At 36.6% G+C, this 72,089-nt stretch overlaps 3 protein-coding genes and 3 long non-coding RNA genes across 20 annotated transcripts; 2 read left to right on the top strand and 4 right to left on the bottom strand.

Moving 5' to 3' along the window:
* Positions 1-27,618: 27,618 nt before the first annotated feature.
* LOC110878672 lies at positions 27,619-32,633 on the bottom strand. Of its 14 annotated transcripts, XR_004867254.1 has the most exons (11): positions 32,023-32,428; positions 31,506-31,522; positions 31,295-31,406; positions 30,676-30,867; positions 30,475-30,574; positions 30,325-30,384; positions 30,151-30,234; positions 29,522-29,632; positions 29,333-29,446; positions 28,222-28,443; positions 27,619-28,096 (listed from the first exon to the last, which is right to left on the bottom strand). XR_004867254.1 is itself a non-coding variant. In XM_035977591.1 (9 exons), coding segments are annotated over exons 3-9 (480 nt in total). In that variant the 5' UTR covers positions 30,708-30,867; positions 31,295-31,522; positions 32,023-32,364; the 3' UTR covers positions 27,619-28,095. The 14 variants fall into 14 exon arrangements, 2 of the variants coding, with proteins under 2 accessions (XP_035833484.1, XP_021982721.1); XR_004867255.1 differs by having other exon boundaries at positions 30,325-30,396; positions 31,295-31,522; positions 32,023-32,633; XR_004867251.1 differs by having other exon boundaries at positions 29,355-29,446; positions 31,295-31,522; positions 32,023-32,363.
* LOC110878673 lies at positions 32,497-34,562 on the top strand. Its single transcript, XR_002558143.2, has 3 exons — positions 32,497-32,653; positions 33,365-33,424; positions 34,353-34,562. It is a non-coding gene; the product is annotated as an uncharacterized LOC110878673 (long non-coding RNA).
* A 472-nt stretch (positions 34,563-35,034) lies between these two features.
* Positions 35,035-40,270, bottom strand: LOC110878669 (MLO-like protein 10). Its single transcript, XM_022127014.2, has 15 exons — positions 40,033-40,270; positions 39,312-39,369; positions 38,993-39,204; positions 38,295-38,411; positions 38,030-38,090; positions 37,837-37,925; positions 37,686-37,760; positions 37,519-37,607; positions 37,403-37,452; positions 37,149-37,189; positions 36,600-36,773; positions 36,477-36,512; positions 36,324-36,391; positions 36,171-36,231; positions 35,035-35,653 (listed from the first exon to the last, which is right to left on the bottom strand). The coding sequence occupies exons 1-15, from the start codon at positions 40,162-40,164 to the stop codon at positions 35,225-35,227; spliced, it is 1,692 nt and encodes a 563-aa protein (XP_021982706.1). The 5' UTR covers positions 40,165-40,270; the 3' UTR covers positions 35,035-35,224.
* Positions 40,271-42,225: 1,955 nt separating this feature from the next.
* Positions 42,226-44,692, bottom strand: LOC110878674. Of its 2 annotated transcripts, XR_002558145.1 has the most exons (3): positions 44,557-44,692; positions 43,297-43,384; positions 42,226-42,399 (listed from the first exon to the last, which is right to left on the bottom strand). It is a non-coding gene; the product is annotated as an uncharacterized LOC110878674 (long non-coding RNA). The 2 variants fall into 2 exon arrangements; XR_002558144.1 differs by having other exon boundaries at positions 42,226-43,384.
* Positions 44,693-56,602: 11,910 nt separating this feature from the next.
* LOC110878671 (MLO-like protein 8) lies at positions 56,603-62,464 on the bottom strand. The gene is made up of 15 exons (XM_022127017.2): positions 62,257-62,464; positions 61,593-61,650; positions 61,284-61,495; positions 60,805-60,921; positions 60,614-60,674; positions 60,434-60,522; positions 60,288-60,362; positions 59,629-59,717; positions 59,485-59,534; positions 59,293-59,333; positions 57,805-57,978; positions 57,680-57,715; positions 57,521-57,588; positions 57,386-57,446; positions 56,603-57,271 (listed from the first exon to the last, which is right to left on the bottom strand). The coding sequence occupies exons 1-15, from the start codon at positions 62,383-62,385 to the stop codon at positions 56,933-56,935; spliced, it is 1,599 nt and encodes a 532-aa protein (XP_021982709.1). The 5' UTR covers positions 62,386-62,464; the 3' UTR covers positions 56,603-56,932.
* Positions 62,465-69,121: 6,657 nt separating this feature from the next.
* Positions 69,122-70,198, top strand: LOC110874667. The gene is made up of 3 exons (XR_002556122.2): positions 69,122-69,242; positions 69,661-69,726; positions 69,914-70,198. It is a non-coding gene; the product is annotated as an uncharacterized LOC110874667 (long non-coding RNA).
* Positions 70,199-72,089: the final 1,891 nt, after the last annotated feature.

Here is a 72,089-nt window from a genome sequence, read left to right as displayed (position 1 = left end):
ACGGAAAATCATACAGTATAACTTCCCTTAAAGCTTCATCCATTCCCACAACTTGGAAAACAATTCTACCAATCTCCATTGTCAACTTGTTTCAAGCATGACATTTCAGTATCCACCTGCATATTCAAGTAAAACGGGTCAAAAGTAATGGGACTCGATGCAGCAAATTTTAGAAATAATTCCTAGAAAAAGAATACCGGATCAATATAAGACACATGGTTAGATACAGGAATACCAGAACTCTCCCTAAGAGGTGGTTTCCCCAGTCGCTTTATCTAACCTTTGTTTTTGTAAATCCCTACATAGTAATAAAAGAGAAAAGATTAGCCCTAAAAGGAGAAGGTCCTAACAATTTGTAACACCTCGTAAAATCATACCCAATAAAATAAAGACACGTGTCATGTAAGACAGACGTGTCAGGAACCCGGATCAAATTAAGATGTGTGGTAGGATTTAAAAAAAGGGCGACATGTTATTAAATTACCTCTGAGTGACCCAAGGGCGACATGTTATTAAAAATACCTCTGATCGACCCAAATTATAAAATCCCAAAATTCTTAAATCGTTTCATAAACATCTGATATATTAATCGGTTGTTTCTAAAGAAATAAAATTCCATCTTTTATATGGAAATTGGGTCATTAAGAATGTTACTACTAAAATCCTGATTTAAATCCTTGTAAAAAGGGAGTTGGAAATAATGTAATTAAGCATGTTCAACCTTTGTGAGAATCCAAGATGAATTCTTGTGATTTCTGTCACTTTAATCTTGCCATAAGAATACAAAGTGAGGGTGTCCATGCAAAGCATGCAAAGCCTGAGATAATGGTCCCTACAGAGCAGTAAAAGCCTGAGGATTTGGCACTACACTTTTGCATGGTCAAGACTTGGAAGTTTGCAAGATTTTTGGCTTCTAGCCATCGGTTACGGACCGTATGGATTTAAGCTTACGGTCTGTAAGGTGCATACCTGGGCGATTTCAGCAAGGTTCGGTTACGGACCGCAACAGTTCAAGCATACAGTCCGTAAGAGGAGCATACGGACCGCAAGGACTTAGGCTTACGGTCCGTAAGCCTGTCGCTGGCAGCAGAAAATGGACAGCTGCCTGTTCAGCCTGTTGCACCGCCTTAGATATATGGTTTTCGAAATCAGGGACACCTGGGATGATCTTGTAACCATCTTAGACTTCCATGTCTTGATCTTGAGCTCCCTTGTTCACTGTATAAGGACCTGAGTTGTGACAAAAGGACTTGCTCATTCTCATTTGCACTCAAGGCATTCTCTGGAGCTCCTGGACAACAACCAATTCTTCTTAGGCTCCATAAGCATTCTTAGGACCCTTGTAAGTGTCCTTAACCTCCCTTAATCCAGTTTAGCTTAGTTAATTAGCTAAAAGTCAAACCATCGTAATTAAGGTTTGACTTCGAGATTAGTCAATAATTACTCAGTCAAATCTCGAATTAAAGTTACCTATAAGTAGGTAATTATGTGGGTAACAAACCCTTAAAAGGGTATTTCCAGATTCCCACTCTAACCATGATAATTGTCGAGTCAAAGCCTACTTTAAAAAGTCAACAGAATGCTTAAATCCAAATTAACTCATAATTAGCAATGTAGGATACATACAACCTGTTTGATCATTAATATAACTTGGTAATTAATGTAAGAACATGTCTAAACATGTTCAACTCGACAATTTTCAGTTTAGACCCGGTTTGGAACCGAAAGTCGCATAGTTTGACTTTCGCTTTGACTTTCAGTTCTGACCCGTTTAGGCCAAGTTTTGGATTTCCTTAAAGCTTCTTTTGGACCTAGTTTCATGTTAGTATAACCCTCTGTGTTTATACGACTTGGTTCACTAGTTGTCTAATTATTATGCAAGTTTCCGTTAAATGCCCATATGTTGACCATTATGACCAAATGTCCATAAAATATGATTTTTGAAATTATAAAAGGGTAGACATCTTAGTTACTGAATTATAAACTTGTACCTAAAATTTAACATCAGTTTGAGGTCTAGATTAAGAGTTATGCTCATTAGCGCAAATAGAAGCTTTCTTAGTAATTAATTAGCATAATTAGCATATAGCCTATCTAAACCCAAATTTTTATATCAAACTTTATACCCACTGATATATAATAATATTTTGTGATTTTTAGAGATTTTTGTTTATTTTTAGGCTGAGCATAACTTAGTGTTTTTAGCTTAATTCGGTTATTGCCGGTTATGCCCTTTTAAGGCTATAAAATGAGTTTTATAAATCCTTTTAACCTCAAACCTTTTTCTACTGATTTATTATGTTAAATATATTATTTTGAGCCTTCTGGAATTATAAAAATATCAGCTTTTCTTTCAAAACCCGGAAATGGCTCCAAATCGCCTTTTAGGCATTTTTACGACATAGTATGTATCAAAACTAGTATATATATAAGAGTTGATACCTACTGATATATTTATTAAAATTTTATATTATAACAGTAAACTAAGGTTTCAAACTCAGGTTTCCAGTTTTGAATTTAATAAAACTAAGGCTTATGTGAAATTACCAAAATGCCCTTTCGGTGCATAAGATGGTTATACTTAATAAAACTCACATATGTTTGATACTACACTGTTATAACATTGTAAACTAAGTATATTTACTGATTTATTCAGATATGTAACTCAGGTTACTAGTTTAACTCTTTTATACCCTTTAAAATGACGAAAATGCCCTTATGAGGCATAGTTTGAGTTTAAAATTATTTTGGGCATAATAGGACATATCTTACTGATATCACAACATATTTAGTGCATATAATCTCAGGGAACTTGTATATGATTTATATGGTTACCCGTTACGCACTTTCGCGTTCGGATCGGCTTATGTAACTAGTTTGCAATATTAGCCGAAACGGGTCAAACCATATCATTTTTGTCTCAAAATCCAGAATGTGATTATGTTACCCATATTAAGAAAGCATGCAAGCTTGTCGGGTCAATGCCACATTCTAAACCGGTTTTCGCCTTCCGCGCGATTAAACCGTATTCATTCCTTGAAACTAACCGGTCTAAGCTTAGGCTAAATTAAAGACCCGTTAGGATTCTAATAGGTTATTATAAACCTTCGTTCCAGAATAGGAGATCCAGTAAAAGAAACTTGCACTTGCTTGTTGTGGTTTATACTTGCTCAGGTAAATACTTTTAACTTATTTTCCCTTATATGGGCTTGGGCTACGGTATATAAAATACCGCTTGGTCGGGCATTTGACCTTAACCGATTAGTGGTTAAGTATTATCAAGATGACCCGTTTGAAAATTGGTTTTGTTTGTTTTACGCCTTTGGGAGTTTAATGACCATGTCCCGGATATCCTTGGCATCATTCATGAAATGGCCACGACCTTGACACGCGGGTGTAGGCGTACACCCGACAATGTGTCCATATTTATTAAGGTATAATCCGTTGGTTTCCCGCCGCGGATTTATACTATGTGGTGTGTCTATTAATCTTAAACCCAGCACGAACCGGGTGACTAAATGCATAACAAACATATAATTCTTTTGCAAGATTAAATTTGATTAATTATCCCAAGTTATAAAAATTTTTGTGCCATGTGCATTCAAATCGATTTTTAAAACCTTTTTAAAATGAGTCAGTTAAATTGTATTTACCAGTGTAAACTGACGTATTTTCCCAAAAAGATTAAGTGCAGGTTCTACTCGTAATAGGCTGGCTACTCCTTAGCATCGTTAGAGTCTCGCAAACTTGGATGCCATTTATCTGTTGAACAGTTCTCTTTTTTATTTTGATCCGCCTGTGGATCTATTTCAGCTACATTGTGATACTTGGATATTACAATTTGCTTGGTTGAAATAAATCTATCTTTTTGTTTCCGCTGTGCATTATAATTTGTGTTGTTTGACTATGATGATATCAACTACGTCACGATACCCCCCCACCGGGCCCACCGGTGACACATGGAAATTAGGGGTGTGACAGGTTGGTATCAGAGCCAACATTGAGTGAATTAAACACTAGCCTTTTGTGTTTAATCTCAATGCACAAATTGCACATTCCTCGAAGTTCTGAGTCTAGACATCAAACATAGGACAAACTCTGTTTTGTTTTTGTTTTATTCGGTCTTTTATTTTTATATTCTTGTTGTTATTATAATCATGTATGCAGGTCGACAATGCCACCCAGATTTTTGAGAGGAAGAGGCAAGGGCCCAGTTACGGGCCTGACCATGAAGCCGGGCCTTCACACTGGCGTACCCCATCTATCACCATGAGTACTAGCCCTGAGGAGCCATGGAGTGTATACGTGGAACCCGGGAGGCGATCGGTCTCCTTAAGCTCCTTACCGTCTTATTTGCATTCTTTCGGGCGCAATCCGAAAACGAGCCCGACCACCCTCCGTCTTCCTTCATACCATTGCAGCGGTCGAACTCGCACCATTCTTTTGGTGACCCTACACCTGCTTTCCAGATCCGGTTCAACCCGGCTAATTTTATTCAAAAACCTGTGGGTTTTTGTAACACCTCGAAAAAATTCGTCCAATAATGTATTGACACGTGTCATAAGGTCCCGGTATGTGAAAACAAACTTTTGAGGGACTAAAAGTGACAAACGGTGAAAACTATGGAACGTAAGGGTACAAAGTGTCAACAATGGATAAATAGACTCTATGATAACCCAACATAATGTTTATAACCTTAAACGGATGGATCATGGATCATACAAAGCGGAAAATGCACAAAAGTGAGGAATTACAAACTATAGGGGCCAAAAGTGTCAACATGTTGAATTTATACCTCTGAGTGAACTTTTGGCAGACCCGAAGCATTGTAATGCTAAAATATACTCACTAGAATATGTGGTAAAAATTTCATGAAGTTTCGTTATCGTATGAGAAAGTTATGGCCAAAACCGTACTTGAGGGGTTAAAAGCGTCAACGTCGAATTTCATGGCTTTTCGGTTGAGCGCAAAGTTATCCGAGGACATTACCATGTTGGTAAATGTCCCAAGGTTCTTAGAAACCAAGTTTGGGGGTTTACGGGTCAAGATAAGCAGCAAAACATCGCGTACGAAGGTCAGGGGCCAAATCTGCCAACTTTGGAAAGTTGCTGGTCTGACCAGGTCCTTGCGGACCGTATGGGAGGGACCTTACGGTCCGTATGACTTGCCCAGTAACAGATTTCGTGAATTTTGCATTCTGGTCCAAATTTTGAAGTGGGGGACAGCTAATATCACCTCTAAAATGCTCCAATGGATGGTCTTGCATGCCTAGGCTACTGAGAATCTCTCTACAACCTCTGAATTCCTCCATAAATCAGATTATTTCATCAATTCTTGAGCACTTGTGATAGTAACAAGAACTCTCAACTTGCAAGAACACTCTCAAGACTTTCTGGAGCAATTCTGAACGACAAGGCCGCATCCTAGTGTTAACTAAGCTTCATTAGGACCTTTGTAAGCCTTCATAACATTCTGTAATTCGTTCTTGCTTAGATTAATTGTTAAAAGTCAAACCGTTGTTCATATAGTTTGACTTTTCGATTAAACAAGTTTGGCTCTGTCATTTCTCAAATTGAAACCACTGTTATGTTGGTATTTATGTGGGAAACAAACCCTCAAAAGGGTATTCTCTGATTCCCACTCTAAGCATGCTATTTGTCGAGTCAAAGTTGTTTCTAAAAAGTCAACAGGAATCGTTTTTGCGAAATTTAGCTTAAATGGTAATGTAGATGACATGCAATCAGTTTGATCATCAAAAATAGCTTTATAATGAATATAAGAATGTGTTTTACCATGATCAACTCGACAATCTTTAGTATAAAATCGGATCGGAACCGAAAGTCTTATAAAACGACTTTTTCGTAGACTATCGATTCGGATCCGTGCATGCATGTTTGAGATCTGTATTAGAGCATATTTTGAACCACTTTTATTTTGGTTAAACTTTCTGGAATTTTTATATCTCGAGTCTATACTTAGCCGATTCATTTGCATGTTTCCGATTTATGCTTAAAGTTGACTATTTTGCCCTTTTTGATATAAAACGTGATTTTTGGAAAAGTGAAAGAGTAGAAATCTTTATTACTAATTTATAAACTTGAACCGAAAATTTGAGGTCAGTTGGTGGTCCAGATTTTGAGTTATGGCCGATATCGTAAAACTATATCTTAAAGTTACATAAACGGCGCATTTAGCGTATAACCTATTTCAGGCCACGTTTTGATATAAAACTTTTTACCCACTGATGTTATATAATATTTTGGGATTTTTGATAATTTTTATTTAATTTTTGGCTGATCGTATCATAGATCGCTTAGTCGATTCGGTTAATGCCGGTTTTGACCGTTTAAGCCATAAAATGAGTTTTACACATTCTTTTGACCCCAAATCTTTTTCTACTGATTTTATATGTTAAATAAATTATTTTGAGCATTCTAGAAATATAAAAATCTCAGCTTTCTTTTAAAAACCCGGAAACGGCTCTAAATTGCATTTTTAGCGTTTTTAGCGCATAGTAGGCATTATACTCATTTTAAACATATAAGACTCATACCTACTGATGTAATTAGTATATTTTCATATAATAATAGTAAGTATAAATGTTTTAACTCAGATTTCCAGTTTTGGCATTTTTAGCCCTTGTGAAATTACTAAAATACCCCTACGGTGCATAGTTTGATTTTAAATGATAAGTTTTGTATACGGGTCATACTCTACTGTTATAATATATCAAATGAAGTATATTTACTGTATAAATCAGAACCGTAACTCAGATTTCCAATTTGACCCTTTATAATCTTTTAAATGACCAAAATGCCCTTCTAAGGCATAAATTGAGTTTAAAATCATTCGGGGCATAATAGAACATAACTTACTGATATTATATCATATTTAAAGCATATTATCTCAGGGAACTTGCATTTGACTCTTTTGGCTACCCGTAACGCCCTTTTTGCGTTCGGTTCGGTTTACGTAACTAGTTTGCGTAAATTGACCGAAATGGGTCAAACGTTATCATTTTTATCTCAAAATCCAGAATGTATTTAGTATACCCATATTATACAAGTATTCAAACTTGTCGGGTCTAAATCACATTCTATCCGGTCTTTCGCTTAATCGTGCGCTTGTACCGTATTGTCCTTAAAACTAACCGGTCTAAGCTAAAGCTTAAATAAAAGACTCGTTAGGAATCTAATAGGTTATTATAAACCTTTGTTCCAGATTAGGAGGCCCAGTAAAAGCTACCTACACTTACCAATTGTGATTCATACTTGCAAAGGTAAATACATTTTGACTTATTTTCCCTATACGGGCTTGGGGTACGGTATATAGACTACCGCTTGATCGAGCGCACAAATCCTGCGCCCTTGGGTGTCCAGTCTTGAATAGTTTGTGCGATTCGTTTAAACAGTTTTGTTTTACTTTAAGGGTTTGGGGGGTTATTGACCGTGTCCTGGATATCCTTGGCATTATCTTACGATATGGCCACGACCAGAGCACGGGGTGTAGGCGTACACCCGGCGTGTATAACTCTTTAATGTGGTGTGTCATTTAATCTTTAGCACGGACAGCAGATCCCGGGCCACCAAATGTACGAGTAACATGTAATTCGTTCACAAGTTTATATTGCATAATTATCCCAAGTTAATAAAAATATTTATGCCTTGTGCATTTAAATCAATTTTCAATCATTTTCAAAATGAGTCAGTTGATTTGTATTTACCAGTGTAAACTGACGTATTTTTCCCAAAAGGTTAAGTGCAGGTACTATACGAACTAGGCTGGCTGTTTCCTAAGAGCGTCCACTATAGTCTCGCAAGCTTGGACGACAAATAAACTGTTGAACAATTTATCTTATTATATTGATCCGCCTGTGGATCCGTTTCAACTACTTATGATGTTTATTATTACATTTTAAATAAAGTTGAAATGAATCTATTTCTGCTTCCGCTGTGCATTATTATATTGTGTTGTTTGTCTATGACGATGCCAACCACGTCACTGTACCCCACGCCGGGCCCACCGGTGACACGTGGAGATCGGGGTGTGACAGGTTGGTATCAGAGCCAACGCTGAGTGAATTAAACACTAGTCTTTTGTGTTTAATCTCAGTTACACAATTGCACATTCCTCGATTTTCGAGTCTAGACAAGGAACTTAGGAAATGTTCAAAATTTCGTTTATTTTATTTTTATTATTAGCCTTGTCTTATATATTTTGTTGTGCAACTTGTTTAATTTCTGACAGGTTCATCATGCCGCCACGTGTACGAGGAAGAGGACGAGGAGCATTCGCCACATCATATGACCACGAGGCAGGGCCTTCGCACAGGCGAGCCCCATCAGCATCACACAACACTGCTGCCCACGATCTTTGGAGATCATTTGCTGAACCAGCCAGGCACTCGGTATCACTGAGTACCTCACCATCCCTACCTCACTCCTTTGGGCCACATTCTGAAAATGGGCCCCACGACTCCCATGGATCTTTCATACCCCTACACCAGTCACCTCACCACTACCCAGCACCAGTTTATCAGGGCCTGTACAACCCTGATGCCTACTTGGATGAACCAGTGGGTCATAACCCACTAGGACCTGAAGACCACTTCTCTGGTGGCAACGAGATGGAGGTCGACGAGGACACCGATCCCTCCATGCCACCGTCCGGCACTCCCAACCATCCCATTGAGATATCGGATGGGTCACCATACAGGGGATCACCTTTCAATGGTGTTGACAGCTACGAGGAGAGGTTTAAGCAGCACGACTGGGTCTATACCCCTAGCTACCATAACTCCCCCATGCACCAGTCTTACCACGGTTCTCCCGTGCACTCTCAGCACCACTCCCAGCAGCAGTAGCATCAGCAGCAGCCCCAACAGCAGGACCCATCTGAGGCCTTCTGGCGCGACGTGGTCACTCCGTCGCCACCACCACCACCACCGGTTTTGCCTCCTCCGCCTCAGAGGCCAAGGAGGAACGCGCGTATGTCTACGCGAGGAGGGATTCGCATTGGCACCCCTCGACATTCAGGTAGCGGCCGCTACTCGCCGCTCCACGAGGAGTCAGAGATGGGAGAATCTCAGCATCCCGTCTCAGAGGTTTCTTCTGCGACTATTGCGCCACTACCGCCGCAGAACTTTGGAGAGCCCATCCCTGCGTATGCTAGCGCAGCACAGTTCAACCCTTTCGAGTCGACTTTTCCTCCCGGTTATGATTATACGGGAGATCCCTACTGGTTAGCCTCAGGCTACAACCCTCTCAACCAGGAGAGTGCTTTTGGAGGTCCCTGGGTTACGGGACAATCAGCTTTTGGATTCCCACCGCAGGGATACCAGCAGCCGCAGCCTCCACAGCCACATCAGTACCAGCCACCGCCGCCGGCACCGATGATGTCGCCACCGCAAGTCCAAGAAATCCTGCAAGGGATACACGACGTGCGACGGGAATTGCAACATGATCGCCGACACAACCGCGGTATGTTCAAGAAGATGGTTGACTTGATTAAGGGTAAGAGTAAGAAGGATTATTAAATCCTTTGGTTGTTAGCTCATTTACTCATGTCCCTGCGAGGACATTTATTCCTGTATTCTACCCCTGCGTGGGTATATTTCTCTTGTTCTACCCCTGCGTGGGTATGTTGTTTCTGTTAACCCCTGCGTGGGTTTTGTCTGTTTGTTTGTTTTGTTTGTTGTTATTTGGTTTAGCCCCTGCGTGGGCATGCTATTTGAGAAAAGTCCCGTTTAGGGCAAAGTTGTACTAGTTTACTTTAATTAAAATGGTTAATTTAAAATTTTTCTTCATTTTATTTATGTGCATGAATATAATATTCAAATAAATGGAAAATATCAATTTTTATTTGATTTGCCATTTTAATAAGAATCTTAGTAAGGTAGAACCTAGCTTGAATGTCTTATTAACAGGCCTGGCCAGTATGGTAAAACTTGGTTGAAAAGATTCAAATCTCCGTTAACATCTGAAAACATGTTAACATTCTTGACTAAGCGTGATTCGTAAAATCACACATGTCACCCTTTTTAATAAATTATCTACAGATTATATCTGTATACAAGTCTGATTGTGACTTGATACCTACGGGTTATGACTATGTCGTGTAAAGCAAAAAGGCAGTTGTGGTCTATGACTCCCTGCCAAGTAAAGGATTATTTGTTTAATTATACAATGCTAATCCTATAAAAATCTAAATTTATAATTTAGAAGTTGTCCGAAGTGACTAGGCCTATTGTGCCAATATATATATTTCATTCCATAATATAGTTGCTAATAAAAGCCCTGAATGAAATTAAATAAATTAACTATTATGGTTCTTAATACCATGGTTAATAAATCGTCTAGAACGATAATACTATTAGGTTTCTAAATAAGACCTTGTCCTTTTATGTAGCTTAAAGCTACATGGCCAAATCGGAGGAGACCAACAGTCATTCTGGAGAACACCCAGATGATACAAAGATTCATGTCACTGGTGCGGAACTGCAAGCACTGGTTGAAAACGCTGTTGCCAAAGCTATGGATAGGCAATTCAGAGAATCTAGCGGGACTCGGAGTAGAACCCGAACTGTAACGCACGTCAAGCCCAAGACTCATTCAGAGGCTCATAGTAAGCCACCTTCTAAGAAGAATGAGCCGAAGAAGGATGAGGGGGATAATCACTCCTCCAACCACAGCAGTATTCCTAAGCAAGAAATCAAGCTGAAGCATGATACGCACAGCAAGTCCTGTACGTACAAGTATTTCGTTTCATGCAAACCCAGGGATTTTACTGGGGAAAAAGGAGCAGTTGACTGCATGACATGGATTGATGAGATGGATACAGTTGTTGACATCAGCGGGTGTGCTGATAGGGACGTTGTGAAGTACGTGTCCCAGTCATTCAAGGGAGATGCTCTAGCATGGTGGAAGTCTCTTCTACAAGCTGCCGGTAAGGCCGCTCTGTACAGCTTGACATGGGATCAGTTTGTAGCCCTAATCAAAGAGAATTTCTGCCCGCAGCACGAGGTCGAAAGGATTGAGTCGGATTTCGTATCCCTGGTAATGAAGAACCTCGATTGTCAGGCATATCTCACCACGTTCAACACCTTATCTCGATTAGTGCCGTATTTGGTGACCCCGGAGCCGTGAAGGATTGCTCGATTTATTGGGGGTCTGGCACCAGAGATCAAAGCGAGCGTTAAGGCATCAAGGCCTACGACATTCAGATCCGTAGCTGATCTATCCCTCTCCCTCACTCAAGATGTAGTCAGATTGAGAGCTATGAAGAGCTCAGAGGAAAACAAAAGGAAACGTGAGGACGACACCTCGCGAAGATCGGAGAAACGACACAGAGGGAACAACGACCATAAGAAAGGGTCGGGATTTAAGAAAGGAGATCATCAATCGGGTGAGAAACCCAGATGCAAGACCTGCAAGAGACACCATTTTGGGAAATGTCGTTTGGAAGCGAAATCCCAGTTTCACGAGAAACGATGTGGAATCTGCAAGTCCACAGACCATAAAGCCTTGGATTGCAAGAAGATTAAGGATGCAACTTGTTTTGGTTGCAACGAGAAAGGGCACATCCGGCCAAATTGCCCAAAGAATGCGAAGAAAGCCGATGAAGGAAAGAAGACTAATGCGAGAGTCTTCAGAATGGACGCCAAGGAGGCAGTTCTTGACGACAACGTCATTACAGGTACGTTTCTTGTAAATGATGTTTTTGCTAGAGTCTTGTTTGATTCAGGAGCTGATAAGTCATTTGTAGATGATAAGTTTTGTAAATTGTTAAACCTTCCTGTTAAAACCTTAAGTGTGAAATATGAGGTGGAATTAGCCGACGGAACCATAGAAACCGCCTCGACTGTTCTAGATGGATGTGTTATATCCATTAGGAATCATTCTTTCCCGTTATCCTTGCTTCCCTTTAAGCTAGCTGGATTCGATATAGTGATAGGCATGGATTGGTTAGCGCAAAACCAAGCCCAGATTGTGTGCAACAGAAAGCAAGTAGTAGTGAAGACTCCGTCTGGTGAGTCACTCACTATTCAAGGAGATACCCAGCATGGATTGCCTGAGCAAGTGTCCATGCTCAAGGCATCCAGATGCATGCAGAAGGGATGTGTCATTTATATGGCACAAGTTACCATTGATGAGCCGAAGCCGAAGATTGAAGATATCCCTGTTATCTCAGAATACCCTGAAGTATTCCCTGAAGAACTACCCGGTTTGCCACCAGATAGGCAAGTGGAGTTTCGGATAGACATCATTCCAGGCACTGCGCCTGTAGCAAGAGCACCATACAGATTGGCACCAACGGAGATGAAGGAGTTGAGGACGCAGTTGGATGATTTGTTAGCTAAAGGTTTTATTAGGCCTAGCTCGTCTCCTTGGGGAGCACCAATCTTGTTCGTTAAAAAGAAGGATGGATCGATGCGTCTGTGCATCGATTACCGTGAGCTTAACAAGGTCACTATTAAGAATAGGTATCCGTTACCCAGGATCGACGATCTGTTCGATCAGTTGCAAGGAGCAAGCTATTTCTCCAAGATCGACCTGAGGTCAGGTTATCATCAGACTGATGGTCAGAGTGAGCGTACTATTCAAACTTTGGAAGACATGCTTCGTGCATGTGCGATCGACTTGGGTGGTAGTTGGGATAAGAACCTACCACTGATCGAATTCTCCTACAACAATAGCTACCATTCCAGCATAAAGGCTGCGCCTTTTGAGGCCCTATACGGTAGAAAGTGTATATCGCCCATTTGTTGGGCAGAAGTTGGAGATGTCCAGTTGTCAGGACCAGATATCGTTTTTGAGACGACGGACAAGATCGTGCAGATACGCGATCGTTTGAAAGCTGCCAGGGATAGGCAGAAAAGTTATGCGGATCCTAAGCGCAAGGATTTTCACTTCGATGTGGGTGATAAGGTATTGCTTAAAGTATCGCCCTGGAAGGGGGTGATGCGATTTGGTAAGAAAGGCAAGCTAAGCCCGAGATACATAGGACCTTTCGAGATTATCGAACGTGTCGGGACAGTCGCTTACAAGTTAAACTTGCTTGAAGAACTTAGCGCTATTCATAATGTGTTCCACATCTGTAATTTGAAGAAGTGTTTCGCTGACGAATCACTGGTTATACCGCATGCGGATATACACATAGATGAGAGTTTGAAGTTCGTGGAAAAACCTTTGTCGATTGAGGATCGACAGGTGAAAAAGCTTCGAAGGAAGTACATACCTATTGTAAAGGTCAAATGGGATGCCCGTAGAGGTCCCGAATACACGTGGGAAGTGGAATCCACGATGCAAGAGAAATATCCTCATTTGTTTCAGTAAATCTCGAGGTCGAGATTTCTTTTAAGGGGGTGAGGATGTAACACCTCGAAAAAATTCGTCCAATAATGTATTGACACGTGTCATAAGGTCCCGGTATGTGAAAACAAACTTTTGAGGGACTAAAAGTGACAAACGGTGAAAACTATGGAACGTAAGGGTACAAAGTGTCAACAATGGATAAATAGACTCTATGATAACCCAACATAATGTTTATAACCTTAAACGGATGGATCATGGATCATACAAAGCGGAAAATGCACAAAAGTGAGGAATTACAAACTATAGGGGCCAAAAGTGTCAACATGTTGAATTTATACCTCTGAGTGAACTTTTGGCAGACCCGAAGCATTGTAATGCTAAAATATACTCACTAGAATATGTGGTAAAAATTTCATGAAGTTTCGTTATCGTATGAGAAAGTTATGGCCAAAACCGTACTTGAGGGGTTAAAAGCGTCAACATCGAATTTCATGGCTTTTCGGTTGAGCGCAAAGTTATCCGAGGACATTACCATGTTGGTAAATGTCCCAAGGTTCTTAGAAACCAAGTTTGGGGGTTTACGGGTCAAGATAAGCAGCAAAACATCGCGTACGAAGGTCAGGGGCCAAATCTGCCAACTTTGGAAAGTTGCTGGTCTGACCAGGTCCTTGCGGACCGTATGGGAGGGACCTTACGGTCCGTATGACTTGCCTAGTAACAGATTTCGCGAATTTTGCATTCTGGTCCAAATTTTGAAGTGGGGGACAGCTAATATCACCTCTAAAATGCTCCAATGGATGGTCTTGCATGCCTAGGCTACTGAGAAGCTCTCTACAACCTCTGAATTCCTCCATAAATCAGATTATTTCATCAATTCTTGAGCACTTGTGATAGTAACAAGAACTCTCAACTTGCAAGAACACTCTCAAGACTTTCTGGAGCAATTCTGAACGACAAGGCCGCATCCTAGTGTTAACTAAGCTTCATTAGGACCTTTGTAAGCCTTCATAACATTCTGTAATTCGTTCTTGCTTAGATTAATTGTTAAAAGTCAAACCGTTGTTCATATAGTTTGACTTTTCGATTAAACGAGTTTGGCTCTGTCATTTCTCAAATTGAAACCACTGTTATGTTGGTATTTATGTGGGAAACAAACCCTCAAAAGGGTATTCTCTGATTCCCACTCTAAGCATGCTATTTGTCGAGTCAAAGTTGTTTCTAAAAAGTCAACAGGAATCGTTTTTGCGAAATTTAGCTTAAATGGTAATGTAGATGACATGCAATCAGTTTGATCATCAAAAATAGCTTTATAATGAATATAAGAATGTGTTTTACCATGATCAACTCGACAATCTTTAGTATAAAATCGGATCGGAACCGAAAGTCTTATAAAACGACTTTTTCGTAGACTATCGATTCGGATCCGTGCATGCATGTTTGAGATCTGTATTAGAGCATATTTTGAACCACTTTTATTTTGGTTAAACTTTCTGGAATTTTTATATCTCGAGTCTATACTTAGCCGATTCATTTGCATGTTTCCGATTTATGCTTAAAGTTGACTATTTTGCCCTTTTTGATATAAAACGTGATTTTTGGAAAAGTGAAAGAGTAGAAATCTTTATTACTAATTTATAAACTTGCACCAAAAATTTGAGGTCAGTTGGTGGTCCAGATTTTGAGTTATGGCCGATATCGTAAAACTATATCTTAAAGTTACATAAACGGCGCATTTAGCGTATAACCTATTTCAGGCCACGTTTTGATATAAAACTTTTTACCCACTGATGTTATATAATATTTTGGGATTTTTGATAATTTTTATTTAATTTTTGGCTGATCGTATCATAGATCGCTTAGTCGATTCGGTTAATGCCGGTTTTGACCGTTTAAGCCATAAAATGAGTTTTACACATTCTTTTGACCCCAAATCTTTTTCTACTGATTTTATATGTTAAATAAATTATTTTGAGCATTCTGGAAATATAAAAATCTCAGCTTTCTTTTAAAAACCCGGAAACGGCTCTAAATCGCATTTTTAGCGTTTTTAGCGCATAGTAGGCATTATACTCATTTTAAACATATAAGACTCATACCTACTGATGTAATTAGTATATTTTCATATAATAAAAGTAAGTATAAATGTTTTAACTCAGATTTCCAGTTTTGGCATTTTTAGCCCTTGTGAAATTACTAAAATACCCCTACGGTGCATAGTTTGATTTTAAATGATAAGTTTTGTATACGGGTCATACTCTACTGTTATAATATATCAAATGAAGTATATTTACTGTATAAATCAGAACCGTAACTCAGATTTCCAATTTGACCCTTTATAATCTTTTAAATGACCAAAATGCCCTTCTAAGGCATAAATTGAGTTTAAAATCATTCGGGGCATAATAGAACATAACTTACTGATATTATATCATATTTAAAGCATATTATCTTAGGGAACTTGCATTTGACTCTTTTGGCTACCCGTAACGCCCTTTTTGCGTTCGGTTCGGTTTACGTAACTAGTTTGCGTAAATTGACCGAAACGGGTCAAACGTTATCATTTTTATCTCAAAATCCAGAATGTATTTAGTATACCCATATTATACAAGTATTCAAACTTGTCGGGTCTAAATCACATTCTATCCGGTCTTTCGCTTAATCGTGCGCTTGTACCGTATCGTCCTTAAAACTAACTGGTCTAAGCTAAAGCTTAAATAAAAGACTCGTTAGGAATCTAATAGGTTATTATAAACCTTTGTTCCAGATTAGGAGGCCTAGTAAAAGCTACCTACACTTACCAATTGTGATTCATACTTGCAAAGGTAAATACATTTTGACTTATTTTCCCTATACGGGCTTGGGGTACGGTATATAGACTACCGCTTGATCGAGCGCACAAATCATGCGCCCTTGGGTGTCCAGTCTTGAATAGTTTGTGCAATTCGTTTAAACAGTTTTGTTTTACTTTAAGGGTTTGGGGGGTTATTGACCGTGTCCCGGATATCCTTGGCATTATCTTACGAGATGGCCACGACCAGAGCACGGGGTGTAGGCGTACACCCGGCGTGTATAACTCTTTAATGTGGTGTGTCATTTAATCTTTAGCCCGGACAGCAGATCCCGGGCCACCAAATGTACGAGTAACATGTAATTCGTTCACAAGTTTATATTGCATAATTATCCCAAGTTAATAAAAATATTTATGCCTTGTGCATTTAAATCAATTTTCAATCATTTTCAAAATGAGTCAGTTGATTTGTATTTACCAGTGTAAACCGACGTATTTTTCCCAAAAGGTTAAGTGCAGGTACTATACGAACTAGGCTGGCTGTTTCCTAAGAGCGTCCACTATAGTCTCGCAAGCTCGGACGACAAATAAACTGTTGAACAATTTATCTTATTTTATTGATCCGTCTGTGGATCCGTTTCAACTACTTATGATGTTTATTATTACATTTTAAATAAAGTTGAAATGAATCTATTTCTGCTTCCGCTGTGCATTATTATATTGTGTTGTTTGTCTATGACGATGCCAACCACGTCACTATACCCCACGCCGGGCCCACCGGTGACACGTGGAGATCGGGGTGTGACAGTTTTAACCCACTAGGACCAGAGGATCACTTCTCGGGTGAAAAATGACATGGATGAAGATACGGATCCCATGGAGCCTGCCATTGGGACTCCGAACCACCCCATCGAAATATCCGATGGGTCATCTTTTCATGGATCACCTTACCGTGGTCCTGATAGCTACTAGGCAAGGTTCAACCAATGGGACTGGTATTTTACCCCATCCGAACACTCGTCCCCATACCAGCAGCAGCAGCAGCAACAACAGCAGCAGGATCCTTCCGAGGATCCTCGATTTGTGGCAGTCACTCCGCCACCACCACCTCCAGTGGAACAGCAACCGCGTCCGGAGCCACCAAGGCGGAGAAGGTCAAACGCACAGATGTCCGTGCGAGGGGGAGTCCGCATCAGCACCCCCCAGCCATCGAGTGGCAGTCACTATCCGCCACTCCTAGAAGAAGAAGATCCGCAGATAGGGGGTCCATCAAACCCCGTTCCAGAGATCAACTTTGCGCCTATGGCACCACCAGTGGGTTTTGATAACCCAATCCCTGCCTACGCCGGTTCCGCGGCGTATAACCCCTTTGAGCAGCCGGCTCATGCCCATTATGACTCTGCCAATGTGGACCCATAATAAGAGGCATGGGACTACAATGCTCGTCATCCAGAAGGACCCTATGGTGGTCTTTGGACCACAGGTTACCCAACTTATGGGTACCAGCGTCCGCCACCTCCTCAACCTCTGTATCAGCCGCCGCAGCCACAGCTGATCCCGCCGGAGCGCCAGCAAGATGTTCTCGATAGATTGGACCACTGTGAAGAGGAAATTCGAACGGTACGGGAGAACAACCGAGGCTTCTTCAAGGGTCTGTCGGACCTACTCAAAGGGAAGTCCAAGAGAATGGGTCATTAAAGACCTTTGTTGTTTATTTGTTTAGTTGTAATCAGTCCCTGCGCAGACTTTTTGTTTCTGTACTCAGCCCCTGCGTAGGCTTGTCTTTTTGTACTCTGCCCCTGCGTGGGCATGTCTTTTGTTGACCCCTGCGAGGGTTTGTTGTTTGTTTTCGTCCCTGCGTGGGCATGTTATTTTTGTAGAAGTCCCGTTTAGGGCAAAATGTACTGTTTGAATCTTAATGAGATGTTTGATTTAAAATTTTCATTTTTGCTTATTAATTATTATGTGCATAATCATGAAATATAACATAAATGAAATTAACTTTTTATTAAGAGATCTACCATTATATTAAAATGGCAAAAATCTAAAAAGGACAAGACCTAGCCATATGTCATCTTAAGACAAGGCCAAGATGGCAGTTCCATAATTAGATTTAGATCCAATTTAACATCTCAATTTAGGATTGCTCTGCGTTAACCATTAAATGAATCTTTGGGGTAAAACCTAGCCACGTGTCATTGTAGACATGGCCAAGACGGTAGAACCTGTCCAAAGGATTCCAAATTTTGTTAACATCTCTGAGTATGTTAACATTCTTGGCAAACTGTGAATCAGTAAAGTCACACAGGCCATCTTTTAAAAAGGGTTAATTTAAATTCCCTTAATTATATAACCGCCCCTTGTGGACGAAGTGCCTGTGGGCAATAATTAAATGTCCTCCGGGACTAAGGACAGTGGTAGCTCACGACTCCCTATCAAGAAAAGGTGATGAACTGTGGTTCGAACCTAGACACCTGGATACAATAAGATCCTGGTTTATTATTAGATCAAATTGTCCTGAAGAAGTGTTTCGCTGATGAATCACTAGTTATACCGCATACAGATGTACACATCGATGAGAGCTTAAAGTTTGTTGAAAAACCGGTGTCGATCGAGGATCGACAGGTTAAGAAGCTCCGAAGGAAGTATATACCGATTGTGAAGGTTAAATGGGATGCCTGTAGAGGTCCCGAGTACATGTGGGAAGTAGAGTCCACGATGAAAGAAAAGTACCCTCATTTGTTTCAATAAATCTCGAGGTCGAGATTTCTTTTAAGGGGGTGAGGATGTAACACCTCGAAAATTTGCGTCCTATAATGTATTGACACGTGTCATGAGCTTGGATGTGTTAAAGAATACTATAGAGGGACTAAAGTTGACAAACATAGAAAGTATGTGAATTCTAGGGTTCAAAACGTCAACAAGGAATAAATGTACTTTACAGTAACCCTACTTGATGCTCGTACCTTCGAACGAATGAATCATGGATCATACGGGACGAAATGTGTAAGAAAGTGAGAGATTACAAACTACAAGGGTTAAATGTGTCAACATGTTTAATTTGTACCTCTGAGTGACCCTTTAACAAACCCGAGGCTTTGTAACGATAAAATATGCTCACTAGAATGCACGATACAAATTTCATCAAGTTCCGTCATAAAATGGGAAAGTTGTGATCGAATTCGTATGAGAGGGGTGAAAAGCGTCAAACATTGAAAGTTATGACTTTTCGGGTAATAATAAAATAACCGAGGATTAATAAGTTGGGTAAAAGTCCCGAGGCCCTTATACGTAAATAAGAAAGGCCCAAAATGCAAAGTTACCCCTTCGAAACGCCAAGAGCCGACTGTAATACTTGAAAAAGATTTGAAAAATCTTACAGCAGGCCTCAGGCGGGCCGCGTAAAGGTTGCAAAGGGCTTTACGCGGGCCGTGCTAGCAGTAAAAGATATGGGCTCTGACAAGGAGATTCATACGGGGCCGCGTAAGAGTTGCAGGACCTCTTACGCGGGCCGCGTCAATGGCCCAGATGCAGAAAACGTGGACAGAAGCACTGTTTGGTGTTTTAACCGACTCTAGACATTATTGCAAGAGCATGGGCGCCCCCTAAACGACCCCTAGCACTCAGGGACACTTGTTGATGATCAGGGAACCCTTGTAGCCTTAGTTGTAATGATCCTAAGCTAACAAATTCACTATAAAAGGCCATGAGATGCACACACTGTAACCACACCTTCTTTCAACACTTCTGATCATTTCTGGAGCTCAAGTGTTCTCTCTATTCATCTCTGGTCGTGCATAGGACTTCAGTAAGTGTGCTTAACCCTTCTTAGTTGAGTCTTTGCTTAGTTATAGCTTAGAAGTCAAACCGTCGTAATTAACGGTTGACTTAACGATTAGTCACTAATGGTCCAGTGATTAGTCGAATCAAAGGTAGTTATATGTTGGTAATTATGTGGGCATTAAACCCTTAAAAGGGCACCCTCTGATTCCCACTCTAACTAGTCCAAATGTCGGGTCAAAGTTGCTTTGAAAAAGTCAACAGAATGCTAATTTTCGATTTAACGCATAATTAGCAATGTAGATGGCATGTAACCTATTTTATCCCTCATATAACTTGATAATAAGTATTATAACTGGTCTAAGCTTGTTTGATCCGACCATTTACTGTTTTGACCCGGTTCGGAACCGAAAGTCGCAAAACTTTGACTTTTGCTTTGACTTCAGTTCTGACCCGCTTTAGTATGATTTAGATATGCCTTAGGACTCTCCTAGGACCAGGTTACATGATGGTATAACCTCTGTGGCTGGTTCGTTGTTTGTCTGAGTCTTTTGCACATTTCCGTTATATGCTTAAAGTTGACCATAATGCCCTTTTGACTTTAAAACGAGAATTTTGGAAATGTGAGAGAGCAAAAATCTTTGTTACTGATTTCTAAACATGTCCCTAAAATTTCATGTCAATCCGAGGTCCAGAATAGGAGTTATGCTAAATAGCGCAATTAAGAAAACTTTAATGATTAAATGGCGCAATTAGCATAAAGCCTATCTAAACCCAAATTTCGACATCAAACCTTTTACACACTGTTGTAATATAATATTTTAAGATTTTTAAAGATTTTTAATTATTTTTAACCTGCTCATAACCTGCGGTTATGGCCTTGATTCGGTAGATACCGAATATACTCTTTTCGGACATAAAATGAGTTCTACATGGTATTTCGACCCGAATCCAATTGCTACTGATTTCATATAATAAATAAAGTATTTTGAACTTTATAACCTGGTCAGAAAACTCAGATTTCCTGTATAACCCAGAAATCTCTTTTATAACCTTTAAAATAACCAAAATACCCCTACGGGGCGTATATTGGGGTTAAACTCGTTATGGGCATAATGGAAGATATCCCACTGATATGACAACCTCTTTAGAGCATATTGACTTAGGAAACCTGTGTAAGACTCTTACGGTTACCCGTTACGCCTTTTACGCGTTCGGTTCGGTTCATGTAACTAGTTTACATGAATTAGTCGAAACGGGTCAAACCTTGTCGTTTTTACCTCAAAATCCAGAATGTGTTTAGTTTACCCATAATATACAAGTCTCCAAACTTTTTGGGTCCAAACCACATTCCATTCCCGGTTTTCGCCTTTCATGCGATTAAACCGTATTTATCCTTTGAAACTAACCGGTATAAGTTTAGGCTAAATTAAAGACCCGTTAGGATTCTAATAGGTTATTATAAACCTTAGTTGCAGAATAGGAGACCAGTAAAAGATACTTGCATTTGCTTGTTGTGGTTATTACTTGCTCAGGTAAATACTTTTAACTTATTTCCCCTTATACGGGCTTGGGGTATGGTATATAAAATACCGCTTGGTCGGGCAATTGACCTCAACTCATTAGTAGTTGAGTATTATCAATATGACCCGTTTAAAAAATTGATTTTGTTTGTTTTACGCCTTTGGGAGTTTAATGACCATGTCCCGGATATCCTTGGCATCATTTTACGGAATGGCCACGACCTTGACACGCGGGTGTAGGCGTACACCCGACAAAGTGTCCATACTTATAAAGGTATAACCGTTGGTTTTCCCGCCGCGGTTCTATACTATGTGGTGTGTCAATTAACCTTAAACCCGGCACGAACCGGGCGACTGAACGCATAACGAACATGTAATTCTTTTACAAGATTAGATTTGATTAATTATCCCAAGTTATAAAAGTTTGTGCCACGTGCATTCAAATCAATTTTATTAAACACCTTTTACAAAAGTGTCGGTTGAATGTATTTACCAGTGTAAACTGACGTATTTTCCCCAAAAAGATTAAATGCAGGTTCTACACGAAATAGGCTGGCCACTCCTTAGCATCGTTAGAGTCTTGCAAGCCTGGATGCCACTATCTGTTGAACATTATTTCCTATTTTATTTTTGATCCCCTGTGGATTATTTCGACTACTTGTGATACTTGGATATTTCATTTGTTGGTTGAAATATATCTATCTTTATGCTTCCGCTGTGCATTTAAATATTGTGTTGTTTGACTATATTGTTGCCAACTACGTCACGGTAATCCCCCACCGGGCCCACCGGTGAAACGTGTGGAAATTGGGGTGTGACACAATGCCAAGAGCATTGAAATAAAAAATAGCTTGAATGAAAGATTGTTAGCTGCACAGAAGGAAGCTGTGCTAGACGCTAATTATCCTGAGGAAAAGTTAGGAGTAACCGAAGAACAGTTATCCTATGGTAAAGACGGAATTTTAAGGTTAAATAGACGTATATGGGTTCCTGTCTATGGAGGACTTCGGGATGTCATCCTTCAGGAAGCCCACAGTTCCAAATATTCCGTCCATCCTGGAGCTGATAAGATGTACCAGGATTTAAAGGCAAACTATTGGTGGATAGGCTTGAAGAAGTCTATAGCTACCCATGTAGCTAAATGTCTGACGTGTGCTCAAGTCAAGGCCGAGCATCAGAAGCCGTCAGGTTTGCTACAACAGCCAGAAATTCCCACTTGGAAATGGGAAATGGTGACGATGGATTTCATCACCAAACTGCCAAAGACAAAGAAAGGAAATGATACTATATGGGTCATAGTTGATAGACTGACTAAGTCAGCACATTTCCTACCCATTAAGGAAACTTATAGCTCCGACATGTTAGCCCAACTGTACGTTGATAAGATTGTGTCTCTACATGGAGTACCAGTGGCTATTATCTCTGACAGATATACCAGATACACGTCGCACTTTTGGAAAAGTTTCCAACAGTCTTTGGGCACGCGCTTAAACTTCAGTACGGCTTACCATCCTCAGACGGATGGACAGAGCGAGCATACCATTCAAACCCTGGAAGACATGCTTCGTGCATGTGTGATTGATCTAGGTGGTAGTTGGGATAGGCACCTACCATTGGTCGAGTTCTCCTATAACAATAGCTACCATACCAGCATTCAGGCTGCACCTTTTGAGGCATTATATGGTGGAAAATACAGAACGCCCATTTGTTGGGCAGAAGTAGGAGACACTCAATTATCAGGTCCTGATATAGTCTTTAAGACAACGGAAAAGATTGTCCAAATACGTGACCGCCTAAAAGCTGCCCGGGTTAGGCAGAAGAGCTATGCTGATAAGAGGCGAAAACCTCTCAAGCTTGAGGTTGGTGATAAAGTTTTGCTCAAAGTATCACCTTGGAAAGGAGTAATGCGATTTGGCAAGAAAGGTAAGTTAAGCCCGAGGTATATAGGACCATTTGAGATCATCGAATGTGTTGGGTCAGTGGTTTATAAGTTAAACTTACCTGAAGAGCTCAGTAGTATTCATAATGTATTCCACTTCTGCAATCTAAAGAGATGTCTAGCCGATGAATCGCTAGTCATACCACACGCAGATGTGCGCATAGATGAGAGCCTGAAATTTGTAGAAAAACCTGTGTCGATTGAGGATAGACAGGTAAAGAAGCTTCGAAGGAAGTATGTACCTATTGTCAAGGTAAAGTGGGATGCTCGTAGAGGTCCCGAATATACGTGGGAGTTAGAGTCCACAATGAAAGAAAAATACCCTCAATTGTTCCCGTAAATCTCGAGGTCGAGATTTCTTTTAAGGGGGTGAGGATGTAACACCTCGTAAAATCATACCCAATAAAATAAAGACACGTGTCATGTAAGACAGACGTGTCAGGAACCCGGATCAAATTAAGATGTGTGGTAGGATTTAAAAAAGGGGCGACATGTTATTAAATTACCACTGAGTGACCCAAGGGCGACATGTTATTAAAAATACCTCTGATCGACCCAAATTATAAAATCCCAAAATCCTTAAATCGTTTGATAAACATCTGATATATTAACCGGTTGTTTCTAAAGAAATAAAATTCCATCTTTTATATCGAAATTGGGTCATTAAGAATGTTACTACTAAAATCCTGATTTAAATCCTTGTAAAAAGGGAGTTGGAAATAATGTAATTAAGCATGTTCAACCTTTGTGAGAATCCAAGATGAATTCTTGTGATTTCCGTCACTTTAATCTTGCCATAAGAATACAAAGTGAGGGTGTCCATGCAAAGCATGCAAAGCCTGAGATAATGGTCCCTACACAACCGTAAAAGCCTGAGGATTCGGCACTACACTTTTGCATGGTCAAGACTTGGAAGTTTGCAAGATTTTTGGCTTCTGGCCATCGGTTACGGGCCGTATGGCTTTAAGCTTACGGTCCGTAAGGTGCATACCTGGGCGATTTCAGCAAGGGTCGGTTACGGACCGCAACAGTTCAAGCATACGGTCCGTAAGAGGAGCATACGGACCGCAAGAACTTAGGCTTACGGTCCGTAAGCCTGTCGCTGGCAGCAGAAAATGGACAGCTGCCTGTTTAGCCTGTTGCACCGCCTTAGATATATGGTTTTTGAAATCAGGGACGTGCTAGGCAGTATTTAGCTTATAGGGACACCTGGGATGATCTTGTAACCATCCTAGACTTCCATGTCTTGATCTTGAGCTCCCTTGTTCACTATATAAGGACTTGAGTTGTGACAAAAGGACTTGCTCATTCTCATTTGCACTCAAGGCATTCTCTGGAGCTCCTGGACAACAACCAATTCTTCTTAGGCTCCATAAGCATTCTTAGGACCCTTGTAAGTGTCCTTAACCTCCCTTAATCCAGTTTAGCTTAGTTAATTAGCTAAAAGTCAAACCATCGTAATTAAGGTTTGACTTCGAGATTAGTCAATAATTACTCAGTCAAATCTCGAATTAAAAATACCTATAAGTAGGTAATTATGTGGGTAACAAACCCTTAAAAGGGTATTTCCAGATTCCCACTCTAACCATGATAATTGTCGAGTCAAAGCCTACTTTAAAAAGTCAACAGAACGCTTAAATCCAAATTAACTCATAATTAACAATGTAGGATACATGCAACCTGTTTGATCATTAATATAACTTGGTAATTAATGTAAGAACACGTCTAAACATGTTCAACTCGACAATTTTCAGTTTAGATCCGGTTTGGAACCGAAAGTCGCATAGTTTGACTTTCTCTTTGACTTTCAGTTCTGACCCATTTAGGCCAAGTTTAGGATTGCATTAAAGCTTCTTTTGGACCTAGTTTCATGTTAGTATAACCCTCTGTGTTTATACGACTTGGTTCACTAGTTGTCTAATTATTATGCAAGTTTCCGTTAAATGCCCATATGTTGACCATTATGCCCAAATATCCATAAAATATGATTTTTGAAATTATAAAAGGGTAGACATCTTAGTTACTGAATTATAAACTTGTACCTAAAATTTAACATCAGTTTGAGGTCTAGATTAAGAGTTATGCTCATTAGCGTAAATAGAAGCTTTCTTAGTAATTAATTAGCATAATTAGCATATAGCCTATCTAAACCCAAATTTTTATATCAAACTTTATACCCACTGATATATAATAATATTTTGGGATTTTTAGAGATTTTTGTTTATTTTTATTCTGAGCATAACTTAGAGTTTTTAGCTTAGTTCGGTTATTGCCGGTTATGCCCTTTTAAGGCTATAAAATGAGTTTTATAAATCCTTTTGACCTCAAACCTTTTTCTACTGATTTACTATGTTAAATATATTATTTTGAGCCTTCTGGAATTATAAAAATATCAGCTTTTCTTTCAAGACCCGGAAATGGCTCCAAATCGCCTTTTAGTCATTTTTACGACATAGTATGTATCAAAACTAGTATATATATATATAAGAGTTGATACCTACTGATATATTTATTAAAATTTTATATTATAACAGTAAACTAAGGTTTCAAACTCAGGTTTCCAGTTTTGACCTTTTAGGCTTATGTGAAATCACCAAAATGCCCTTTCGGTGCATAAGATGGTTATAATTAATAAAATTCACATATGTTTGATACTACACTGTTATAACATAGTAAACTAAGTATATTTACTGATTTATTCAGATATGTAACTCAGGTTACTAGTTTAACTCTTTTATACCCTTTAAAATGACCAAAATGCCCTTATGAGGCATAGTTTGAGTTTAAAATTATTTTGGGCATAATAGGACATATCTTACTGATATCACAACATATTTAGTGCATATAATCTCAGGGAACTTGTATATGATTTATATGGTTACCCGTTACACACTTTCGCGTTCGGATTGGCTTATGTAACTAGTTTGCATATATTAGCCGAAACGGGTCAAACCATATCATTTTTGTCTCAAAATCCAGAATGTGATTATGTTACCCATATTAGGCAAGCATGCAAGCTTGTCGGGTCAATGCCACATTCTAAACCGGTTTTCGCCTTCCGTGCGATTAAACCGTATTCATTCCTTGAAACTAACCGGTCTAAGCTTAGGCTAAATTAAAGACCCGTTAGGATTCTAATAGGTTATTATAAACCTTCATTCCAGAATAGGAGATCCAGTAAAAGAAACTTGCACTTGCTTGTTGTGGTTTATACTTGCTCAGGTAAATACTTTTAACTTATTTTCCCTTATATGGGCTTGGGGTACGGTATATAAAATACCGCTTGGTCGGGCATTTGACCTTAACCGATTAATGGTTAAGTATTATCAAGATGACCCGTTTGAAAATTGGTTTTGTTTGTTTTACGCCTTTGGGAGTTTAATGACCATGTCCCGGATATCCTTGGCATCATTCATGAAATGGCCACGACCTTGACACGCGGGTGTAGGCGTACACCCGACAATGTGTCCATATTTATTAAGGTATAATCCGTTGGTTTCCCGCCACGGATTTATACTATGTGGTGTGTCTATTAATCTTAAACCCGGCACGAACCGGGCGACTAAACGCATACAAACATATAATTCTTTTACAGGATTAAATTTGATTAATTATCCCAAGTTATAAAAAGTTTTGTGCCATGTGCATTCAAATCAATTTTTAAAACCTTTTTAAAATGAGTCAGTTAAATTGTATTTACCAGTGTAAACTGACGTATTTTTCCAAAAAGATTAAGTGCAGGTTCTACACGTAATAGGCTGGCTACTCCTTAGCATCGTTAGAGTCTCGCAAGCTTGGATGCCATTTATCTGTTGAACAGTTCTCTTTTTTATTTTGATCCGTCTGTGGATCTATTTCAGCTACATTGTGATACTTGGATATTACAGTTTGCTTGGATGAAATAAATCTATCTTTTTGCTTCCGCTGTGCATTATAATTTGTGTTGTTAGACTATGATGATATCAACTACGTCACGATACTCCCCCACCGGGCCCACCGATGACACGTGGAAATTAGGGGTGTGACACAATTCAACTCGGAATTATTAAAGATCCCCTAAAAATATACTAATTCGGTTTTGACAATTACCACAAGTGAGAAAATAAAAACCTAAGCAAAGAAGTCTGAAAAAACTAAGCAAAAAACCCATCGGCCAGAAAATAAAAATCCAATATGAAAGAATCAAAGCAATCAAATCATACCAAATACCAACAATATGAACGCATATGAATAAATTAAGTATCTAGATTAATACCCTAATCAATCGAACTTAGAAATCAAAGGAAATAACAAAATAAGGAAATGCCAAATACAGATCAGAGATGAAAATCATACGAATAAATAAACGTCTTTATACAAAAACCCTTCATGACTGAGAGAGGCGCTAAACATACCTGATCGAGTTCATCTGGTTATGATTTAGGGTTGAATAATCGCTTACATTAAGTGTTTGTGAAAAATCACGATATTCATAGGATCTAAATCAGACTATAGGATGAATCGTAGATAGATAGATTGAGAGAAAAGGGAGAAGAAAAAGGTTGAACCGGGATATCGCCACAACTTGTATGATTTGCTTGTGCTATTCAAAGGCTAAAAATTAGTACGCAATGTAAACATAATGATGAGATAAATCGTAAATGCTAATCTCACGATGCAAGTTGTAGTTATCTGAATAATATATCCACATCTTTGCATACGGTGGCTCTGCTCTCTCTTCGAATAACTTCGCCTCTAACTCACCATGTTCACTCTGCAAATAATTACAATGTTATGAGAATTAATATACCTAGAACCAGATCTAATTAAGCACAACTTAATATAATTAAAAAAATTCAATAGGCGCAATAAAATTAATTAATAATTTGTCTTCTTCACCTGAATATCTCTCAAAACCCAAATTCGCTTCCTAATTGTTAATGTCAAACTCTCAATAACAAACAATATTAAATTACAATAGACTCACGGCTGAGGTTCATTTATTTAGTCCAACCTAAATGTGTTGACAAATTTAGTCCAACCCAGCTTTGACCAGTCCTTTATCAACAAAACCACAACATCTTTAATCCAGCCCATTCAACAATTAGCAAGCCCAACAGCCTAATTAAACATGAAAACAAAACAAAATAATTAAAACATATTTTATACAAAGAATTTATAAAATGTAAGTATTATTTAATACACACTGGAATTGTTATTTAATCTGTGATGTATTTTTAACAATAGTTATAGTTCAGCAAGCTCATTATGATAATTTGATATTAAATATAGCTAAAGCATTTGAAGGCTATCAAATTTATTTACAGGTCTTTCTTAAATACATACATAAAATTTTGAAATGAACAAAAGCACTTTCTTTCCTGAAAGAAAAAAGGGATTTTGCTATTACTTGTTTATAGATTAAAGAATAAAGATGCACTTTGAACAATGTCACATTCCAAAACTGAGCCATGCAGTGAAGTTGTGTTACTTTGAACAATGTCACATTCCAAAAATGTAATTTGAGAGCAAACGAATTAGGGGAAAAAGATACTGATTTCATTATTAACCCTAACTATATAGCTGAAGAGTATATAAAGAAAAGAATAATCCTAACTAACTACTAACTACCACAACTAAATCTGTTAAATACACACGTGATTAGCACGTGACGACTAATACACTGAGTAAATGATAACAAAAAATGAGCCATGGAGTGAAGTAGTGTTAATTCCAAATTCAAAAAAATATAGAAAGTAGATAGGTAAAATACATTTAAGCATATAAACACCTAGTGGAGAACACTAAGTGGATTGTATAAAGGAAATACAGTTACATACATTTTTAATAGTAAAATGAAACATGTATTGTTAGTGGGGTTTGTATTGTATTTGTTAAAAGGTAATTTAAGAAAAAAGTGTTTGGTATGTGCTTGGAGAGCATTGCAGTGGCTTTTTTGAGGTAACTTAGAACCTGATCAATTTAAAATTAGCAAAACATGCATGATTACCATTGCGTAATCTTTTACTCACTAAACTTTGCATTTTCTCGGGTACCCTTTCAGGTAATCTCTCTTTGCTATTGCTAACTCGCTTTCCACTTGTGCTGACGTGTAAACTCTCACCTGTACATGGGTAAGTTCTAGTCAGAAAACTTGACTTGATCGAAAAAAAGGTCAAAAAATTTATAAATATAATACCGCAGAAGACCAGCTGCCGCCATTGCATAAAGCAAACATGACCAACAGTTCGGACCACTCCAAGCCAAATTTACCACGAATTTCAGTTTGTTTCGGAGATTGTAGACATGACTGAAACAATGTTGTATATATGGTCAACAGAAAAAAAAAAAGAATATTAATAAATAAATGAGTAAATGCAATTTTTGTCCCTGAGGTTTGCCCAGTTTTGCGACTTTTGTCCAAAGGTTTGTTTTTCCCCATCTAGATCCAAAAGGTTTGAAATCTTTCCATTTTCATCCAGCTCGTTAACTACATCCATTTTTTCCCGTTAAGTCAGGGGTATTTTCATCTTTTTTTCTCCATAAAGGGTATTTTGTATACTTGTACATTATGCTAAATGCTTATACATAAAGTGAAAAAGACCGAATTGCCCTTTAAGCTAATATAAAAACGAAAATACCCCTGACTTAACGGAGACAAATGGATGGAGTTAACGAACCGGATGAAAATGGCAAGATTTCAAACCTTTTGTAACCGGATGCGGAAAAACAAACCTTTGGACGAAAGTGCAAAACTGGCTAAACCTCAAGGACACTAATGGCATTATACTCTAAATAATTATTACTTATGGGTGAAATACAACTTACAAGTTTTAAGCGATTAGGAAGCCTCAAGATAAAATGGTCAATTGATATCGCGTTTAGCAAATACCCGCCTGCATTTATTGTTGCCTGATAAAAGTCCAATCATCTTAGTGCAATTACTGTAAAAACCCAATTGAAAATTGAAATGGAAAGATGGAAATGAGTTGAACCAGACACCTTTTGCATTAGTGTTGGCATTATTTCCGGACTCTCGGGTATTCCATGCTCTAAATATGCCTGTCATATTACCTAACCCTTGTATCACTTTGAAAAATATATGTCCTTGACACTTAACGATATAAATATAATCATAAAAAATATACTTACATTCATCATGCAAATATTGCAAGTGTTTATCCAAAATGCGAGCTTTTGCTGATGTGTCAAACCCTCTAAGTTGACGGAGGCCAGCTTCTCAAGGAGGAGCCTAAACATTGTAGTAGCACATAATTAATAATCTATGAAACAATTTTTTTTTTTTTTTATAATAAGAAGATTTGTATCAAAACATCATATGACTAAACTTACTTGAGTCTACAGATCAAGAGGGATGCATTCATTTTCTTTTTAAATCAATAGAACCAGCTTCAATAGCAAAAAGATCCTTATACGGGCCAATATCTCTCCTCTTTGACTTCAAACAGACACCGTAAGGATCCCTAAACGCAGGCCCTCGATCACCACCGGTTAGATCCAACGACATTAAATTGGAGAACGCCTCTGCATCCATCGTTTTAGATTTCAGTTTGCTTAATCGTAAAAATATTCCAATCTTAGGCCAATCTACTCTCGTCAAATCAGTTGTGAAGTTAAAATATTTATTTTAGAATTTACGAAATAGTCATACAAACACATGACGGTTTTGATTTTTAGGCTTAGTTATGAAATGACCAGTACATGAATTAATAATAGACCAAGTTCCAAATTAAGCAAGCACAATCAGGTAAGCTCAGTTTTGGACAATCAGCAAAGAAGTCATCACTAAAATCCCCTCGAAGCAACAAATCATATTCATAACGTTTCTCATAAATAACCCTAACCTTGACTCACCAAACACACATTAACCACAAATTCTAGCATCCACATCAGATTAATAAATCAATATCCATTTGAATTAGGAAAAACTATTGGGGGACACCTTGGTTACCTTAACTGAAAACAGATGATCAGGCATGACGTCGTTCGCCAATACCGTGAAGGATTACATCGCCGGAGGAAGTCGTGATGTTGCTCGCCAACGCCGTGAATGATTACATCGCCTGAGAAATAGACGCAGTGTCGTACACGATAAGCGGCGCCGAGATTGAAACACTAACACCCAAGACCTGTTCATAGCAATAGTAAAAGGGTTTTCTTACCCTCGAAGGAAGTAATCCTGTTTAGCGAAATTGCTGATTAAATTGTAATAGACGAAAAAAATTGAAATAAGGATCAAACTAAGCCTAATGTTCATGAAGGTCCTCATTCAAAATGTCATTGTAGACCATGATATTGTTGTTGTAATACATCAAGGGCTTCCTCACACTTTCCCCAGAATTCATACAGATACAAAAGTTAATAATAACATCCAAAAAGAAAAAAAATAGAACATGAATAAACTTGGCACATTCTTTTTTCTATTTTTCTTTTTAAGAAAAAGATGAAGACATAGTTCTTGCATAACTGGTTAATTGACATCGAAAGCAAGTACATTAACAGTAAGGAAATAATTTAAATTTTCACCGATTAGAATGTTATTTAGGTCTGCACCCAAATTATCATGAACTCGAGCTGCTACACTTTCACCCAATTAGACATCAAATGCTTATGATTTACACCTACCATATTTGGAATTGGTTTTTAAATGTAGAACGAAAAAAGAGCACGGGATCTTACCATAGTCATCGGCCGCCACTGAAACCCTAGATAGCCACCAGAGCAAAGATCTAAACCTATATTTATTGTAGTCGTCTTCGTCTTCCTTAGAATTCAACAGCTAGCTATTGTGAAGTCCTCAGAAATCCAGGGTTCTATTGGAACAGAGACTTGATTGATGGGTAAAGGTTTTCAATTTGGAATTGGTATACCAAGAGAAATCAATTTGCCAAACTGGAGAATGATTTTACTAAAGAAAAGATGCTAAATTGGAGAATGATTTCAATTGACTGAGATAAGTTATGAGGTTTCCAAATTGAAGAAATTCAGGCAGTTTCAAAAAGAGCCAAGGAGGAAGTATAATTGCCTCTCAAACGAAAAATTGGGGAAACAATCAATTGCCACGTGTCGTGTCAGCCACATGGATAAGAAGATGACATGTGGCCTAAGATTGTTTTGCTTTATTAGAAGTAGTAGATTGGTTTTGAATTAATTATTGTCGCCAATAGTGTTATGTGTAATGAGCAATCTTTTTTGTTCCACTCCGATGATTCCGCCATTGGTTGGGGTGTGACAATTTTCTCATCTTGAATTTAATCTGCCTGAAAATCAATTTTCTAGCCTGGATTCCAACGATCAGACTAATTCCAAGGTATGCTCGCCTGAGGATTGTTCATACTTGCGTTTTATATTTGTGGGTTATTTTTAATTAGGGTTTATCAAAGAAAATTGAATACTTAGGGTTAAAGCCCTAACCTTTGAATCCCTTATCCTCCAGGCCCCAGGGGATCAACAATTCCGTGTTTATTGTCTTAAGATTTCACTTGGTTCTAGATTTTCCAACCACAACTGTAGCAGAGTAATGATATTTTAGTTTGTACATTCAAATATTTGTGGAAATCTCTGTAAAGTGTGTAACCAATTTAACTTTTATTTATAACTACGTAAGAATTGCATGATTTGATATATTCTAATTCAACTCAAACTATATGGACAGTCGTTCATAGTGATAATGCCAAAGAACAATTCGTATTTGACAGGTTGGCATTGTTCTAAAAGTGCCAAAACACATACGCGAAGTTCGTCATGGGTCCTGTAGTTATAAAGGCATGATAAAAGTTAGGGGTGTTCTTCGGGTTTTTTTTTCCAGGTTTTGAGGTCGGGTTGTTCAGGTTTTTGGCCTGGAAAAAGTGATGATAACCGACCCATTATAGTTCGGGTTAGTCGGATTCGGTTTAGGTCAGGTCGGGTTGTTTGGCTTTTGGGTTTAGGTTTAAAATGAAAAAAATGCTATTTTCTATGGGTTTAGGGTATTGAGGGGTAATTATGTTTAATTTGATTCTTTTAAGATTAATATTTGCAGGGCATTCTGTATCAAGACAGTGATGACTTGCAATATATACCTGGTGTGACCCCAATAGAAGTAAGCAACCATTTATATTCACTTCTTAGTTTAATTGAAATTAGTTTTCCGTGGGTCGTTGATTTATATTCACTTCTTAGTTTAATTGAAATTAGTGAATATAATGTTTCTACAAATATGAAGTCAAAGTTGCTAGATACCTCAGCTAACATCAACACCTGCATCCTACATTTACGTTAACCCAAACATTGAAGTAGCAATATCTATTATTGTTAGGTAAAACTTCCTTCGCCTTTGTATTTTACTTGATTAATATTCTGTTTCTACATTTACTATCATTACAAAACTGAACAACATATTCATGGGGAAAGTAGCAGCTTTATGACAAACAACAAATATAACAGATCTAGCAACATCCATAGATAAAGTGAAACAAATAATAACAGATCTAGCAACATCCATAGATAAAGTGAAACAAATAATAACTTATTCTTATCTTTTTCATCCACTTACATCTATAGGTGTTGACATGTATAAGATTCAAGCTTATAAGCACTCAAATGTGTTGTTAGTGAACATTAGGTATTCAATTTTTGGCTAAAGCAATTCATGTTTTGAATAAGTGAATTCAACAAAAAAAGGTGGTAAATCTTCCATAACAAGGAACCTATATGTGGCTTTATCTTTAGCAACTTACACTCCATAGCGAAAAGATCCATGTGACTGAACAAATGTGTACACCAAGCAACAATTTAAATTCTTTGCTTACTTTGTACATGTTGTTTCTTGCATAATGATATACTGTTTGCTTATATGACATTAGTCAAACTAACTTGGAGGATAATGTTTGTGCGTTTTTGTATAAACATTTGGCATGTGCCAGATCTCATTGTTTTTTTTTTTCATTCGTACTAGCTAATTCATCAATTTAGCAATTCATTTATCAATTTGATGCAGATGTTATAACTTTTGAATGTGTGATGAATAGATATGGGATAGAGACTCAACAGGGTAGATTCTAAAGTTTACAAGTTACATATCATTTGTCATGTGATTATCTACATCCTATGGTTGAGGAGGCTATAATTCATTGATGTCTACTTTTCTTTTGCGTACAAAGGCATGCATTTTCTGTACTTAATCTTAGCATTGCTATAAATAAAGTTTTGGTTTGTACATATACAAATTTACTGCCGCATCAGACAGAACTTTGTGTTGGTAATGTCATATGGTCGCCGCCGCAGCATCGCGTGGCGGGTCAAACCACTAGTATGTAAATAAAAAAGCATCTTATATCATCGGATTTGAGGTTAACTTTGCACCCCCTTTTTATTTATAAGCTTATATTTAATTATTTTAATTAAAACATATCTTGAGTTTAAACCTATAAAGAACTCGTAATATGTTAAATAGTCTTCCACTTTTAACGGTTATTAGACAGAGCAACTTTTATAGAAAAACTGATCTTACAAATCAAGGTGTTGCAGTTCAATCATTCATCATCATTCAACTAATAACCTTTGTGTTATCTAACTGAGATATAGGATCACTGTTTTAGGCACTGGGGAAGACATTGGGGTGCTTGTAGTCCTTATATATAGTTGAACTTGTTTACGAATTTTCTCGATATAATGAGATTGTGAACTTTTTTAGATGATACGAACAACTCATTAACGTGTTCTTGGTTTGTACCAAAGATCAACATATTATCTACGTATACGAAAAAAAATAACTATGTGATAAGTTTTATCAGATTTGTTGTATACACATTTATACAACAAATGTAAGCATAACAACTATGAATATAAATCATATATCTTCATGCAGGACAGTTGGAGGCTCCAAAATGCAGTTTTTCTATTATTCAAACCGCGTCGCAGACTTCGCAAATGAAAATTCATCCTCACTTGTATCGACTTCTTGTTGAGTCGATAAATCTAACTTAATCTCATGATCATTGTGGTAATCAACCCTTGGGTCAATCAAGTGTCTGGTAGATGATTCAGGAGAGGGTGGTTCAGCTTCAAAATCTGATGCATCAGTGTCCTCATAGGCAGCCGGGTGTGTGGAGTGGCCGGTTGTCTTGAAACGATGGAGGGTAGCTGCAGTTGTCGGGGAGATAGGTGATGCGAATGAATGAACAGGGCTAGCAGTAAGACTACTTGCTACTGATCGGGTTTGGGACTTTCCATCTTTGCCTCTGCGCTTCCTCTTCACCGCCATTCGCCAATTCGTCAGGGCCCGGGCAGTTTGTTCGTCGAATATGGATTTCTTCATGCTTGACCCCATCTACCCATGCAGCATATCAATATATCATGTGTTTTGTGTGTTCATATCATATTCAAGTAAAAAAGAAGTAATCTCATAGAAGTAAATAATATATTTAACTGCAATATTGTTTCACTATACTCACTTAAACTCTTTTTAACAACAAAAACTGCTCAAGTAATTATAATATTGTTACATTCTAACTGTTTAAAGTGAAGTACCTAAACGGAAAAATTAATGATTATTATTTAGTGATTGTTTTTATTAAGAACTACTGAAAAAAATAAATAAATAGTAAAAAAGTTTCATGTTTGTTCCATTTTATTCACTTAGTTTTAACATTTATAAAAAGTTTCGCAACGATGGAACAATATTGAAACTAAAGTGGCTTTTTTAGTTGCAAAAAAGATTGAGTAACTTTAGTTATTATTAGGTGACTACTTTTTTTACATAAATTTCATCAATTTACACATTTAACAGAATATCAATAAAATACAATCCAAATCAACCAAAAACAAGGTAATTCAACGAGACTAACCTGTGACAGAAGCGCGTATAGAGGAAGCGTTATATAGCTACATAAGATTAAAACTCCAACCCTACATTAAGCACAAACAGAAATCAGTTCATTAACAAACAGTCCAACCCCTATATCAGTAATGCAGTCACTTTTGTGAGAGATAATTCATACCCAATAACAAGTTTTACAATCACAAGTTCCATAGTTTCATGGAAGCAAGAATCAATACCATATTCATACTGCACAAGCACACGAAGCAATCTAGTGTTATCCATGGTTAAAAAGAACTTTGGTACATATCTACAGATGTAACACTTTTATTACCCAAATCCAAAGGAAGTAAGTAATCTGGAAAGCATTCTGTGAGCATAAATGATTCAGTAAAACAATTAGTGACATGAGAATAAAGAAATATGTGACCAAATTCCCAGAGTTTTCGCCAAGTACCTGAAACAAAGCGAAGTGTATGAGAAGAAGCATTAGGCTCGGCCTTGAGAACCAAAAGTGTTTATCAGAGGCTTGCACTAGAGGAATCCCTTGGACGACTGCATGTCTTTCCGTGATTTCAAGCGCCATTTTTGTCAAGATGGCTTGAAGCTTCGTTCCGACAGCTAAGATAATCTGTGCAATAAAATAGCCCGTGGATTTTGTTATCAATCTTTAAAGAATGCCAAATAAATGAATATATCAACTAATAGCAACCAAGTATCTTAGAACATATAAAAAAATTTGGTTACTATTTAGTGATTATTATTTTCAAGTTTAACAAAAAGTATAAGGTTACTGTGAAGAATAAATGTCGCTAAAGTTTCCATTATTGCTCCATTTAAGTCACTCAGTGTAAAAGATTATTAAAATTTTCATAGCAATGGAACAATATTGAAACTTGAGTGGTTTTTGTAGTTATGAAAAAGTATGAGTGACTTGGTCGGGAAAAGATTGAAACTCGGTTACTATTTCATGAACTTATCCTACAAATATACAGATGGCACTTACAACTAATGGCATCAGCGACGCCCAAAACAACGCCTGCCAGCCTGAATAAAAATATGGTTTTTAGAGTTTGTATATGTTGATATATTGTGAAGCAATGCACACATCCGTATTGACTTTTTTAGTCAAACCAGTTACAATTCAAATTTGAAATTGAATAAGAATTTCAAATCTTAAATTCAAAAGGAATTTATGGTTAAATGCTGTGAAAATTATATTGAGCAGGTTTGACATGGGTAGTAGTAGTAAGGACATACCGTTAACATTCAGAAGCACGAAGATCACAAATGATGCCCATAGTACTGGACTGAAAGTTTTCAGAATTATAAAAAGTTACAGTGATTATAATTCGATGAAAATGTCGGATTTGTACCTGACTCCCACGACAACTTTGAAATCATCCTCTAGCGACCGTTTGATGTACTTTTGGAAGTTGAATTTAGTTCCTGGAGCTAAATGAAGCTGAATGGATAGACCAATAACTTATTATGAAAGCGAAATAAATAAATAAATAAAAGTACCAGGAAAAAAGGGTCTCACACTTATGAACCCGTTTCGCAAGGTCATATAATCAGACTTGCTAACAGACCTGAAAAACTGACGGAAGAAGCATCCCTGCATGACAGAAGCTTGCATTACAAGCTGTTATAAAACCATCAACATTCATTTAATGAAGTCCTTGACAACTTACAATGTAAAAGAATATCGGGTTTTGAGTCCAAAATCGGGCGTGTGCTCTGACAAAAGACGTTTCATGAGTAAGCCTGAATCGTGAAGGATCTGTATATTCAATGAATTGTTTAGAGTCGATGAGTAAAAAATGTGATAATGGTATTTCTCTAATTAAAATATGAATTGATTATTTTGTGCACCACCAAAATTACCATTGGAAAATTCATAGTCGTGCGAGGATGTCTCCTCCTCCCACTGCTTCCAGCCGCGGGTCTGCAAAAGAAAAAGGATACTAAATAAGACTTGTTTTAGCCTAAACCCAGACCATTAAACCAAACTCAGACCGTTTATTTCATATTTAATGCTAGTAAGTGACTGCAAACATGAAACTTGACAAAACACAAAAAACAACTAAAAGCCCACACTCATTGCATAAAGGCTAAAACAAGTCACAAAATGGTAGTAAATGCAGTGTACCTTTAACCTCCCAAGAGCCATTGTAATAGCACTGTATGCAACGTGTAAGACCGCTAGAAAGAATATGAGTATGTGCAATTGATGCAGCCCCTTGACAGTTATAATCGGTACTTTCCCCTATAAAAAACGGAGCTATAATATCAATATAATCGTAAGTAACATGACCCGAAACAGGTTAAGAATTTAACCATATATATTTTGGGTTCTTATATCCAACTCGATTATTTTATTAACAGTGTTTAACCTGTGTATGACCCGCTTAACCGTTTACAACTATCTGCAACCACTAACCCGTTATAACATGTCAAACCATCTAGATAAACAGGTCGACCTGTTTAAAATTAGAATATAAAATATAAAAAATATATTTTATAAGGTCAAACCTCCAACCCCATTACAGTCCATTTAATCTATTTGTTACAACCCATGTATGACCCGCTTAACCGTTCCCAACTTATTTACAACCAACAACCCATGTAAAACAAGTTAGCCCGTTTGACCCATATAAATAAATGAGTAGAGAGGTCATGTTCGGTTTGCATGATTCTTAGTGTAATAGTGTATTGTCTAGCGTTCATATCTTTGAGATGCATAAACTCATAAAGATATGGGTCGTATTCAATTCAACCTGCCAATCCGACACGATTTCCACCCTTCATACTCATTGCTTAAGATGGAATGACTAACTAATTATTCACCTCCTTGCATGTAGACTTTGAGTCACCAGCCAATGATCTACCATGCTCGTACCATAGAAGCAATCGACGGGCTCCTTTTTCTTTTTTCTCCGCTTTATCTTTTATAGCACATGGCAACATTGTATCAGCAACATCAACTGGGATGCATATTTCCGCAATGTAATACTGAGTAAAAGTCAATATCAGTGAGATGAACCCCAGAATCATCAACTCTACAAATGATAAACAACCAATGGTTAGATATAAGAACTGTTTTTTGAAGAAAAAAAATGGGAATTAATTAAAGTTTAAAAGAGATGTTGTTGTGTAGTTTAATTACCAGCTTTGACCTTCTCTAGAGCTTCAAACAAAGCTTTCTTGTGCTTATCTGTGAAAAACTGGTTGTAAAATTCATTATATCAGTAACCTCTAAAAAGCGAAAGATTGAAGTACAATATTGAAGAGTTCTTAAAAAATTAAAAATAAAAAACAAAAAAAAAATCAAAAATAGCAAATTTCAGAAAAGTTCTAAATAAATCTATTCCTTTCTTAAGCAAAGTAAACTGAAACAACAGTAACCTCTAAAGATTAAAGTAAAATATTGAGGAGTTCTTAAAAAAAAATTCAAAAATAGCAATTTTCAGAAAAATTCTAAATAAATGTATTCCTTTTTAAGCAAATTAAACTGAAACAAAGTTAAGGGTGAGCAGAAACCGATTAACCGAACTAAAACGAAATTAACATAAATAAGTAGCCATACAAAAAACCGACGGCTTGGTTTTGTATTTTTTGAGAACCGAATTTTATGATTTGGTTTTGTATGTTCTGAAAAGCGAAAAAACCAAAACGAATAACTGAAAAAACTGAACTTCGCGGTTATGCGCAATAATCATCATGGACTACAACTAGAAGACTTGGTTAATAGTTCAAATCAAAGAAAAGAAGGTAATAATGCTTTAATTTTTTACTATACCAATACTTTACTAGAAAAGGAAAGATATTTTAGAATAAAAATGAACAAAAGTGAAAGACAATAATAAGCAAATTTAAAAAAGAACTACCTTTCCAAGCTTATGAAGAACTTTCTCTAAAGCTATAGAGATGATGATGATGATTGCACAGACACCAGCAACAGCCCATGTTGGTGTTTGATCAAGCTTCCTTTCACTTGAATAATCATCCCCTCCTGCCATTTTTACCTCAAAAATCCAAATTTAATGTTTTTGTGACATTAAGAAGACAAGAACAATGGAAGGTGACCGGTGAACAATCCTATCTGCACACACTTCATATGGAGCTAAACATTAGACCCTATGAATTAGTCAATTAGTTATGACTAATTAACTAATTTATGAACGTCACACATGGGTAGTTATCATTTAGCTTTCAATATTAATGTAATATTAATAAAACCATTTTTGCATAGATTCCACAACTTAAGAGGTAAGTTAATTGTAAAATACCCAAAAATTATATTTTATCACCTAAATAATATTTTCTTTCAATGTAAACTTGGAGAAGACTAGCCTAATGGTATTTTGTCAACCACGTTGACTAGAAATGTCAAATGTAGTAGTTTTGTATATATCATTAATATAAAAGAAAGTGGGGTGTTATGTGAAATTTGTGCATTTATAGGTTACAAAGGGATTAGGTGTTGGTCTTTCTTGCATTTTCTTTAAATAACATATGCATGGAAAAAAGCGGTGTAGGTTTATTTATCAAAGTACACCAGTTCTCGTGTGCCGCATGAATCTGAGCCCGAGCTTGTTTAATTTATGAAGATTTGAGCTCGAGCTTAGCTCAGCTCAGTTCGAGCCTTCTTTCTAAAGCTCGAGCTCGACACGTAGGTAGTTTTTCAAGTTTAAGCTTCACTCGGGCTCGACTCGTTTATTATTTAGTAACTAATTTATATTGGTTATAATTGTTATTTTATATAAATTTATAAATAACATAATATATATTTAATATATAATTAAAAATCATATTAATAATGGGCTTGTTTAGGCTAACATCAGCGCAAGTTCGATAAGTGAACCTCGGGCTCGGGCTCGTTTAAGCTCGGCTCATTTCAAGCTTTTTTTTCAATCCGAGCTCGAGTAGCTCGACTCATTTATACCCCTAGACTGAAGTAGGGGTGTTCACGGTCTGGTTTTGACGGTTTTTTAGTCAAACCGTGAGCCGAACTATTAGTAACGGTTTGTAATATTGAAAACCGAAACCGAATCATTGAAAAAAAAACAGACTGAATCGCTACTAATGATTTGGTTATGGTTTGATTTCACGGTTTTAGAATGTAACAGAACACATAAACCACTAGTGTATCTCTACCATTTTGAAACCGACCGTAACCTAAAGCGTTCATTACGGTTTAAAATTTTTGAAACCGACCGAAAAATAAAATAAAAAACCTACCATGAAACCAAACCAATGATCAGTTTTGGCGGTTCCACGATTTTAAACCAAACCGTGAACACTCCTAGACTGAACTATCAAAAAATAAAACCTCTAATATCATAGGGGTGTGTCGTATATCCGTAAAAACACTAATAAATAATAAGAGGTTGTCTTTCGTACAAGAGAGTTTCCGTGTACGAAGTGTAGAAGACAACTCAGCCATTCATTTCCAAGATCAATGGTTTTAAAGGCAGGGTGACAATTTTGTAAATAACATAATTCCACAATTAAAAAAGCAAATAGAAAAGGGGTATAATGATCTTTTCTCCCTTGAAATATTCCCCCATTGATTTTCAAACGACCATAATTTTTTCTTACGATAATATTTTTTTTTCAAAAAATTACACTTATTACTGAGCGTTTCATCCTCTTTAATTTGAGTATACTATTGCGATAGTTTTCTTACTTAAAAAAAATATATTTACAAGCTATAAAGTTGCATGATTGTGTAACGTTACGTGATTATGTTCTAGTACATAAATACGTACCGGAACATAATCAATAAATATCTAAACCACATACTGTAACACCCTAACATGTTTTATCCAAAAGACGTAGCGGAAAATACGTACAATAAAATTTCTTTCATTATATTGTTTCCTTATACTTGAAAATCATTCTAATAACTTCTTTAGAAGAATTGCATCATTCATTCTTAACTAACTTATCAAATATAATACAGAAATGCAAACTACGTGATCACCCTTCCCGTACAATCCTTGCTCTTTGACTCGATCTACACCCGCTTGTCCTTGATGGTAATAGAGAAAATCTGTACAAATCCTGCGGTCACCATATACAATCAACCCGTTAGTAAATGATAACATCATACAAATGAAATACATATACTTAAAGACTGTATAGCATTCTAGCTACATAATTCTATTTCATTCGATTATCCTCTCGAATCCACTTGCTCCAAATTCGACACCAATTCCTCGAAAGCTCAACGTTCTCATATCTGCATTACACTTCTTCCACAACGGAACACGATTAGTAACACATAATCTCACATATCAGTTCACGTTACTTACGTTCACTATGATTACATATATACAACACACATACAAACCTTGATTAATTTTTTTGCATTCGATTATCATACTCATTCATGCATATAACTATCCTCCTGTAAGCTTTTATCACTTTTCGGGGTTCTAGTGGGGCCACGTAATAGGTTTTAGGGGGTACGGGACTTGTGGTGTGAAAAATAAACAAAAAAGGCGATCCAGGCCAACAGGCGGCTTCGACGACAGCCCAGGCCGCATCGGCGACGCCCCTTGCATCTTCGCGTCGCTAGAAATTGGCGTAGGCAGCAAATCAGCTCGTCGGACAACGGAGCAGCGTCGGCGACGCCACAGGCCGCGTCGGCAATGCCCCCTCTGTGGTGCTGACGCTGTTTTCCTTTGTTTTGGCTTGTAACACTCGTTTCCAAGCCCCGTTCCAACCTGAACTGACCCATAACGTTCTGTAACGTTCTAGAACATTCCTACAAGACTCCCAACATTCTTACAAGCTAAACTTTACATAAATCCCATACTCTAATGTTCAAAATCAACATCTTATTACACTACTTCTGGTTTTTGACCCGTTTGCTTCTACCATGAAATTTTCGACATAGTCAACTACATTTGACACATAACAATAATATCTACCTTGGTGCTTACCATTACCTATACTTTCTTAAGTGATTTCCTACGTTCAATATATCAAACTTCATTTATAAATAAGAAGTGATTTCCTACGTTCAACATATGAAACTTCATTTATAGATAAGAAGTGATTCCGGAAGTTACTTACCTTAGCGTCCTACGTTCAACATATGAAACTTCATTTATAGATAAGAAGTGATTCCGGAAGTTACTTACCTTAGCGTCCGTATTTGCATCTGTTACCTTGCCTCCTTTTAATCCGTTAGCCTTCCATGCTTCTATCCATCTTGATATGATCCTTATACTTTCATGTCATCGCAATTACATTCTTGTTAGCATACATGATTGTGCATGTTAACGATCATATCAAATGCATATCTCATATTTGACTTCCATTAGTCAATTCTAACAAGCATAAGACATATACCCAAATTCACATCTTTTCAAACTCATATAATTCATCATGTCATATTGATATAACACGCACTATATGACTTTCTATAATCTTACTATCGTGACAACAAGTCTAGCCATGCTTCTTATGCGCAGTTGACTTTCAGAAGTCAACGGTTTATCATATGAACTTTCGACTTTACCTCGTATATCCGTGTCATCATATTAGGCTATACTAATGACACTATATATATATATTATACTCATGATGCAATATGCTTATAAGTTATAACCACATGATCACCTAGTTATATCATGTACATGTATAACCAATTCAATATGAACTAAAGCTCTCATGGTCCTACAATTGTCAACCACATTCAACGGTAGTAATTTAACGTAATCTCAACATCATTCTTTATTATTGAGTCACAAGCTATTCATTTATTACCTATCCATTTCTAAATTACCAGTAAATAACTAGTCCGACACATAGTATGCATCACTATTCAAGCATGTAGTACAAGCCACTAATGCATACTTCTACCAATGTTGAACTCGGACAAAAACCTTCACATGGATTAATTCAAACACACCTTCCTCATATAAGCTTTCTAAGAATTTCATTATTATCACATTCTATACATAATTACCATGTTTTTGCTTACAACATCACCTTCCAACTTCACCTAGGCATTTCATCAAACACTTGGTGTGCGTACTACTAACAAAGCATATTGTACAAGAGTTATTTGCATATTCTTACTAGTTCATGTTATGGATCATCAAAAATCAACTAAACTCACATGTCTTTCATTCTACATCTTCTTCACTCAACAAATGCTCAACATATGTAGCTACATATATTAACATTACACTAATTGCACATAATTCATCATTAAACTTACAATACTCCTACTTCAAGTGGGGTTTTCACTTTTAATCATCAAGATAGCCAAATTCAAGCATAATTTAAGTTCTATGTGGTGATTCTAACTCATAGTCACACCAGTTTCACATGAATTCGTGGATTGATTAAAACCCATTTCATACAAGATCAACAAATCACAAATTTCAACATACCTTATGTAGAGGACACTTAGATGTTTAAGAAACCCATCACATGCATATGATTTTAGCCCAAATCCACTCTCAAATGGCTGAATTTCTGATTATAGTTGGAGGAGTGGTTTTTCTCCTCCCCTGCTCTGTATTTCGACACACACACACACCCAGAATTGGGGTTTTCCTTTTCCCCCATGTTTTTAATTAAAACATTTTTCAACTTGCCCCTTTTAACCCCCTATAGTTTTGTTCATTATTTTGTTTAGTCACAAGGAATTCATTCCTTGTTATTGAACTTACATTTTAACTAAATTAAATAACTTGGTTATCTCATATCATACCATAGCATAAGGGATCAAGCTAGCAAATTAAAATTCAAGTTTTGGGGAGTCTACTCTCCTTAAAAGAGGTTTCGTCCCCGAAACCTTGCTTATTCCTACTTGACATTTACTCTCTTTTCTTTTAACCCCATCAACTTGATCGCGAGCTCGTCTCGGTGATGACCTTCTAACTTCAAGAACCCGATCCGGAGTTCTTATTAGTGTCGCCTTCATGGTATAATGCTAGCTTCTAGCAAAATAAACATAATTATAGGCATTGCCCCTACCTTCTTAAATTTAGCAAATTACACTCATCATCACATAAATTAAAATTGGAATCTATCCGGAGCTCTTATTAGTGCCATTTCACTCTATAGCGCTAGTTTCTAACACACTTCATCGCTAGCGGGTTATTTATCACTCTATTGCTCGTACAGATCTAAGTTTACGGCTTGTTTCCATCTTTCTAATTAAAGATAATACATTCATGTGTTTACTTATTCAAAATAAATCAATTTATTTCATTCTATTCATATATCATCTATGATATTTCATTTTGATCACCATAAGCAAGTCCCAACATTCCATCACTAACATTTCTTCTATTTATTTTCGTATTCATATGAGGGGTCATTATATTATCCCCACACTATAAACATTCAATGACCAGTTAATACTACAACAAAACTACATTTTTTTATATATACTTACTTAATAATACTTGACACGAGGATTATGCATCATTCTATGGTTTCTATCGGTACTTATATTATGCATTTCCTTTAATTTTGCCTCGAATCATCTTATTCATATCACCTCATTATTATCTCCCTTCACGCACTATTTACCCTACTAAGCAAGTATTTTGCGCGAGTGCTTTGTGCGAGTGTTTAATCGATAGTCTAAACTTTTACTCGAGGATCTTTGGATTTGCCTTCCTAATGACATAATTTCCTTCTTATATCACCTATTAAAGCTAAACATTCAATATACCAATTCTTACTCGTAATCGTGGGTTAAACATTTTACTAACCGTGACTCCATTTCATAATCCAACGGCCTACGACCCGACCCGACCCGAATCGACCCGATTCATCGTGAGTCTTGCAATACCTGGATTGATTGTATTCGTTCATTTGTTAAGCTTCCACCTAAGTGCATTCTTCCAACAATATCTTATTTAGATGAACATCGCCAACAAGCCTAGCATCAAGTTAATATTTCTAACGGTACTTACCATCTTGTATATTCTATCAGAATTTCCACAGTTACAATCATTCAGGTACAGTACCGCTCAACGATCATTGTGAACATTTCTTGAAATTCTTTTCACTTAAATATTCATACCTTTGAATGGTTATTCACCTATAAACCTTTCACAATTTCCCTACATGCATACTATACCATATTACACATTCCATTATTACATATAAATCTTTCATTTAGTTAATTATGTTACGAACTTTTGCAGTTTGACCTTTTAAAGTCAAGCGCCACTTCTTACTTATCGTATGTGCATTGAAGTACACATTAGTACTTCCTTCCAAATCAAGCATACTTACAAGACATTATCTTTAGCTTTTTTTGCAAAAGTTTTCCTTCCTTATAAATTACATAAGTCATTCATGTGAATTCTAACCCATCGTTCATTTTGACTCTCATGGATCGATTACTAACATACCTCACATGTAACTTATTCAAAGCTTATTTCTTTCAACTAAGGTTTCTTGCCACTACAATATCTTTCATCGGTTTTACTTACTTAATGAATCAATTACTTCATACTATTTTAATATTACTTGCTTAATAATTAACCACTTAACTTTGTTTGACTTTTCAGAAGTCCAACTCTAATGCACCTTTAACTATGTTTTATCGATTACCCAATTCTGACACATCCCTCTCTAGTCGAGCCATAATCTCCTACTGAAAGCATAACCTTTTATACATACCTGGCGCGAGTCAAAATCACTGACTTGTTATCTATACCTTGCGATGGTTATTTCTTTCCAATTCGTGGCAATGCATGCCCATATATTATGCTTACCTATAAACATAAAAATTGGCAAAACAAAACATTCAATACCGGGTTCAAATGGCGATCACCATTTGACCCGCATGACTCAGTTGTCCTTTTTAACCATTCTTGCATACCAACATATTTGTGTGTGTGTATACATATACAAAATTTAAAACATAACTTGGATATTATCCGCTTTAAAGAATATTTACTCATTTGGTCCGCACTTACTTACGAATTCAAACATTTCATTCTCATCATTCATTCTTACTTGTTTGATCTGTACTCAATTACGGATTCAAACTTTTCATTCCTTTCATGTTTGAACATTTCACGGATTCGATTCAAACATATTCATTCCTACATTTCTTTCTTTCATCACATCATTTTCCATCTCATTTCATATGATATGTTTCATAACAACCTATTACATTAAACTTCAAGTGTTGTATTCCAACACTACATTCCACATTCTATATCATGTGTCGCATCTCAACGCAACACTCTACATTCTGTTTCAAGTAGTGTTTCCACCCTTCTTTCTTAGGTTTGATTCGCGTACAACTGCGGGTTTCAACTTTTCATTCTCATCTTTCTTTCTTAGGTTGATCCGATTCTTAAGGAATCGTTGGAACCCTTCCATCCCCATACGACCCCTATTTCCCAATTCGACCAGATATACGTGTGATGATTCTCATGGTTTCAAGAGCGTCCTATACTTCTTGCACACTGGCCAGGCGTGCAATCCACTATTGACCTTGGTTTGCGTCTATCGGCTTCTCCGACTAACTCGTTGGTTGCTTACTCGGATGCCGATTAGGGGGGATGCCCAGACACACGCCCATGTGTAGTGGCATGTGAGCGAGATTGGGCGTGATTGAGCACAAAAAACGCCCCAAAGGGCAACCACTACGGGTGGTCTTATTGTGTTAATTTTTATGGTAGGTACATGTAGGGTGGGGTTCGGCTACAAATTTCATTTTTTCCTACAAAGTATACAAAGTCATAAAAAAAATTCAACCATAAAAGACACTCAAAACCCACAAATAACACAGTGAAGATCACTAAAACATAATATCTAAACCCTAACATGCCATAAAAACTTTAAACACGTCATCGTACAACTATGAATATGAAACACAACATGATAATCAACATAAAACACGTTAATGTTAGTCATTCGATAATCAAAGCCTTATCATAAAAAACACAACACAAAACCCACAAATATGGCGTTTTAGTAATCTACACTTTCTATTTGTGGGTTTTGAGTGTGTTTTATGACTGAAATTGTGGTGTTTTTTGACTTTGTACACTTTGTAGGAAAAACGGACTTTGTAGCTAACTCTCACCCTATGTATATAATAACACGAAAGCATAACGGAATTGCTTTACGTTTTACTTCCTGTATTAATTAAGTCTTAAGGTGAGTGTTTTATTAAGCGTTTCATTTTTTATGTTTTTTAATGAATAAATGCTAGAATACTTATATTTTAAAACAATATTTTTTTCTTTTGAATATACTATCGTCGATTGATGAGAAGAACACTGTTACGTGAAGAATATTAGTTTAGGGGTATTTTACTAATTATTAGTAGTTTAGGAGTCTAATGTAATTGTTTGGGTTATTTACTTATTTATGTACGTAATATGAAGGAAGGAAATCAGATTTGAAGTTTGAAATTCTCCTATCTTCTCCAAATATTCTCCTAGTTCTTCTCTTTTAGGGTTTAACCCTATCAAGGGTATCAGAGCCGTTCCGATCTCCGGTCGGAATTACTTTCGGTTACCATGACTAACACTCGCAATCAAGAAATTGACAGCACTCTCAAGGAACATGGCAAGGCAATCTCAAATCTCCAAGAAACCCTAGCCGCCATGTTGAAAAAACAAGAACAGTCGATGAAACAACAAGAAGAGATCTTACGAGCACTCAAGGAGCATTCAAGCGGTGGCAGTTTTAGCGGCGGCGGAGGCGGCTTCAGCGGCGACGGAGGCGGCCCTGATAAAGGGCTGTTTAGCGATGATTGGCGGACGGGTACTCGGAAGACAGAAGACATAATTGTTGTTGATGAAAATATTAACAATGATAATTCCATTGTTGCACTACATGAGACAGTGAAAAAGCTCCGGCCCTTCAATGAAGACACCGCTCTTCATAAAGGAAGAAAACATAGAGACACACTTTGCATAATCCTTGCTAATGGCGCTTGCGAAGAACCCAAAACTAGACTATACAATGTTGTTAAGGCTGGCCTACTGGTTCCGAACAGTGATGCGGTTCCTGTTCGTCAAGGTCTTCATGTCAAATATGGTAGGAAGTTTGATACCCTTCCAGATGATGATATAATTGACGTTGTTAACAACAATCTTTTTGGTGCCTGTTTAAAGGCAAAGGCGAGTTCCGTAAATGATTGGCGCCCACCATGGCGCATCGCTAGGATTTCTCCGATTGCAATTGGAAGGACCGAATGGCGTCCACCCTGGAATGAGTCGACCCAAAAGAACTCATGGATGCTGCATTTTTTTCTCTATTTTGTGATTCTTGAGGTCAAGAATCTTTTAAGGGGGAAGTATTGTTACGTGAAGAATAATAGTTTAGGGGTATTTTACTAATTATTAGTAGTTTAGGGAGTCTAATGTAATTGTTTTGGTTATTTACTTATTTATGTACGTAATATGAAGGAAGGAAATCAGATTTGAAGTTCGAAATTCTCCTATCTTCTCCAAATATTCTCCTAGTTCTTCTCTTTTAGGGTTTAACCCTATCAAACACCGTTGTGATCGTCACAAAGGTGAGTTTATATTTAATTCTGATGTTAGATCATGATGTTCAGTTTAATAATTTAAAGATTGATTGATGGAGTCAAGAAAAAAATAAGATGAACCAGATGATGTTAACGTTGAGTAATAAAATAGTTAAATTGAAGGCTTGATCTTAATAGAAGTGCCCGGATTTTAGGTTTACTGTGTTGAATTTGATTTTTTTGGATTTGTTAATAGGAAAAGAACGCAAGGTGGGAGGCCAGAGCCAATGGTGTTCAGGAAGCATTTGTTACAAAATGTATCTTCTTTAGTTGAATCTCTAATTTAGGTTATATGAAGTGAATAAATCATTTTAGGACACACATGCTAAAGAAGCTCAAAAGAGGCTTAAAAACATGAGGTTTGGGAAAAGGGGATTCAGCAAGCAAATAAAAGTGGAGTAAAGTTTCTATACAAATAACTTTAACGTGCTAAACGTACGAATAGCATGAAAAAGACAAAAACACGCGGTGACATTTTTGTAATTATCTGCTTGTAGGGTAATTATCAAAATTACTCTACAAATGATACTATAGAGTAATTTTGATCTTGTAGTGTAATTTTATAAAATGTTCTTGTAGAGTAATTTTGATCAAAAACCTATACTTCAGCAAAAAAAAAAAAAAAAAAAAAAAAAAAAAACCCAAAAAAACTAACCCCCCCCCCACCCACCCAACCAAACTAAATGCTGAAAACTAAACAAAAAAAAATTACAAAATTACTCTACAAGATCAAAATTACTCTACAAAACATTTTACAAAATTACTCTACAAAGATCAAAATTACTCTACAAAGATCTTTTGTAGAGTAATCTTTGTAGAGTAATTTTGATAATTGCTAATAATTACGAAAATGCCACCGCATTTTTTCAGTAAAACCTTCAGTTGTACGTTTTGTACGTTAAAATTATTTGTATTTGATCTTTTGTCAATAAAAGTAAAGTGATGGTGCAACAATTTCTTTTACAATATTTGATGAAAATGTGTGCTTATCAAGTAGAATTCCCATGTCAAAGGTAACAACAAGATCTTATTTAATTTTTCTTAATTATGTTAGGGGCATTTGTATAATAATTGTATATAATAGACTATGCTGAAATTGAAAGATGTACAGTAACTTCCCACTTTAGTATGTTTAATATACAAACCAAGTTTAAAAAAAAATATATATACAAACCAAGTTTGATGCAGTACTGAGGATCGTGCCGGATTTTGAATGCAGATTATACAATTGTTGAATTTTCTTGATTAGTAAATGGTTCATTTGTATGTCAACAATTAGGTATAATAATCTTGGTTTATTTGTGTTAAAACGGTATGAAGGATGCACATCTCAATCACAGGAAAAATAAATAACACAAAGGAAGCGACAAAACGTGACGTAAAACTCTTATTAGTTACCCAAACTGAAAAACATCCCCCGAACCCTAGATTTCACCAAATGTGAAATCAACAAACATACAACCAACAATCATCTGATACAAACAATCAGATGTTCGGAAATGGTGACCACAACCAATCACCAGATCTATCAAAGATCTACAACAGAAACTACAATACAAAGGATACAAATATTGAACAGGGATGAAAGAACTAATCTCCCGAAAGACTTGTAGAAACTCCGATATACAGCAAACGAATTTGGGGAAGACCATAAATAATACCGAACCACACTAGTTTCCAAAGAAACAGAACTCTTTTGAACACATTGAGGGAGAGTGAAATATTGGAACGACTCTTCTTCAAACAGACTTCATCAAATCTTTTTCAGACTGTATGATCTTCAACAGGAACAAGAGAGAGACTTATAGAATGCGTAAAATGAACAAGAGCCACACAATCTGAAACCCTAGCTGCCAAAAGAAAGCTTTTATACCCTGCAAATTTAAAGTTTCACTTTACACCCACAAGAATCCGCACAACTGATCGGACCCCCTGTGAAGTTACACAATCAACCCTCTCACTTAAACGAAATACAATATCTACCAACATATTGTTATAACAGACCGAACAAACACAAAAGCACCATATTATAACAGGCCCAAATACAACCAGATAGAATATACAAGCCCACAACATAACAGGCCCACTGAGATAAACAGCCCAACAAACAAGTCCCGTAATGTTGAACCACAAATCCATTTGACATGTTTGTGTTTTAAGCATTATATTTTAACATCCCCCCTTGATTCAAACAGCAAACATGTCAATTAGATCTAATTCAAACATAACAGATCATGCTGAACACAACTCAACCTTTTTTAACCAAGTCTGCCAACCGATCTACAGTGTCAATTTTTCAGGATTCAAACCAACTGAACCAACTAATGACACATACTAGCTATAACAGATGAACAGAAGTAACACCAAATATTTTATACAATGCAACATATAACATGAGTCACTAGCAACAGAGCCCCATACACAACATAGAGAAACAAAACAAAAAATAAGATTTCTATAATCAAAAACCAACTCTGACAAATAAGAATTCAGAAAAGTTACAAGACGAGACAAGAAATCCTTTGAAGCAAAACACAAATGCCAACAACAAATCAAAGAAATCTATATAACAGACAGATAACCAGATAAACTGTTATGACAAAGAACACCAGACAACAATGATAGCCAATACAGACTCTGGCAAAATATACAACCAGAAATACATCTCTTACACAAGAGATAAAATACAAGGCTAACATCACAACAGGCACGAATCACAAGATTCATACAACACTGATATATAAGACGTATACACTTCTATATCAGACAACAATTCTAGCCTAAACAAAAAAGAAACACAAAATCACATGATTTAATGTTCACACACCAGGCTAAGAATAAAGAGACATACGCAAGACAATAAGATGCAACCAATCAAATTCTGACTAAACACAAAAAACACAATTTGCAATCAGAAAAAAATATACATCTCATCAGGGATAACATACAAGGCTGTCACATACACAAATTTATCTTGTCAAAAACATCGGTTAAACATGAACCACACAGCTCAACTAACCATACAAACAAGACTATAGACAAGCAGATATAGAGACTGCAACCAAAAAACAATCTTATTAACACTCAAGACAAAATCCTCAACCTATAGCCTTCAAAGATATGCTTACACAACATCAAGAATAAACTTGAATACACAAATACACCTGGCTATATACGAAATGTAAAGAGACCAAGCAAAATTATCAACAAAATATAAGATTCAATTATCAAGACATATAGATATGAGATACAACAACCCAAGAAAGCATGTACAAGTTTATTGATCATTTCAAAAATTTGAATCTTGAACTACACTTAACATATAACATTTCTCGTATAATCAAAGACAATGAAGTTCATTTGTAAATGTCATACTACGTCTTGTGGTAAATATAGACATCACAAAACAGAACACTCATTATACATGTTTAAAGACAAAAAAAATGATCAAAAAACTTGTTAAATCATCCAAAACAAAACATTTATTATCAGAAAAATATGCCAACTTTCTGAAATCTAGTAATAGCATGAGAAAACTGACAATACAAACACAAAGAACCAAGTCATTAGAAAATGCTCTTATTTGAACAAGACAAGATCATTTGACGTAACAACAATATCAAATATGAACCAGATCAAACAAGAAATAACAAAAAACATGAAACTCGTTCACACAAGAGACTGATCCACACAACCAGTAGCGTACGGATATAGGAACATACATACAACACAGACAGTCTTCTACAAAGAAGATACACATACAAAGATACACCTTTCTGAACAACTGAGCCAGAATACAAAAATACAAGATTCAATGACCAAATATTTATTATCACAAAAGCATACAAATACATAACACAATCAGACATACATCCGACAAACATTAAGTCATACGACTTCTAAGACAAGACAAGATTTGTAAACACGAGCATCAACCAACAGTAACCAACTTTAACTTGAAGAAGCAAGAAACGATACTCAAATACAACAAATCTCAAGCCAAACACAACTCGACAACCCCATAAAACAACCCTACAGATTACTATACAAAACATTAAAACAAACAAACAAGGTGTAGGTGACAATTAGACAGTCCAAAAATAGAAACGAATCACATGACTCAAGATAAAGATTCACATAAGCCAACACATCAAGAAGCAGATAACATGACACCCTAAAGCATACACAATCAATGAAACCATACATAACATGCAAGTCTCGTAATCAACACAATAACACTATATCCCTAAATGTCAAAAAATATATCTCATTCAAGAATAAAATAATACCTTTGAGCAATTAAAATCTTCTAATTTTATCAATCAAAACCAAGCAAAAAACTAACATAAGAATATACTTATTTTAAAAAACACTCGTTAATCACTTGATTATGATAGATTAGAAAAAACTTCAACGCATAAAGATAAGATTGTTATATTGCCTCTCAATCATATTCAGAAAATACTCAACTCTTAACATTTAAATCACATTAAGACCCTTGTTTTTATCTATATACTTGTTAGACCAAATAAGGAGACATACAGAGAACAAGCAACAACAGATTAATACAAGAAAATGAAAAAAAAACCTTTATTATGTGATGAAAACATGACCAACGAGCTCTAGACCAACACACATCATCAACTGAATAATATGACCCGTATAAAGAGCAAAACACCATAGATGATAAGCAAACTTGAATCATCAATAAAGCACAGGACTAAGACACCAGATCTAAAAAAACCTCATTAGACAAATCAAGGCTTTTAAACTCATATAACCTTTTTTTTTATAGACATTAAAAAAACAAAGTTCCATTCAACAATTTTAATAGACATATAGGAACTGATTTAAAAAAAAAACCTTTTTTCATAAACCTCATAACCTTGGGAAAAAACACATACAACCATATACCAAACAAACATTTTGATTGATCTCAACAAAAAACATTGAGCAAGCAAACAATAAGAATTTTTACCTAACAAGTAACAATAAACACTAGAATACCCTAACATGGAGAAAGAACTATACTAAAGTTTTTATGGAATTACCGAAAAAATAGTACTTTAAATAAACAACAAAAAACAGATAAACAGACACTATACAAACAGGAGAGCACAAGTTATCAGACAGATAACTAACCACAAATGAAACCATCAAACAAGATGCAAAACCCAAAGGCGAAGCTGAGTCAGGGACCAGATTCCAGGTTCGTCACTCAATGGTGCCTGGACAAGCCTTTACTCAGGAGCCACAACTAACCCTAACTGATGTAATACACAAATAAGAGAAGAAGCATAGATAACAACAAAAAACAACAAACCAACAAGAACGAAGAACAAAATCAAGCACAGAACAGACAAAACAAGGTAATAATAACCAACATAACAAGACCAAATAATGCACAAATAGCAAGTAGACTCGATCAAATGCCGGCCCGACTAGTCCGGTAAACAGGGAATGCCTAGACTCAAAACAAACATGATACAAAAAACAAAGAAAATTAGAGACAAGAACGATCTTACAATGGGTGCACAAGCTCCAAGAAACATCAGATCAGTAGTTTTCAAGAACTACTAGACCTGATATACAAAATTCCCAAATAATCCAACCGGTTGGTTTGCCCTAAAACCTTCAAGGGTTTTTTAGGCCAACACAGTTTGAAAACTCCACCAGAAGATGAGAAATCTCCCACACGAACCAGAAAACCCTAAGTTAGGGTTTCAGCTACACAAATCGGAATTATACGCCCAAGATCTGAGGAGATCTAAACCATCAACATAACAAATCGCAAACCCTCGAACTTCAGGAGCGATCCTAAACACAAATCAACAAGCAAATCAGAATTAACAGCGGAAACAATAGATCAGGAGCAGATTTCTGCTCTGATACCATGTCAAAACGGTATGAAGGATGCACATCTCAATCACAGGAAAAATAAATAACACAAAGGAAGCGACAAAACATGACGTAAAACTCTTATTAGTTACCCAAACCGAAAAACATCCCCCGAACCCTAGATTTCACCAAATGTGAAATCAACAAACATACAACCAACAATCATCTGATACAAACAATCAGATGTTCGGAAATGGTGACCACAACCAATCACCAGATCTATCAAAGATCTACAACAGAAACTACAATACAAAGGATACAAATATTGAACAGGGATGAAAGAACTAATCTCCCGAAAGACTTGTAGAAACTCCGATATACAGCAAACGAATTTGGGGAAGACCATAAATAATACCGAACCACACTAGTTTCCAAAGAAACAGAACTCTTTTGAACACATTGAGGGAGAGTGAAATATTGGAACGACTCTTCTTCAAACAGACTTCATCAAATCTTTTTCAGACTGTATGATCTTCAACAGGAACAAGAGAGAGACTTATAGAATGCGTAAAATGAACAAGAGCCACACAATCTGAAACCCTAGCTGCCAAAAGAAAGCTTTTATACCCTGCAAATTTAAAGTTTCACTTTACACCCACAAGAATCCGCACAACTGATCGGACCCCCTGTGAAGTTACACAATCAACCCTCTCACTTAAACGAAATACAATATCTACCAACATATTGTTATAACAGACCGAACAAACACAAAAGCACCATATTATAACAGGCCCAAATACAACCAGATAGAATATACAAGCCCACAACATAACAGGCCCACTGAGATAAACAGCCCAACAAACAAGTCCCGTAATGTTGAACCACAAATCCATTTGACATGTTTGTGTTTTAAGCATTATATTTTAACAATTTGGTTGTGCCTAAATGTCTAAATTGCTTTGGGTTTTGAAATTGGGCCATTCCTCACTTTCATTATTGTAAAGTAAAAAAGATTTAGTGTGCTGTAGAAGTAGAATGGGGATAAAACAAAATGAAAATAATGTTCGCACCCCACATGATGATACAAAAAAAAACATTTATAAGCAACATCTCGCCGCAATGTGCGGGTTAACGTCAACTCGTTATCTACATTAACTGAGTTTTATCAAATTTGTTGTATACACTTCTATACAACATGATACATTTTGACAACTAACAAATGTAAGCAAAACAATTTTTAACTATTCATCTCCTACTAGGAGAGTTTTATGCTTTATATCATCTTTAATGCAGTTTTTAACTATTCCAATGGCGTTGCAGACTTCGCAAATGAAAACTCTTCCTCATGTCTCATGTCTTGTTTCAACTTCTTGTTGAGTTGATACATCTAACTTAGTCTCATGATCGCTTTAATAATCAACCCTCGGGTCAATCAAGTGTGTGGTAGATGATGATTCAGGAGAGAGTGGTTCAGCTTCAAAATCTGATGCATCGGTGTCCTCATAGGTGATAGAGCGTGTGGAGTGGCCGGTTGTCTTGAAACGGTGCAGTGTAGCCGTAGTTGTAGTTGTTGGGTAGATAGGCGATGCCATTGAATGAACCGGGCTAGCAGTAAGGCTACTCGCTAATGATCGCGCCAGGGACTTTCCACCTTTGCCTCCGTGCTTCCTCTTCACAATCATTCGCCAGTTCTTCAGGGCTCGAGCAGTTTGTTCGTCAAATATGGATTTCTTCATGGTCGACCCCATCTACACATGCAGTTATGCAACACATCAAGATAACACATGTTTAGTATATTTATATCGTATTCAAATACAAATAAAAAGAGGGCAAATCCGGAAGGTGGGTAGAAGCATTCGAACCTGTGATAGAAGCGCGTATAGTGGAAGCGTTATATAGCTACACAATATTAAAACTCCAACCCTGCATTAAACACAAACATAAATCGGTCTATGAGCAAACAGTCAAAGCTCGTCCTCGGTAATGCAGTCACTTACCCAATAACAAGTTTTAGAATCACAAGTTTCATATTGTCATGGAAGCAAGAATTGATCTTATATTCATACTGCACAAGCATAAGAACAGCCTCATGTTATCTACGGTTCAAAGAATTTGAGTATATACATAAATATAGCAATATAAAGCAGTTTTGTTACCCAAATCCAAAGGAAGTAAGTTATCTGGAAAGCATTCTGTGAGCACAAACAATCCAGTAAAACAGTTAAGTGACATGAGAATAATAGAAATATGTGATCAAATCCGTGAGGATTTCGTTAAGCACCTGAAACAAAACAAAATGTATGAGATGAAGCATTAGGCTTGGCTTCGAGAACCAAAAGTATTTATCCGAGGCTTGCACAAGAGGAATCCCTTGGACGACTGCGTGTCTTTCCGTGATTTTAAGAGCCATTTTTGTCAAGATGGCTTGAAGCTTTGTTCCAACAGCTAAGATAATCTGTGCAATAAGACACATCACAAGCTTTGTAATCAATATTTAATAGAACGCCAAATATCTGAATGTATCACCTAATAGTAACCAAGTTTCTTCGGTGTCTCACCAAAGTCACACAAACTTTTTTGCAAGTATAAAAACCACTCAAGTTTCAATATTGTTCCATTGTTGTGAAAGTTTATATAAATGTCACATTAAGTGACATAAATAGAAGTTATATGAAACTTGGTTACTATTTTGTGATTGTTGAAGGCATTCATGAAAAATAAAGGTCACTAAATAGTAACCAAGTTTCATAATCGTTTGATTTGGGTCATTCAATTATTACTATATATTAATATTATTATTACTATATATTACTATATATTAATATTACTATTACTATATATTACTATATATATATTACTATTAGAAATGAAATAAATAGTGATTTAAAATTTATAATAATATATAGTTTTTTTTATACTTTTATTTTTAATATTATAATAATAGTTATTTTCTTTCCTTTTTAACTTTAATCCTTTTTTTAATATTAGGGGTTGGGATAAGCTTGGTGTCAACCGGTATCGAACCAATATCCGTATCAAAATACCGGGACGGCCTTGTTCGGTATCAGTACATGAAGGTAATAACCGGCACTAATACAGAAAACGCCAAAAGTTGGTGCCGAATTGATATTGGAAATATTTTGATTCAGGAAATTCAGTGCTGCTACCCAATACCATTTGCTCATCCCTAAACATGGTTGCCGTACGAACAACGGTATCGTACAACTTTTTTTTGTTGATTTTCTTCAACTTTTAATTTTTTCTTTTTTTAGTTTCAGGGGTAGGGATGAGCTCGGTGCCAACCGATACAGAATCGGTACTGATACCGAAAATACCGGTTACGCTACCGGTATATGAAGGTAAAAAACGGTAGTGAACCGGTACCCAGAACAATTTGCTCATCTCTGACCACGGGTTTATACGAACAACATCGTTACCATACAACTTTTTTGGTTGATTTTATTTTGGTTATCTTTTAGTGTTTTTTTTCTACATTTTCTTTTTATTCATGTCAGCAGTTACACTCGCAACACGCTCGTAGTGATTTCAAAACACATGTAAACACAGACTAAATAACAAAAGAAATTCGCCGCAACGCGGCGAACTTATTTAAACCTAGTTTAAAGGAATATAAAACTTTTCACAACAACGGAACAATATTGAAACTTGAGTAGTTTTTATGGTTATAAAACGTACAGTGAGTTTCCGGACTATATGAACCTCGGTTACTATTTCATGATTTTATCTAAAAAATAAATACGGCACTTACAACTAATGGGATTATCGACGCCCAGAACAATGCCTGCCAGCCTGCATGAGAATATGGTTTTAAAGAGTTTGTATATGTGCCGTTCTAAACAAAAGATTTTGTGTATGTTGAAAAAGAATTTATGGTGAAAAAAAAAACCCTTTACAGATCAAAAGTAACAGAATTCATATGAGTCATATGATATGTACAAACCATTAACATTTAGGAGCAAGAAGATCACAAATGATGCCCACAGTACGGGACTGAAAATTTCAGAATTATGAAAAGTTATGGTGAATATAGACAGGATAATTTGATGAAAATGTCGGGTACTAACAAGCGTGACATTGATTGTACCTGACTCCCACAACAACCTGGAAATCATCCTCTAGTGACCGTTTGATGTACTTTTGAAAGTTGAATTTAGTTCCTCGAGCTAAATGAAGCTGAAAGATAGAACAATAATAGTACTAAATGGGCCGTGTTCATCAGGGGTTGGTGGGCCAAACCCGAAAATTATGTTAGACACATGAACCGAACACGACAAACGTTTTTACAGATTGACACCAAAGTGACCCGTTTCATCCAAAACCTTCTATTTATTTATTTATTTATTTATTTATTTTTTTTTTTGCATATTAATACTCTAAAAGTTACAATTTACAACAAAAATACAAATGCATATACAATAACTACGTTTAAACTATAAAACCTAACGCTTATATCTCTATAACTTTTAAATTTTGGTATAGAATACATTGTTTGTCTAAATTATGACATAAAACGTATATTTCTTTTAAATATAAAAATAAAAAAGGTTAAACAAGTCAACCAACAAACCTGCCCCATTAGCTAAACGTGTGCGTGGGTTTGACCCCGAACCCGTTTAGACTAAACTCCAACCCGTAAATTTCGTGTTAGGTTCGTGTCATGCGAAAGGTTTACACCCATAAACAATTCATCATGACTGTAGGAAATAAATAAGTTTATAAAATATTGGTAAAAAGAGGTCTCACATTTATGAATCCGTTTCGCAAGGTCATATAATCAGACTTGCTAACGGACCTGAAAAACTGACGGAAGAAGCATCCCTACATGACAGAAGCTTGCATTACAACCTGTTATGAACCATCAACATCTGATAAAGTTCTTGACAACTTACAATGTAAAAGAATATTGGGATTCGAGTCCAAAATCTGGTGTGTGCTCTCACGAACGATGTCTCATGAGTGAGCCTGAATCGTGAAGGATCTGTTTTTTTCCATGCATTGTTTAGAGTTGGTGAGTAAAATAGCAACAATGATATCTTTGTAATTAAAATGTAAAGTGAAAATTAAATTACCATTGGAAAACTCATAGTTATGAGATGATGTCTCCTCCTCCCACTGCTTCCAGCCACGGGTCTGCAAAGCAAAACTGGCAACGGTTACTTATGAACGGGTCAATATGACTTACCATTTATATCAAACAGGTTCAACACTCATTGCATAAAGTCTTAAAACAAGTCACAAAATGGTAGTAAATGCAGTGTACCTTTAATCTCCCAAGAGCCATTGTAGCAGCACTGTACGCAACGTGTAAGACCGCTAGAAAGAATATGAGTATGTGCAATTGATGAAGCCCATCCACAGTTATAATTGGTACTTTCCCCTATCGAAAAACGGAGCAATAAGCTCAATATAACAGTAGCTCACCTATTCATACTAGAGGTGACACGACACACCAAAATAATGAGGTTTTTGGATGTCATATCTATGTATTTGGGTTGACCTATTTAGCCCGTTTAATTAAACAAGTCACCTGCCAACCCGTTTACGACTTGTTTAACCCGTTTGCCACAATCCACCAACCCATTTGACTCATTTAGATAAATAGGTTACATGGGTCATGTTAAAAATAACATGATTTTATTGTTACGGGTTAGGTTGATATGATATCTATGACATAAATATATGCACGGGCCGTGTTCAATTCATACACATTGTTTAAAACGGAATGACTAACTAATTAACCTCCTTGCAGCTAGATGTAGCGGCACCAGCTAACAATCTACCGTGCTCGTACCATAGAAGCAACCGACGGGCTCCTTTTCCTTCTTTTTCAGCTTTATCTTTCAAAGCACATGGCAACATTGTATTTGCAACATCAACTGGGATGCATATTTCCGCAATGTAATACTGACTAAAAGTCAATATCAGTGAGATAAATCCAAGAACCATCAACTCTACACATGACCAACCATCAGTGGTTAGAAATCAAACTATTTTTATAGAAGAAAATGGGAATTAATTGATGTTTAAAAGAGAGAATGTGTTATTAACCAGCTTTGACCTTCTCCAGAGCATTAAACAAAGCTTTCTTGTGCTTATCTGTAAAAATCTGGTTATAAATTTCATTATTTTAGTAACCTTAAAACAAGCTAAGGTTAAACTACAATATTTTGGAGTTCTTGAAAAAGTATAAAAAACAAATGAATCTTTATAAAATATAGCAAATTTGATTATGTCAGTGACCTCAATATAAAATAGAGATTAAAGTACAAAACTGAGGAGTTTCTTGAAGAATTTTTTAAAAATACAAAAAATACAGAGTCTTTATCAAAACATAACAGTTTTCGTTATATTAATTAACCTCAAAATCAGTTAAACATTGAAGTGCAAAATTGAGGAGTTCTTGAACATTTTAAAAAAATGAATCTTTATAAAAATATAGCAGATCTTATTATATCACAAACTCGTAATAAGTTAAAGATTCAAGTACATACACACACAAAAAAAAAAAAAAAAAAAAAAAAAAAAAGAGTTCTTGAATTAACAAAAAAAAAAAAAACATAACCTTTATCAAAATATAGAATATTTCATCATAGCAGTAACCTCAAAATAAGCTAAAGACTGAATTACCAACTTGAGGAATTCTTGTATAATCTAAAAAAAAAAACTGAATCTTTATCAAAGTATAACATAGGAATACATATATACACATTACCTTTCCAATTTTATGAAGAACTTTCTCTAAAGCTATGGAGATGATAATGATGATTGCACAGACACCAGCAACAGCCCATGTTGGTGTTTGATCAAGCTTCCTTTCACTTGAATAATCCCCTCCTGCCATTTTAAGGTTCTTGTGACATTAACAACAATGTTGGAGAGATAAGTTCTTGTGTTGACTCTGATGTCTGCTAAGGTCGGACACAGGACAAGTAAGTGGAAGGTGGCTTGATCTTATTTGCACACACTTCATATAGAGCTAAACATCGGACCCATGCATTAATTGCTGCAATTTGTAATTAATTATTATTGCAATTTGGATTTTTTAAAGATATTAACAAAAATGTTACTGTATAGATTCCACAACCTTTAAAGATATTAACAAAAACGTTACTGTATAGATTCCACAACCTAAGAAGAGTTATTAGTAAAGTACTAAAAATAATATATTTTTGTCACCTAATAAATTAATTGAGTGATTTGCGGATTTGAGAACATGGCTTAAGTTTTAGGCGTATTAAAGTTATTTTTTATCGTTAAATGCGAACTTGGGAAGATTAACCTAGTGGTGGTTTTTAGTCAACCCGGTGAAGGGGAAAAGCCGGTTTTCTATATGACAAATCCACCACCTGAAGCCTTACAACTAGAAAAGTCAAAGGCCGATGGTTTTCTATATGTAAAACTCATCACTTAAAAGCCCACCATGGTAAAACTCGCTTAGAATCGGATTCAATGTTTTAAAACTCGGTTACTGGTGCCAGATGTAAATGCGGTACAAAACACCCCATAAATAGGGCAAACAACATCGACTTTGTACCACTGGTAAGATCCGGCATACTGGTTTGAATCGTTATACCAGTATCGGCCTAAGTTAGTTTTAGGGTTTGGATTATTACTTTTTATTGGCCCGTCTCCATGTTTACTACATGGCTTTAACCTAGCGAGTAGCGACTTTCAGTATTTCATCTCCATCGATCAAAACCTGCTTCATCACTCTATCGTTCGTGACTTGTTCCAGACATCCATCACTCCATCATTCACTCGACTTCCATCTTCATCCACCAATTTCGTTCCAGACTTCCATCTTCATCGTTTGTTCATAGCTTATCACTCCAGTTCGCGATTGGTGAGTCATTTTAATTTTTGTTTTCTTTAAATTTTTGTTGTCGTTGACATACGATGTGTGTATATAATATATAGTCTTAGTGAGTCTACATGTATACATGATGTATCATGTATGTGTATGCTAGTAGTTAGTGTATATAAATCCGTATGTATGTGGGTAATTTTTGAAATTATAGAGTTAATTGGTTAACCCAGTTGAACCATCAGGTACAACTCGGTTCAATCGGTTGAACCATTCTTTAGCCCAATCCAATGTGATTTAAAAACCGATTTTTAAAACATGGATCGGATTCGAACTTGAGACCTATAGCATCAAACCTAAATCTCCACTTTCCCTCAAATGTCATGAGCTATAGCTAATTGGTGGATTTGTGTCTTTTATTGTTACTAAACTATCATTTTCCTATTTAAGTTAAACTTGACTTTTGAAAATAACACATTTTAGGTCATACAATGTAACAAAATCATTAATTACAAAGTTTAGATTAAAATGCAATTTGCATCTTTAAGTTAGCACCGAGGACGCAATATGTAGCGCTTTTACATGACTTGGGGACGTAACAAGCAAAAATTTGAAAATGGGGACGCGAGCTGACATCTGGCTCTTTCTTCAGGGACGCAAATTGCAGTTTACTCTACTATTAATTTAAAATTCATACATCACTCATTGGAATCACCATTGATATCATCGTCATCTCCATCAACAACATCAGTCACTGCTCGTTGGAAGCCCTAGGTCGCCGGAACTCACAACCACCGCCACATCCCTGTCGGAAGCCTTGGGTCACCGGAACTCATTTCAGTCGTTGAAGGAGGTGGCCGGCCAAACCATCATCGTTATAGGAGGTGGTTGGGCGGAGGAAATTATAAACCCACCACCATCATCAACATCATCTTCCTTATTATCTCCTTCTCTAACCCACTCATCATCCGTACCTTTCCCTTCTTCAACCTCCATAGGAGAAATCACATCAATTTGACACTGATCCGTACAAGAAGTAGGGTTCATCCAAAAATTCCATGCAATTTGCGTAATCTACTCAATCACCTTATTAGTATATCTTATTAACATATATGGAGTGTGGCACGCCTATATTTTATCAAAATATCCCACCTACGACCATTCTAGACCTTATTAACATTTCAGAGTCACGTGTTTGCGAGTGTGTACGGATTTTTATTATATTTTTAGTATCTTGTACTCTTTTATCAAGTTTTAAATTTATAAAACACGATATAAAACTATCACTCTCTGCAACACGCTAGGGCAAGTGCACCCATCGTTGGCGTAGTATAGTGATGGTAAGATACTGAGGTCGTCCAAGGACACAAAACTTTTAATACCGGAATATTATCGACGTCTAATCTAACTATTTTTTAGAGAAGATTTTTTTTAAATAAATAAAATATAAAGAAACTAAATAAAAAAAAAGAACAGATAGACAAGAGAAAACCACTTGGATCCAACTCGTCATTTATGTATCCTTTGATGATTTCCGTGCTTTGGGTTTTTTAAGAGATTATTTTAGTTATAGTGGCATGTCCCTATTTTGGAGGCAACGCTACCCTCAGCCATATTAGTCCGAGTAAGCATGGATACAGTCTCACAAGGTCGGATTATTGAAAGATAATTAAGTAAATTATTAACGCAAAATGTGGCACGTCCCTCTTTTGGAGGCAATGCTACCCTCGGCCATATTGGTCTGAGTCAGCAGGGATACACTCTCGCAAGGCCGGTTTAAAGTTTTAATAGTAGTTTATTTATAAGGGATTCAATTCGTTCTTACTTCCCCCGATTTGATGCTATCTGCCTCAAAGGAATTCCTAATAAGCTTGAATCAAGTCCTCACAGGATCTATACAATGAACGAGGCAAGAACTTTACCCAAACCACTCTTCTAAACCCCTTCTAGGTAGTTAACGTGCTTTATGTAGTCCGTAAAGACAAGAATGAGTGAATCAACAAAACATGAAGAGATCATTGAATAAAGTTCACTTTCAATATAAAAAACTAGTTATTAAAGTCATTATACATACCTAAATAAAAAGTTACCAAAGCATGGAAATCAAAAGTAATACATAAATAACTTGTCTTCACCAAGTGATGTAAGAGATGAGTCAAGCATGGCCTTTGTTTAAAAAACTCTTACTATCAATCTTGGATCCCGAGACTACTACAGACACTCTAAGGATGGTTGATGAATGAATGTGGTGGATGATGGAAGTAGTGGTGGCAGATGTGAGAGAAGTGGTTTGCCAAGGTATGAGTTACAAGTAAGCCAAGCACCTCCTTTTATAGCTGAAAACAGTGAATTTACACGGCCCTGTGTCCTTCTCCTTCTATGTCTTCATTTAATGTTGTTGTCAGCTCATCTACACACACGGCCTCGTGTGTCAACGGCACGGCTCCGTGGCCCTTGTACTTGCTGTACGAATCCAGATTTGCAAATCTGAGAGTTGACCACGACCCGTGTCTAGAAGACACGGCCCTGTGTCCTTTGTCGTCTTCTGTTTGACTTTATCTTTAGAGAATCTTGAGTGGGGCATGGCCCCATGCCCGGAAGGGACGTGTCACACCCCAACCGATGGCGGAATCATCGGGGCGTGGCACTAGGCGAACTAGATTGCTCAAGAGAATCCATAACAGCTATTCATTACCAATATTTTTAAAGGTTCATTGTCCCATACCAACGAACAAATATTCAACAAATAGTTATTACAGATAGCGAGTTCTCAAAAACAAACAAGTCCGACAACCTAGATTTTTATTGCGGTGGGTTTCTAGACTTCCTAACTTGTTTGCAGCATAGCATAACATCCGATCAACCTGTCACATACGTTAAAATAAAAGTCAATACATAAAGTAAAGGTGAGTACACAAGTTTGCATATATAATAGTAATAAAAGCGTTCACGCATAACCAGCATGTAACACGTAACGGGCGAAACATGTAACTACCAACAATGATACCACCTAACCACGAGACTGCGATGTAGAGTATGCGCGACATATGTTCACTGAAGTGAACACTTGAAGTAAAGTAATGTGATCCCTAGCAACCCCTGTCACACAGGTGCTGAGTCCAAACTATAGTACTATCGTTGCTAGAGGCGGTCTAGTGTAACACTGTATAAGCATAGTAACAAGCATTCAACAAATCACGTATAGCATGCGGGAGCGGTTAGCGTTCATAAAGAGTTTGCGTTGTGTGTCATGTTTTGATAGAGAACGTATGTAACACCCAAAAGTGCACTAAACGAAAATGGGTTTGAGTATACTCACATAACATGTATTAGTCAAGAAACACGATCCTCAGTGGATTGAAGGGAGCGCCGGGACAGCCTGCGTACGGGAACAAAAGCATAAGTCCTCCAAAGTGTTGAAACGGTCGGAAATCGAAGTGTTGGTGGGAGAACAGAAGCTTCATACGAAGTTGTTGCCTTCGTAACTCGTGCTACTTCCGTTGTCCAAAATCGAGTGTCTTCGCGTCATCTTCGAAAAACTGAGTGCTCATCCCTCCAACCTTAAGCTATTGATTAAGCTTAGAGTCAGAGAGGTCTTTGATTATGTCACGATTGGAAATTGGGCTGTGTTGTGTAAAACCAGAGCCTTCGTACGAAGGCAGCGCCTTCGTATGAGGCCATGTCCCTTCTTACGAAGGCAGTGCCTTCGTACGAAGCTGGCTTCGCACAGAACAGTCCAGTTTGCAAACGTGGCTGTTTTTGGCATTCGGTGCTGTGTTTTCGCCTGAATCGGATATGTTTCCAAGTCCAATTCGAGACGGTTTCGACATTACCTCGTTCCACTATTCAGTGAATGAAATATATGTCGTTTTTGGTCCAGTTTGGTGTAGAAATCAAGTCTAAAAGAGTTTTAAAGAGTATTCACCCAGATTCAACACTTGGTGAGTGTGAAATCAACTTATTTCTAACTTGGGAAGCCGTAGCTAGTCCCAATACACCCGATTAAGTGTGGATTAGAGGTGAAATAAGAAGGTTTTGATAAAAAGATGGAAATTTGCTTGGATAGGACTGGGTTTTGATGATTAGAAGAAGGGTTTTTGTGAAAAGCAGGAATTTATAAAGAAAAGAAAAGTTTAAGTGAAAAGTTGTATTTTTGTAGAGGAAAACAGAAGAGTTTAGATGAAAAAGAAGTGATTCTTATGAAAATTGAATTGGAAAACGTTGTATAATTGAAGAAAACAGTTAAATCTTACTTGAAAATGGTCGGACAACAATTCGGCAGAGTTTGGGATCAAAATCAGCAAGTGAGAATGAATGAGGAGGGGCTTGGGTATTTATAGAGTTGGTGGGTTCGCACAAGGGCCTTGGTTCGAACAGGCCGCCTTCGTACGAAGGCAGTGCCTTCATACGAAGCTGCCTAGCTACGAACAAAGGTGTTGTTTTGTGCAACCTTTTCCTCGTTTCGCGTGTTGGATGTTCATTTAATGTGTTTTGTTGCGTTAGATAGTTTTGGTACCTTAAGTATTTTAGTATAGCACTAAGTTTCAAGTTGCATTGCGTTTTAGAGCGATAAATCGAGTTGTGCGAATAGCATTGAGTTTGCGTTGCAATAGCGTTTTCGAGTAGCAATAAACATAATAAGCACACACACAAGTAAGCACATAATAACACACTGCATAACATTACTACTACTGATAACAGTGTTTGCGATTGTAAAGCGTGTTAGTCATGATAAGCGTATCCGGAGGCGTATGATAACCATACAAACACACTCGGCAATTTAAATAGTATAATTCTCTGTAATTCGTGTTGCGTAAGCGTTTGCGAATAATAAGCGTTTTAACATTTAGCGTGCGTGTTATGAAAATGTATTTAGTTTAACATAACCTATTATTTATATCGAATCCCGGGATTCAAGTCAGTTACAAAACAAAGCGAAAACAAACAGGCAACGATCCGAAAAGTCGGGTTGTTACAGGACGGCGTCGTGCTTGGGTTCTGGTTTGTTGTTTTTGTCTTTGGGGTGAAGCTTGGAGGGTCGGTATAGCGTATCAACTTCCCTTCTTCTGTACTTATACTGGTTTTCGCCGTTAATTTGTTCCTTTTGTTCGTTTAGGCTCTTTTAATCCTGAAAATCAAAAGTAAATAAAGAAACGCACTTTTTCCAACATTAGTACTAAAAGGGTTGTTTTTATACCTTATTTGATACAATTTATATGTTGTATTTTGCGCATATCAAGAGCATGACGGCTAAGAAATTTTATGACAACTTCATACCGCATTAGCTCTCTCTAGTTTCCTGGTTCCAGACCTTTGTAGTTAAATTTATGACGATCAAACGAGGTAGTTAGGGTGGACGGAGCACATCCCGTACCACCCGTCTTGATATTGTGAAATAGTGTTCTCGCCTTCCGCATCCTCTCATCTCATAATTCTTTGTGTCCAGATCAGTTCAAGAGAATACTTATGTTATTACTTCCTTCCAGGATGGTGGTGTCCTTACCACATGTAACATCCTAAAAATACTAGAGTTATATACATGTATATATATATACACGCTTGTACGTATACGTATTTGATAAATATTCCAAGTTTGATAATCAGGAATAATTAACCAAGTTAGTTTCATGTAAATGGGTAATAGAATACTGAGTTGTAATCTTTTATAACTAAAACCAAACATGAGGGACTAAATTGGAACAAGGGGGAAACTAGTTTATTTAAAGAAAAATAAAACATAACACACACACACATGTGTGTGTCCGCGTCGATCAGAGAAGAAGAAAAGGGGGCAAACCCCTCATTGATATAGATCACCAATTTGAAGGGCAATTCGAGCCTTAAATCAGTGCATAAACGCATATAAACGGTCACCTAAACTAGGGGATCGAAAGGTATGTCAAAAATCTTAGTTTGGTGATATTATAAATGTAGGTAGATTCCATGGATTTTAATCCATGTATGAATTTCAAAAATTGAGGTAAGATAAGAGATGTATACATGCTTAGGAACAAACCCTGAGTGAAAAATTGTGAATATATTGCTGTGATATGGGTGTTTGAATGAATTACCATACTTGGATAAGTGGGTTTTGGATAAGGAGGTAGAACACATGAATTTTGATGATGAAAATGGTGTATTGGATGTTTGACACATTGAGTATTCATGCCCACAAGGTGTTTGATGTAATGCCTAAATGAACATGAATTGTTAAAAAAAATATGAAAGAATCATGTAATTGAGATTTTGACAAGTTGCATGTCATATATTGTACTATGAGTTCTAAATGATAAATCGGATTGAACTCTATAGGCAATTTGGGTGAAGCATCAAGTGGTCAAGCCAGGATAGACACGCGCTTGAAAGGAAAGCTTTAAGGTACGTGGCTTTATGCTTCGTAGTATTTCGTTAAATTATGTGTTATTGGTGTATGTTGAACGAGGAAGTAATAATAATAACGTTTGGTCGGTCATAAGTGATTCAGTAATAACTCAGATTCAAAAGGTTTGAGTTTTGGACTTAAGTGGCAAAATTGATTCAAAATTGGCAGTTTACTCAATGTTAGGAAACTTTTTGTAATCATTGAAGAAAAATATGATCTATCTGATCGTGTGCTGAAGATAAAGTCAAAAAAATCAAAGAGAAGGAAGATACAAGATAAATAGGACAAAAGCAGAAGTGAAGACACATCTTCAACATATATCAGAATTTGATCACAATTGAAGGAAGACGGTCAGAGAAGACCAATCTGATAAGTCTGATGATAAATCTGGTGTTTATCATCAAAATCTGATAACTTGGTAAGCTATAAAATATACCAAATTTCATAATATTGGAACACATAGCGAACTTCGAGTGGTTTTTCCTTTACATAAAAAGTTTGATCGGCTTAAATAAATATTTAACAAACTTGGTTACACGTAGATCACAATTTTACGTTCAATTATATCATGTTTTCAAATAGATCGAAGTAAAGTTGTTTCGCACAAGTTTTAGTGAAGCTTAAAAGATTTTTAAAGTTTTATTTTAATGATTCACTTGTTAAAATTATTTATATCAAAATTATTTTCAAGTATGTATCAAATGTCATAATTTATATCTTTTAAATTGTATTCCTATAACTTTTCCAACATAGGAAGCTAATTAATCCACGAACATGGGTATAGTGGTATGGTATCCTCAACAAAAATTTAGGTTTGAGCTTATGGATCTATTTCAAGACCTCTGCAAAAGCAAAATTTAGTGAACGGTAATTAAAGCAAGTTTCTTTGATAGTAATCACAAAAACCTAGAGGGTGGTGACCGGATTATTTTTAAATTTTACATGATGAGGTAACACCCCCTTTAGGATGATTGTCTGGACTGGTTCTTTTGAGGGAGGCCTATAAATTGCACGGGTCCAAGCCAATTCTTCAACATGTAACATGACACGCCCGAACTTTATCAAAATATCCGTACTTAATACATAGTGTAAGACCATGTGTTGTGGGCTTAGAACTTTAAGGCTCTTCTTTGGGTGTAATCCAACATGTGACTCCTTGTCCGCAAAAGGGGCTTGAAGTTAAAAAGAGGTGTAATGGTATAATGTCCCTTGTAATGATTATATATCGAAATTGAATTAAAAAAATACGAATAAAAACCCATCAAAAATATTTCATTTGTCATTCTCTCTTCCATGCGGCGTGTTTAAGGAAACACCCAACAAAAATAAACCATCAAAAACGCCCCGGAGGTGGTGATCATAGCGTGAAGGGGAGTTTTTTAGAAAAAACACCCGAAACCCCTCCACTACGAATGGTATAACTCCCTGAGCTCCTTGCTTTGTGCATTTGCTTTAATACAATTGCCTTTTAAACAATATTTAATACATATATTTATATTTATTTATATAATATCAATTTGTAACATTTGTTGGCATAAAGAATTGTACTATATGTTTGGTGGATTGTACTTATATTTGTGTTTTTTTATCTTTAATTTGTTTTACTTACCACCATAAATAACTTTTAAACACATACAAATTAACATTTGTAGGAATTAGGGCTGTTCACGAGCCGAGTCGAACCGAGCGGACCTTTGCTCATGCTTGGCTCGTTTACAAACCGAACCGAGCGGAGCGGCTCATTTAAAACCGAGCCTCAAATCAAGCGAGCGCTTTTCGAGCAGTAAATATTCCGAGCGAGCGTCGAGCGAATTTCGAGCAATTTGGACAACCATGTTGCCCGATTTAAATTGGCTGAGAGAGATAGTGACAATGTTTTGTCTCAAGTTTTTATGTCTTTAAAAACATGCACATTTCATGGTATAATATTTTCTTATGAATAACAATATTGTAGCCGACGAGGCGATGATCATATTGCACGAACAATTACGTTGAGAGCAGGAGACGATTGACTTAGGGTCACGACATGAAACATTGAGGCGATAAGCAGCCTGTCATTTATCGGTTTAGGGTTTAACTTTTAGATTTGATATTAATTTTTTTATTGGCATGGTTGGTCTAGTACGTATAGATGTAGTTATAAATTTGTACATAGTGAACCAAAATCTAATATAGTGGTATATATGAAACTATAAATTTAATTTATATTTAAGTATATCTGTATGTGTAATGTGTGCATATATATAGGTGTGTGTATATATATGTATAATTTATATTTATGTATATGTATGTGTATATACATGTTTATATATGTATATGTATACGTATACGTATACGTATACGTATACGTATACTATAT

This window comes from Helianthus annuus, chromosome 9, assembly GCF_002127325.2.
Source record: "Helianthus annuus cultivar XRQ/B chromosome 9, HanXRQr2.0-SUNRISE, whole genome shotgun sequence".
In the NCBI taxonomy this organism is placed as follows: Eukaryota; Viridiplantae; Streptophyta; class Magnoliopsida; order Asterales; family Asteraceae; genus Helianthus; species Helianthus annuus.
The sequence above is the reverse complement of the archived record's forward strand: the minus strand, read 5'-3'. Positions and strand labels throughout refer to the sequence as shown.

Bases quoted from the DNA above. Each gene is read 5' to 3' on its own strand.
- LOC110878672 (XM_035977591.1), bottom strand. From the start codon at position 30,707: ATGAATGCATCCCTCTTGATCTGTAGACTCAA. The intron at 29,633-30,150 runs GTAAGTTGTATT...ACATTGTTTCAG, and splicing joins TTCCTAATCGCTTAAAACTT to TCATGTCTACAATCTCCGAA. The intron at 29,447-29,521 runs GTATTATATTTA...ACCCATGTACAG, and splicing joins GCGGCAGCTGGTCTTCTGCG to GTGAGAGTTTACACGTCAGC.
- LOC110878669 (XM_022127014.2), bottom strand. From the start codon at position 40,164: ATGGCAGGAGGGGATGATTATTCAAGTGAAAGGAAGCTTGATCAAACA. The intron at 39,205-39,311 runs GTAATTAAACTA...TATCATTTGTAG, and splicing joins TCTAGAGAAGGTCAAAGCTG to AGTTGATGATTCTGGGGTTC. The intron at 36,774-37,148 runs GTAAGTGCCATC...TTTATTGCACAG, and splicing joins CGTCGCTGATGCCATTAGTT to ATTATCTTAGCTGTCGGAAC.
- LOC110878671 (XM_022127017.2), bottom strand. From the start codon at position 62,385: ATGGCAGGAGGGGATTATTCAAGTGAAAGGAAGCTTGATCAAACACCA. The intron at 61,651-62,256 runs GTAATGTGTATA...ATTTATAACCAG, and splicing joins TTCTTCATAAAATTGGAAAG to ATTTTTACAGATAAGCACAA. The intron at 60,523-60,613 runs GTAATTTAATTT...GGAAAAAAACAG, and splicing joins TAACTATGAGTTTTCCAATG to ATCCTTCACGATTCAGGCTC.